This window comes from Scyliorhinus canicula, chromosome 1, assembly GCF_902713615.1.
Source record: "Scyliorhinus canicula chromosome 1, sScyCan1.1, whole genome shotgun sequence".
NCBI classification, from domain to species: Eukaryota; Metazoa; Chordata; class Chondrichthyes; order Carcharhiniformes; family Scyliorhinidae; genus Scyliorhinus; species Scyliorhinus canicula.
In genome coordinates, this window is record NC_052146.1 from 98,245,589 (window position 1) to 98,317,677 (window position 72,089).

Sequence of the window (72,089 nt, forward strand, 5' to 3'; positions counted from 1 at the left end):
AAGCATTTCCCGGGGGCAAGCCAAACTTCTCCTCCAGCGCCTTCAAGCTAGGGAAAGTCCCATCTATAAACAGGTCCCCCATCCTTCTAATGCCTGCCCTATACCAGACTTGGAATCCCCCGTCTATCTTGCCCGGAGCAAATCTATGGTTGTTCCGTGTCGGGGTCCAAGCTGAGGCCCCCTCCTCCTTCCTGTGCCTCCTCCACTGACCCCAGACACTCAGTGCTGCCGTCACCACCGGGCTTGTGGTGTACCGTGCCGGCGAGAATGGCAGCGGTGCCATAACTAGTGCCCCTAGACTGGTGCCTTTGCATGATGCCGCCTCTAGCTGACCCCACGCCGACCTCTCCTCCATTACCCATTTCCTAATCATGGCCACATTAGCTGCCCAATAGTAGCTACAGAGGTTCGGCAGTGCCAGCACCCCCCCCCCCCCCCCCCCCCCCCCCACCACCCCCCGGGCTCGGCTACGCTCCAGGAACAGTCTTTTGACCCGAGGGATCTTGTTTGCCCACACAAATCCCGTGATAATCCTATTCACCAGCTTGAAGGATTTGGGGATGAAAATGGGGAGGCACTGAAAAACGAACAGGAATCTGGTAAGAACCATCATCTTCAGTCTGCACTCTTCCTGCCAGTGAAAGCGGGAGCATGTCCCACCTTTTAAAGTCTCCCTTTATCTGCTCTACAAGCCGAGATAGATTGACCCTGTGTAGGGCATCCCAGTTTCTAGCCACCTGTATACCTAAATAACGAAAGCTCCTCTCTACCATCTTGACCGGGAGCTCCCCCAGTCTCTCCTCCTGACCCCTAGCGTGGATTACAAACAGCTCACTTTTCCCCACGTTCAACTTGTACCCCGAGAAGCTCCCAAAGTCCCCCAGTATCCGCATGACCTCCCCCATCCCCTCTAGCGGATTCCAAAATATACAATAGCAGGTCATCCGCGTAGAGGGAAACCCAGTGCTCCTCCCCCCTCCCCCAGACCAGCCACCTCCAGTTCCTCGAAGTCCTCAGCGCTATGGCCAACGGCTCAATTTCCAGGGCAAATAGTAACGGGGATAGGGGGCACCCCTGCCTCGTCCCTCGGTGCAACCTGAAATACTCCGACCTCAGCTGGTCCATGGATACACTCGCTGATACAGTAGCTTGACCCACCCTATGAATCCCTCCCCGAATCTAAACCTGCCTAACACTTCCCACAGGTACACCCACTCCACCCTGTCAAAGGCCTTCTCTGCATCCTGTGGTGAATGTAACTCCGCAATTCACACTGTATTGTATATACATGAAACCATGCATTTGAAAGCGCAGTTGCGTTGCCCGACCACTAGGGGGAATGCGTAGGAGTTTGTACAGGGCTCCATCCTTGGCTCCGCCCACGACTCCTCCCCCTGGACTGCTGTATAAATATCAATGCTCAGAGCCAGTCGTTCAGTTCATCGAGAGTTCAACACGGAACAGGCTGGCTCTGTTGCAAGTAGATTAAAACCATTGTTCATATCTTAAAGCACATGTCTAGTGAATTGATGGTTCCATCAATTTAGTCTACTTAAGAAACAGTCAGGATCAATCATGGAATCAGCCCTCAAGCCTGAGCGACTGGAACTCGACCCGCAGGATGCAGAGGCAAAATAAATTTTTTCTCATTGGCTGCGGTGTTTTAAAGCCTACCTGGCGGAAGCAAGCACAGCCGAAACAACAGAGGAGCAGAAACTGAGCCTACTGCACGCGAGGGTAAGCCACAGAATCTCTACTCAACTAAACTGCGCCGGTTCGTATACTGAAGCCCTAGCGCTACTCGACAAAATGTATGTAAGGCCTGTAAATGAGGTCTACGCGCGACACATGTTTTCTACTCGCCGCCAGCGGCCTACGGAATCGCTCGCAGAATTCCTGAGAGAGCTTAAAACTTTATCTAGTGACTGTAATTACTAGGCGGTTACCGCGGCAGAACATAGAGAACTTGCTGTACCCGATGCCTTTGTTGAGGGCCTTAGGTCAAATTATGTGCGCCAGCGACTGCTGGAAAAGGGGGCCCTAAATCTTGAAGCGACTGTTGCACTTGCTACCAATATGGAGGTCTCCTTCCGCAGCCTCACCTCGTTCCCCGCGGATCTCGTCATGGGCCCCCGACCAGCGACTCCCCCTGGCCTGCGCCACGCGGCCGTCCAGCCACAATGCTGCCTCTGCCTGTAACTTTTGCGGCCAGAATCAGCACTCGCGGCAGCACTGCCTGGCCCGCAACGCGACCTGCAGCAGCTGCGGATGAAAAGGACACTATGCCAGAGTGTGTCTGGCGAAGAAAGCCCCAGCCTCTAACCCTCCCACGGCTCAAAGCACTCGTTCCCTGAATTCACAGGCCCGTATGCTGCAGCCTGTATGCCGACTCCGCCCCCATCTGACATGTGCGCCTCATGGGGGCGGCCATCTTGGCAATCCTCCTCCATGCGGCCGGCCATGTGTGACTCATGGGGGCAGCCATCTTGGCAAACCTCCTCCATGCGGCCGGCCATGTGCGACTCATGGGGGTGGCCATCTTGGGATCCATCCCCTTCAAACTCTGAAACTCACCTCGACGACTACGAACTCAGAGGGAAGTCATCACGGGGCCTCTCCAGCACAGCTGATCGAGCCGCCAACGACCCGCAACTCAGCGCAGTCACTCTGGACCAATCGCGCCCGAAGCTCGATGACAGAGGTCCAAATCAACGGGTACAGCACGCCATGCCTTTTCGACTCCGGGAGTACTGAGAGCTTCATACACCCAGATCTGGTAAGACGCTGTGCGCTCCCCGTTTTCCCCGTGCGGCAAACTATCTCTCTCGTTTCAGGCTCCCACTCTGTCCAGATCCAGGGGCGCACCGCCGCGACACTCACAATCCGAGGCGCTAGCTATGCAAAATTTCAACTCTACGTCTTGCCCGAACTCTGCGCGCCACTCTTATTCGGCCTAGATTTTCAATGTAACCTTAAGAGCCTCACCCTCAGCTTCGGCGGGCCTCTGCCCCCACTCACTATCTGCAGCCTCGCCACGCTGCGAATCTCCCCCCCCCCTCCCCTCTTTGCCAATCTCACACAGGACTGTAGACCCGTAGCCACTCGTAGCAGGCGGTACAGCGGTATAGGGTGTTCATCAGATCGGAGGTCCGAAGGCTTCTCAGTGAGGGGATCATAGAGGCCAATAACAGTCCCTGGAGAGCTCAGGTGGTGGTCGTCAAGACTGGGGAAAAATTCCGCATGGTCGTAGACTATAGTCAGACCATTAATAGATTTACGCTCCTTGACGCATATCCCCTCCCCAGGATTGCAGACATGGTAAACCAGATCGCCCAGTATCGGCTTTTTTCCACAGTGGATCTGAAGTCTGCATACCACCAGCTCCCAATCCGCCCGGAGGACCGCCACTACACGGCATTCGAGGCCGATGGCTGCCTCTTCCATTTCCTCCAGGTCCCCTTCGGCGTCACTAACGGGGTTTCGGTGTTCCAACGAGCAATGGACCAAATGGTTGGACCAGTACGGGCTGCGGGCCATGTTTCCGTACTTGGACAATGTCACCATCTGCGGCTATGACCAGCAGGACCACGACGCCAACCTCTACCGTTTTCTCCAGACGGCTCAAAAATTAAACCTCACTTATAACAAGGAGAAATGCGTTTTCCGCACAACCAGACTAGCCATCCTCGGCTATGTCGTGGAAAACGGAGTCCTGGGCCCAGACCCGGACCTTATGCGCCCCCTCTTAGAACTCCCTCTCCCTCATTGTCTCAAGGCCCTCAAACGGTGCTTGGGTTTCTTTTCCTACTACGCCCAGTGGGTCCCTCAATATGCGGACAAAGGATGCCCACTCTTTAAGGCCACACGATTTCCCCTGTCAGCTGAGGCGCGCCACGCCTTCAACTGCATCAAGGAGGACATCGCCAAGGCGGCCATGCGGGCGGTGGATGAATCCATTCCATTTCAGGTTGAGAGCGACGCCTCAGAGGTAGCTCTAGCAGCCACCTTAAATCAGGCAGGAAGGCCAGTTGCATTTTTCTCCCGTACCCTCTCCGCTTTGGAACTCTGACACTCGGCAGTCGAAAACGAAGCACAAGCCATTGTGGAGGCTAGTCGTCACTGGAGGCACTACCTCGCAGGTAGGAGGTTCACCCTCATCACCGACCAACGATCGGTTGCCTTTATGTTTGACAACTCGCAAAGGGGTAAAATTAAAAACGATAAAATCCTGCGGTGGAGGATCGAACCGGGGAAGCTCAACGAGCCCCCAGATGCCCTAGCCCGCCAGCGCGCAGATTGACCGCCTGAAAGTCATCCACAACGACCTCTGCCACCCGGGGTTCACCCGGCTCGCCCACTACATCAAAGCCCGAAATCTGCCTTTCTCCACTGAGGAGGTAAAAGCCGTCACCAGAGACTGCCCGATCTGTGCGGAGTGCAAACCGCACTACTATAGACCTGACAGGGCCCACCTGGTCAAGGCTTCTAGGCCCTTTGAACGCCTCGCGATCAATTTCAAAGGGCCACTCCCCTCAACTAACAAGAACGTTTACTTCTTAAACGTCATAGATGAGTTCTCCCGCTTCCCATTTGCTATCCCGTGCCCCGATATGACCTCCCACACAGTCATTAGGGCCCTGCATAGTATCTTCACCCTGTTTGGTTTCCCCAGCTACGTGCACAGCGACCGGGGTTCGTCCTTCATGAGCGATGAGCTGCGTCAGTACCTGCTCGACAAGGGCATCGCCTCGAGCAGGACTACCAGCTACAACCCCAGGGGGAACGGGCAGGTGGAGAGGGAGAATGCGATTGTCTGGAAGACCGTCCTACTGACCCTGCGGTCCAGGAATCTCCAAGTCTCCCATTGGCAGGAAGTCCTTCCAGACTGGCCCCACGCTATTAGGTCCCTCTTATGCACAGCGACCAATTAGACCCCTCACGAGAGGCCCTGTACTCCTGAGGAAGCACGTCAGGGCACACAAAACCGACCCCCTTGTTGAGAATGTGCGCCTGCTTCACTCCAACCCCCAGTACGCCTTTGTCGAGTTCCCTGACGGCCGTCAGGACACCGTATCCCTCCGGGACCTTGCACCCGCTGGATCCAGCATCCCCTCTATCACTACAGATGCACCCCTCACCCTACACCCCATCCTGCCGCCCCTTCGGGCTCCCGAGCCCACTAGCTCGCTGCATCGGTTCCGCGCAACCCAGCCGCCCCCTCGCGCTCCCGTGCCCACTGAGCCCACTAGCTCGCTCCACCTGTTCCGCGCGCCCGCACCGGCTAACCCCCAGCGCCCCCAGTCCCCAGTCGAACCAGACGGGTATGGAGCTCGGACGAGATCTTCCCTGGAGTCCGCCATCGTACCCCAACCCACAACACCCGTCCAGCCACCGCAAGAGGCTGCAACCCCGGTGCTCCGCAGGTCGCAGCGGACAGTCCGACCACCGGACAGACTCAATTTATGAACCACCCACCACCCCCGCCGGACTTGATTTTTTTGTAGGGGGTGAATGTAACTCCGTAATTCACACTGTATTGTATATACATGAGACCATGCATTTGTAAGCGCAGTTACGTTGCCCGACCACTAGGGGGACTAGCGCTGGGAATGCTTAGGAGTTTGTACAGGGCTCCACCCTTGGCTCTGCCCATGACTCCTGTATAAATACCAATGCTCAGAGCCAGTCGTTCAGTTCATCGAGAGTTCAACGCAGAACAGGCTGGCTCTGTTGTAAGTAGATTAAAACCACTGTTCATATCTTAAAGCACATGTCTAGTGAATTGATGGTTCCATCACATCCATTGCAGCCACTACTTCTGCATCCCCTCCCTCCGAGGGTATCACAATAATATTCAGGAGCCTCCTCACATTTGTGTTCAGTTGCCTACCCTTAACGAAACCCGTCTGCTCCTCCTCGATCACTCCCGGCACGCTGTCCTCCATTCTGGTAGCCAGAACTTTTGCCAACAATTTGGCATTTACATTCAGGAGAGATGTCGGCCTGTAGGACCCATAATGAAGCGGATCCTTCTCCCTCTTCAAAATGAGCGAGATCAATGCCTGCAACAGCGCGGCGGGGGGGGGGGGGGGGGGGGGGGGGTTGGGGGGGGGGGGGGGTGAGGGTTCCTCTCTCCTTTGCCTCGTTAAAGGTTCTTAGCAGGAATGGGCTCAGTAGCTCCGAGAACTTCTTATAAAATTCGACAGGAAAGCCGTCCGGACCCAAGGCCTTGCCCGACTGCATAATTGCCAGTCCCTTAACTATCGCCTCCAACTCAATCGGGGCCCCAGTCCCTCCACCCGATCCTCGTCCATTCTTGGGAACCTCAATCGATCCATGAATTGCTTCATCCCTTCCCCTCCCCTTGGGGATTCTGACTCGTATAGCTTCCCATAAAACTCCTTGAAGACTTCATTGATCCTCTCTGGGCTCAACGCCATATTATCTTCCTTATCCCTTGTGGTGAATGTGTAACTGGTAATTCACACTGTACCTTACTGTTGTCCCTGTGGGCCCCATCTGTGAGCCACTGTGCGGCTCTGCCCACAGGGGGAGATGAGGAGCATGAATAGGGCTCCGCCCTAGGCTCCGCCCCCTTTAGGGAGTATAAGTGCTGCGGTCCTGTGAGACCGCCCTCACATCATACAGTCGCAGGCAGGCTCAGTTGTAAGCCGATTAAAGCCACAGTTTACTCCAACTCGTGTCTCAGAGTGAATTGATGGTCGCATCAATTTAATCGACTTAAAGAACTACTATGAAATCAGCCCTCAAACCTGACCGACTGGTACTCGATCCACAGGCCGCAGAGGCAAAATAAATTTTTTTGCATTGGCTTCGGTGCTTCAAGGCCTACCTGGCTGCGTCGACGACTTCCTCCGTTACAGATGAACAGAAACTAAGTCTTCTCCACGCACGGGTGAGCCATCGTATTTCTACTCAACTTGATGAAGCTGACTCTTACACTGAGGCCCTCGCGATACTCGGCCGCCTGTACGTGCGGCCCATGAACGAAGTCTACGCGCGACACATCTTCACAACTCGTCGTCAGCACCCTGGGGAATCGCTAGATGGCTATCTACGTGACCTCAAAGCCCTAGCATGCGACTGTAACTACCAGGCCATGACAGCCACTCAGCACATGGAACTCGCCGTCCGAGACGTGTACGTTCCGGGGGTCCGATCAAATTATGTGCGGCAGTGTCTCCTTGAGAAAGGGGCCCAGGACCTGGAGGACACGGTAAAACTGGCGACCTCGTTGGAGGTCGCTTTCCAAAGCCTAACTGCGTTCCCGGCCGATCACGCAACCCCATCGTGGACCCCCGACTAAAGGCTGCCCCAGGCCTGCGCCGTGCACCCACCCGCCCACCACGGAGAACTATTGTGCCATTTTTGTGGCCAGCCCCAACATCCCCGGCAGCAATGCCCGGCCCACAACGCGAGCTGCAGCAGCTGCGGGCGAAAAGGGCACTTCGCTAAGGTCTGCCTGGCCAAATCAAAAAACTCAAACCCTAACCCGAACACTTGCTCCTCCGATTCTCAGGCCCACAGACCCCGCAATGTGGCAGTGTGTCTGCCGACTCCGCCTCCGCACAACATGTGCAACTCACGGGGGCCGCCATCTTTGCCATCACCCGCTACGACACTCGAAGATTACGACCTTCGCGGAGAGCCATCGCGGGGCCGCTCCAACAACGCCGACCACACCACTGACTATCCTGGCGCAGTCACCTTGGACCAGTCGCGGCCCAAGCACCTCAAGAGCTCCATGATGTCCGTCCGGATCAACAGATACAAGACACCGTGCCTGTTTGACTCCGGGAGCACTGAGTTCCCGATATTCCCGACACAGCAAACAATCTCCCTCACCTCGGGGTCACACTCATTCCAAATACAGGGGCACACTACTGCGACTCTGACCATACAGAGCGCCGATTACACTAATTTCCAATTGTATGTGCTCCCAGATCTCTGTGCTCCTCTCATCCTGGGACTGGATTTCCAGTGCAACCTCAGGAACCTAACACTCAGCGTTGGCGGACCCCTGCCCCCACACACTATATGCAGTCTAGCAAATCTGAAAATAGACCCCCCTCCACTCTTCGCTAATCTCACTGCCAACTGCAAACCAGTGGCCACTCGCAGCAGGATGTATAGTTTACAGGACAGAGTGTTTATCAGATCCGAAGTCTGGCGTCTCTTGCGTGAAGGAGTCATAGAGGCCAGTAACAGCCCCTGGAGAGCTCAGGTGGTGGTCGTCATAACCGGGGAAAAGCTCCGGATGGGGCAGCACGGTAGCATGGTGGTTAGCATAAATGCTTCACAGCTCCAGGGTCCCAGGTTCGATTCCTGGCTGGGTCACTGTCTGTGCAGAGTCTGCACGTCCTCCCCGTGTGTGCGTGGGTTTCCTCCAGGTGCTCCAGTTTCCTCCCACAGTCCAAAGATGTGCGGGTTAGGTGGATTGGCCATGCTAAATTGCCCATAGTGTCCTAAAAAGTAATGTTAAGGGGGGAGTTGTTGGGTTACGGGTATAGGGTGGATACGTGGGTTTGAGTAGGGTGATCATGGCTCGTCACAACATCGAGGGCCGAAGGGCCTGTTCTGTGCTGTACTGTTCTATGTTCTATGATTACAGCCAGACCATTAACCGGTTCACGCACCTTGATGGGTACCCCCTCCCTGCAGACATGGTAAATCAGATCGCACAGTACCGTGTGTTCTCCACGGTGGATCTGAAGTCTGCATACCACCAGCTCCCAATCCGCCCAGAGGACCGCCACTACACGGCATTCGAGGCAGACGGCCGCCTCTTCCATTTCCTCCGGGTTCCCTTTGGTGTTCCGAGCAATGAACCGAATGGCGGACCAGTACAGGCTGCGGGCCACTTTCCCGTACTTGGACAACGTCACCATCTGCAGCCATGACCAGCAGGACCACGATGCCAACCTCCACCGATTTCTCCAGACCGCCCAAAAACTCAATCTCACCTACAATAAGGAGAAATGCGTTTTCCGCACTACCAGGCTAGCCATCCTTGGTTACGTCGTGGAAAACGGGGTCCTAGAACCCGACCCTGACCGCATGCCATCTTACCGGCCGCCATTTTGTCCTCCCGGACCCGCTCCGCTCTCGCCCCCGCAATCGCTCATTTAACTGCCCCACTCCTGGTTCCCTCCATACAGCAGTGAGGGGAACCTTTCCAGCATCCTTTCCCACGCCGGTATTCACCTTCTTTTTTTTTTTAATATAATTTTTATTGGAATTTTTTACAGAAAATATAAAACATAATGACAAACAATGAAATGCAACAAAATAACCCATAATAACCGTACCACCCCCAGACCGTATCGACGCATGTATCCCATCCCCCACCCCCCCAACCCCAATGAACAACAAAAGAACTTCAAAATAAATTTAAATTAAATAAACAAATATAGTCATCATCCCCCCCCGCCACCTTTTCCCTCCCCCTGCCCCCCCCCTCCCCCTGCCCCCCCCCTCCCCCCTGGGTTGCTGCTGCTACTGTCCCCGTACCCTATCGTTGAGCCAGAAAGTCGAGAAAAGGTTGCCACCGCCTAAAGAACCCTTGTACCGACCCTCTCAGGGCGAATTTGACCTTCTCTAGCGTAATGAAACCCGCCATGTCATTGATCCAGGTCTCCACGCTTGGGGGCCTCGCATCCTTCCATTGTAGCAAGATCCTTCGCCGGGCTACTAGGGACGCAAAGGCCAGCACACCGGCCTCTTTCGCCTCCTGCACTCCCGGCTCCACCCCAACCCCAAAAATCGCGAGTCCCCATCCTGGCTTGACCCTGGATCCCACCACCCTCGACACTATCCTCGCCACCCCCTTCCAGAACTCCTCCAGCGCCGGGCATGCCCAGAACATATGGGCATGGTTCGCTGGACTCCCCGAGCACCTGACACACCTGTCTTCACCCCCAAAGAACCTACTCATCCTCGTCCCAGTCATGTGGGCCCGGTGCAGCACCTTGAATTGGATGAGGCGGTATTCACCTTCTAAGTGCAGATGCCGCCCCGTTTAAAGGCCCGAAACCCCGATCCTGGCGGGAGCTGCCGTGTATACGACCTAGTCGGACATGGCCGCTACCGGAAGTCGATTTTCTTTAACCTTTACCAATCTATCAATCATGTAACAAAAAAGTGACACTGAACTACATGAGGAGCTACTCGCACAGATGACCAAAAGCTAGGTCAAAGGAATAGTGGTACTTGGTGTGGGATAAGATAGAGGCAGGTTTTTAGATGAGCTGACATTTATGGAGGTGGAGAATGGGAAGGTTGATAGCATGGTATTGGAGCAATTGAATATGAAGAAGACAGGATCATGTTCAAGGGTTTCAGTGGAACATTGTGGCCATGCAGGGAAGGGAGTCAGAGGCAAAATAATTCCTGGGATAGAAGATTAACAGCTTTGGTCTTATCAATGTCCCGAACCATTCGCAACTCCCCAGATACTGAAGCAGTTCATGTCCAAATGCAGCAAGACACAGACAATATTCAGGCTTGGGCTGACAAGTGGCAAGTAATATTTGTGGCACAGAAGTGGCCAGGCAATGACCATAGAACATAGAACATAGAAGCGCAGTACGGGCCCTTCGGCCCTCAATGTTGCGCCGACCCGTGAAACCATCTGAAGCCTATCTGACCTACACTATTCCATTTTCATCCATATGTCTATCCAGTGACCACTTACATGCCCTTAAAGTTGGCGAGTCTACTACTGTTGCAGGCAGGGCGTTCCACACCCCTACTACTCTGAGTAAAGAAACTGCCTCTGACATCTGTCCTATATCTACCACCCCTCAATTTAAAGCTATGTCCCCTCGTGTTGGTCATCACCATCCGAGGAAAAAGACTCTCACTGTCCACCCTATCTAACCCTCTGACTATCTTATATATCTCTATTAAGTCACCTCTCAGCCTTCTCCTAACGAAAACAACCTCAAGTCCTTGAGCCTTTCCTCGTAAGACCTTCCCTCCATACCAGCAACATCCTAGTAAATCTCCTCTGAACCCTTTCCAAAGCTTCCACATCCTTCCTATAATGTGGTGACCAGAACTGCACGCAGTACTCCAGGTGCGGCCGCACCAGAGTTTTGTACAGCTGCAGCATGACCTCGTGGCACCGAAACTCAATCCCCCTACTGATAAAGGCTAGCACACCATATGCCTTCTTAACAGCCCTATTAACCTGGGTGGCAACTTTCAGGGATTTATGTACCTGGATGCCGAGATTTCTCTGTTCATCTACACTATTGCAGCACGGTAGCATGGTGGTTAGCATAAATGCTTTACAGCTCCAGAGTCCCAGGTTCGATTCCCAGCTGGGTCACTGTCTGTGCGGAGTCTGCACGTCCTCCCCGTGTGTGCGTGGGTTTCCTCCGGGTGCTCCGGTTTCCTCCCGCAGTCCAAAGATGTGCAGGTTAGGTGGCTTGGCCATGCTAAATTGCCCGTAGTGTCCTAAAAAATAAGGTTGGGGGGGGGGGGGTTGTTGTTGTTGGGTTACGGGTATAGGGTGGATACGTGGGTTTGGGTAGGGTGATCATTGCTCGGCACAACATCGAGGGCCAAAGGACCTGTTCTGTGCTGTTCTATGTTCTACTACCAAGAATCTTGCCATTAGCCCAGTACTCTGCATTCCTGTTACTCCTTCCAAAGTGAACCACCTCACACTTTTCCGCATCAAACTCCATCTGCCACCTCTCAGCCCAGCTCTGCAGCTTATCTATGTCCCTCTGTAACCTATAACATCCTTCAGCACTATCCACAACTCCACCGACCTTCGTTTCATCTGCAAATTTACTAACCCATCCTTCTACACCCTCTTCCAGGTCATTTATAAAAATGACAAACAGCAGTGGCCCCAAAACAGATCCTTGCGGTACACCACCAGTAACTGAACTCCAGGATGAACATGTGCCATCAACCACCACCCTCTGTCTTCTTTCAGCTAGCCAATTACTGATCCAAACAGCTAAATCACCTTCAATCCCATACTTCCGTATTTTCTGCAATAGCCTACCGTGGGGAACCTTATCAAACTCCTTACTGAAATCCATATACACCACATCAACCGCTTTACCCTCATCCACCTGTTTGGTCACCTTCTCAAAAAACTCAATAAGATTTGTGAGGCATGACCTACCCTTCACAAGCCCGTGTTGAGTATCGCTAATCAATTTGTTCTTTTCAAGATGATTATAAACCCTATCTCTTATAACCTTTTCCAACATTTTACCCACAACCGAAGTAAGGCTCACAGGTCTATAATTACCAGGGTTGTCTCTACTCCCCTTCTTGAACAAGGGGACAACATTTATATCCTCAAGTCTTCCGGCACTATTCCTGTCGACAAAGACGACAAAAAGATCAAGGACAAAGGCTCTGCAATCTCCTCTCTGGCTTCCCAGAGAATCCTAGGATAAATCCCATTTGGCCCAGGGGACTTATCTATTTTTACACTTTCCAAAATTGCTAACACCTCCTCCTTGTGAACCTCAATCCCATCTAGCCTGGTCGACTGCACCTGAGTATTCTCCTTGACAACATTGTCTTTCTCCAGTGTAAACACTGACGAAAAATATCCATTTAATACTTCCCCTATCTCCTCCGATTCCACACACAACTTTCCACTACTATCCTTGATTGGCCCTAATCTTACTCTAGTCATTCTTTTGTTCCTGATATACCTATAGAAAGCCTTAGGGTTTTCCTTGATCCTATCCGCCAATGACTTTTCGTGTCCTCTCCTCGCTCTTCTTAACTCTCCCTTTAGGTCCTTCCTGGCTAACTTGTAACTCTCAAGTGCCCTAACTGAGCCTTCATGTCTCATCCTAACATAAGCCTTCTTCTTCCTCTTGACAAGTGCTTCAACTTCCTTAGTAATCCACGGTTCCCTTGCTCGACAACTTCCTCCCTGCCTGACAGGTACATACTTATCAAGGACACGCAGTAGCTGTTCCTTGAAAAAGCTCCACATTTCGATTGTACCCATCCCCTGCAGTTTCCTTCCCCATCCTATACATCCTAAATCTTGCTGAATAGCATCATAATTGCCTTTCCCCCAGCTATAATTCTTGCCTTGCGGTATATACCTATCCCTGCCCATTGCTAAAGTAAACATAACCGAATTGTGATCACTATCACCAAAGTGCTCACCTACATCTAAATCTAACACCTGGCCGGGTTCATTACCCAGTACCAAATCCAATGTGGCATCACCCTTTGTTGGCCTGTCGACATACTGTGTCAGAAAACCCTCCTGCACACACTGCATAAAAACTGACCCATCTATAGTACTCGAACTATAGTATTTCCAGTCAATATTTGGAAAGTTAAAGTCCCCCATAACAACTACCCTGTTTCTCTCGCTCCTGTCGAGAATCATCTTTGCAATCCTTTCCTCTACATCTCTGGAACTATTCGGAGGTCTATAGTCAACTCCCAACAGGGTGACCTCTCCTCTCCTGTTCCTAACCTCGGCCCATACTACCTCAGTAGACGAGTCCTCAAACGTTCTTTCTGCCGCCGTAATACTTTCCTTGATTAACAATGCCACCCCCCCCCCCCCCCTCTTTTACCATCTTCTATGTTCTTACAGAAACATCTAAATCCTGGAACCTGCAACAACCATTCCTGTCCCTGCTCTACCCATGTCTCCGAAATCGCCACCACATCGAGATCCCAGGTACCAACCCATGCTGAAAGCTCACCCACCTTATTCCGGAAACTCCTGGCGTTGAAGTAGACACACTTCAAACCAGCATCTTGCTTGCCGGTGCCCTCTTTCGAGCTTTTAACCCTATCCCTGACCTCACTGCTCTCAACATCCTGTACACTGGGACTACAATTTAGGTTCCCATCCCCCTGCTGAATTAGGTTAAACCCCCCCCGAAGAGCACTGGCAAATCTCCCCCCCCAGGATATTGGTACCCCTCTGGTTCAGGTGAAGACCATCCTGTTGTAGAGGTCCCACCTACCCCAGAATGAGCCCCAATTATCCAGGAAACCAAAACCCTCCCTCCTGCACCATCCCTGTAGCCACGTGTTCAACTCCTCTCTCTCCTTATTTCTCACTTCGCTAGCACGTGGCACGGGTAACAACCCAGAGATAACAACTCTGTTTGTTCTAGTTCTCAGCTTCCACCCTAGCTCCCTGAATTTCTGTCTCAAATCCCCATCTCTCTTCCTACGTATGTCATTGGTACCTATGTGGACCACGTCTTGGGGCTGCTCCCCCTCCCCCTTAAGGATTCCAAAAACACGATCAGAGTAATCACGAACCCTGGCATCTGGGAGGCAACACACCAACCGTGAGTCTCTTTCGTTCCCACAGAACCTCATGTCTGTTCCTCTAACTATGGAGTCCCCAATGACAAGTGCTCTGTTCCTCTTCTCCCTTCCCTTCTGAGCAACAGGGACAGACTCTGTGCCAGAGACCTGTGCCCCATTGCTTACCCCTGGTAAGTCGTCCCCCCCAACAGTATCCAAAACGGTATACTTGTTATTGAGGGGAACGACCAAAGGGGATCCCTGCACTGCCTCTCGTTCCCCTGACGGTAACCATCTACCTTCTTCTTTTACCTGAGGTGTGACTACCTCCCTATTACTCCTCTCAATAACCCCCTCTGCCTCCCGAATGATCCGAAGTTCATCCAGCTCCAGGTCCCTAACGCGGTTTTCGAGGAGCTGGAGTTCGGTGCACTTCCCGCAGATGTAGTCAGCAGGGACACTCGAGGTGACCCTTTCCTCCCATATTCTGAAGGAGGAACATTCAACTGCCCTAACCTCCATTCCCACTGAACTAACTTCCCAACTACTGAAAATGAAAAAAAAACTTGTTGTCTAGCAATCCGACGGACAGAACTTTTTTTTTTTGGTTAAAGGAGGAGGATGGGTGGGAGACACTACATAAGTAATGTTTAGGGTAAAGCTGTCACTCGAGAACAGCCCCTTTACAAACCACCTTCAACTTGCGCTGACCGCACTGCCCGTATGCAAATCTCCCCAGAACAGCCAATCAGAAGCTCTGCTCTGCTGCCCTCTGCTGGATGCTTGCCTTCACTCAAACTCCTCGGGTCACTTGCGCAGGTACACCTTCAACTTACGCTGACCGCACTGCACGTATGCAAATCTCCCCAGAACAGCCAGTCAGAAGCTCTGCTGGATGCTTGCCTTCACTCAAACTCCTCGGGTCACTTGCGCAGGTACACCTTCAACTTACGCTGACCGCACTGCACGTATGCAAATCTCCCCGGAACAGCCAATCAGAAGCTCTGCTCTGCTGCCCTCTGCTGGATGCTTGCCTTCACTCAAACTCCTCGGGTCACTTGCGCAGGTACACCTTCAACTTACGCTGACCGCACTGCATGTATGCAAATCTCCCCGGAACAGCCAATCAGAAGCTCTGCTGCGCTCTGCTGGATGCTTGCCTTCACTCAAACTCCTCGGGTCACTTGCGCAGGTACACCTTCAACTTACGCTGACCGCACTGCACGTATGCAAATCTCCCCGGAACAGCCAATCAGAAGCTCTGCTCTGCTGGATGCTTGCCTTCACTCAAACTCCACGGGCCACTTGCGCAGGTACACCTTCAACTTACGCTGACCGCACTGCACGTATGCAAATCTCCCCGGAACAGCCAATCAGAAGCTCTGCTCTGCTGCCCTCTGCTGGATGCTTGCCTTCACTCAAACTCCTCGGGTCACTTGCGCAGGTACACCTTCAACTTACGCTGACCGCACTGCACGTATGCAAATCTCCCCGGAACAGCCAATCAGAAGCTCTGCTCTGCTGCCCTCTGCACCATCTCCAACAAGAGCGGATATAACCATCGCCCTATGACATTCAATGGTATTACCATCCCTGAATCCCCCACAATCAACATCCTAGGGCTTACCCTTGACCAGAAACTAAACTGGACTAGCCATGTAAATACTGTGGCTACTAAAGCAGGTCAAAGGATAGTAGTTCTGCCGCAGGTAACTCACCTCCTGATCCCTCAAAGCCTCTCCACCATCTACAAGTCTGGACGGTGATGGAATACTCTCCACTTGCCTGGATGAGTGCATCTCCAACACTCAAGAATATTGACACCATCCAGACCAGAGAAGCCCGCTTGATTACTACCCATTCCACAAACATTCAAACTCTGCACCACTGATAGACAGGAACAGCAGTGTGTGACATCTGCAAGGTACACTATAGGGATTCACTATGGTTCATTAGCCAACACCTTCCAAACCCACTACCACCTAGAAGGGCAAGAGCAGCAGATACCGGAGAACATCACCACCTGGAGGTTCCCCTCCAAGTCACTCACCACCCTGGCTTGGAAATATCTCTGTTCCTTCATTGTCGCTGGGTCAAAATCCTGGAATTCCCTCCCCAACACTGTGGGTGCACCTACACCACAGGGACTGCAGCGGTTCAAGAAGATGGCTCACCACCAGGGCAACGAGGGATAGGCAATAAATGCTGGTTTAACCAGCGACACTCACATTGGGTTATTCTCTCTTCCAACCTCTTTCATCGGGCAGGAGATACTAAAGTCTGAGAACACGCACTAACACAGTGTTCTTCAAACTCGGGGGCACGACCTGCGGGTGGGTCGCGGGTGGTTGTCGGGAGGGTCGCGGAGCCGTCTTTCACGGCACTCCCGATTGCGCAGATCCCTGCGCAGCAGCCGGCTTTTAATAACGCTGGCTGCAAGCGGCCATTAAAATGGCCACGAACATGTAAAAAAAATTCACCCGTATTGCGCATGCGTGAACAATCATCGGCGCGCATGCGCAGTGCGGCGGCTATTTTTTAAACAGTCGCAGCTTAATCGCTCATTTGTGCATGCACAATTTATCATTTTACTTCATTGTTCCTTGATTACCTGGAGTAATTTTAAAAGGTGCAATGAAGTAAGTCGTTTATGTGTGTAATGTTCCTGTCTCCATCTATATAATAAAAGGAATGCAAATCATGATTAGTCATACTCGTTCTTGCATTACCTTTTTCACAATGGTATTTCCATGCTCATCTGTGTATTGTTCCTCTGTAACCGTTTTTTATTCATTTATTTTATTCATTTCATTTATTTATTTTTTACAAGTTCGGGGGTTTAGTTAATAAAATTTTATGGAAGAAATGCAGAACTTTGGACAGATGGAGACTCCATACTTTCCGACACCGGAAGGCTTCACCTTCTCCAACAGCTTCCATTGGAGGAGTGTGTACGAGGGCCAAAGGGCCCCAAAACATTTCCTCCATTTTTATCAGCAGCAAACAAGGTAAAAGAAAATGGTGGGTCGCTCAGGTCGGCCGGCCTGGGTCACGAAGGTCAGCCAGTGTGGGTTGCGAAGGTCGGCTGGGTTGGGTCGCGTAGGTCGGCCGGGTTGGGTCCCCAAGGTTGGTCGGTTGGTAAAAATGGGTCCCTGGAAAAAAAGTTTGAAGGACACTGCACTAACAGATTCAAAAACAGCTTTTTCCACACTGTTACTAGACTCCTGAATAACCCTCGAATGGACTGAACTGATCTCTCCACACATCTTCTCTACTGAGTAGCACTACACTACGTATGCTTCACCTGATGTCTCCGTCTATGTATTTACATTATGTATTTATCGTATGTCCTGTTTCTCATGTATAGAACAGTGTGCCTGGGCTGTATGCAGAACAGTACTTTTCATTGTACCTCGGTACACGTGACAACAGATCTAAATCTAGATCTAACATCCTGTGAGTTATTTTTTTAATTTACTGGGGAAATTGTGGCTCATGAAACCATAGAACCATAGAATTCCTACAGTGCAGGAGGTCATTCGGCCCATCAAGTCTGCACTGACTCTCTGAAAGAGCACTCTACCTAGACCCACTCCACCGCTCTAACCCCGTAATCCTATAACCCTACCTAAACGGCATGTTTTTGGACACGAAGTGACAGTTTTAGTATGGCCAATCCACCTAGTCTCATGCACAATGGTCAATATGAGATCAATAACTGCATTGTTTACATTCTCAGATCTCTCGAACATTGTCCACTGGCCCATTTCTCCGACATGTTAGCTCCTTCCTCTCCCTATAGATGCTGCCAGACTTGCTGAGATTTTCCAGCATTTTCTCTTGCGGCACATTTCGCTGTTATTTGCCATTGTAATACGTTGCTCGCAAAGGATGCAGGGACTTGTAGTTCCGGCGCCCCCAATGGAGCTCGCCAGTAACTGGAGGGAGAACTACATTCTTCAGCATGCTGGGGGAGGCTGGTGGGCATGCCTAGCAAGTCAGGCCGGGTCAATCTCCGCCCACCCGGTTACCCAGAATCCGGAGCGGTCGCCTCTGGATGTGATTCAAATGCAGGCGATTCAACTCAAACCCGTCTTCGACTGTCCGACATGGTGAGTCCGCACCGCCGCCATACTCTGCACGCAGCTCGGCCGGAGGGAAGGAGAATCGCAGCCCCGCCAGTTCAGGTCATCGAACCGCCCGGTGCTGGGTTTTGTGTCGGGCGGCTGCAGCCTGTCGCGCTAGGCCGCGGTGTGACTGCCTTGCAGCGGCTAACCACGCCCCCAGGAACAGCCCCCCCCCCCCCTCCCGCCCCTGGCACTCTGTGCCCCCCCCCCGTCCCTGGCACTCTGTGCCCCCCCGCCCCTGGCACTCTGTGCCCCCCCCGCCCCTGGCACTCTGTGCCCCCCGCCCCTGGCACTCTGTGCCCCCCTGCCCCTGGCACTCTGTGCCCCCCCGCCCCTGGCACTCTGTGCCCCCCCCGCCCCTGGCACTTTGTGCCCCCCCCCCGCCCCTGGCACTCTGTGCCCCCCCCGCCCCTGGCACTCTGTGCCCCCCCGCCCCTGGCACTCTGTGCCCCCCCCGCCCCTGGCACTCTGTGCCCCCCCTGCCCCTGGCACTCTGTGCCCCCTGCCCCTGGCACTCTGTGCCCCCCGCCCCTGGCACTCTGTGCCCCCCGCCCCTGGCACTCTGCCCCCTGCCCCTGGCACTCTGTGCCCCCTGCCCCTGGCACTCTGTGCCCCCTGCCCCTGGCACTCTGTGCCCCCCGCCCCTGGCACTCTGTGTGCCCCGCCCCTGGCACTCTGTGCCCCCTGCCCCTGGCACTCTGTGCCCCCTGCCCCTGGCACTCTGTGCCCCCCGCCCCTGGCACTCTGTGCCCCCTGGCACTCTGTGCCCCCCGCCCCTGGCACTGTGCCACCCTGCCCCTGGCACTCTGTGCCCCCCGCCCCTGGCACTCTGCGCCCCCCGCCCCTGGCACACTGTGCCCCCCCGCCCCTGGCACTGTGCCCCCCGCCCCTGGCACTCTGTGCCCCCCGCCCCTGGCACTCTGTGCCCCCTGCCCCTGGCACTCTGTGCCCCCTGCCCCTGGCACTCTGTGCCCCCCGCCCCTGGCACTCTGTGCCCCCCCGCCCCTGGCACTCTGTGCCCCCCCCGCCCCTGGCACTCTGTGCCCCCACCCCTGGCACTCTGTGCCCCCCACCCCTGGCACTCTGTGCCCCCCCCACCCCTGGCACTCTGTGCCCCCCCCCCACCCCTGGCACTCTGTGCCCCCCCCCACCCCTGGCACTCTGTGCCCCCCCCACCCCTGGCACTCTGTGCCCCCCCCCACCCCTGGCACTCTGTGCCCCCCCCACCCCTGGCACTCTGTGCCCCCCCCCCCCCCTGGCACTCTGTGCCCCCCCCACCCCTGGCACTCTGTGCCCCCCCACCCCTGGCACTCTGTGCCCCCCCCCACCCCTGGCACTCTGTGCCCCCCCCCCCCACCCCTGGCACTCTGTGCCCCCCCCACCCCTGGCACTCTGCCCCCAGGCACTCCCTGCCCCTGCCATCTTGCTCCCTCGCCCCTCGTACTCAGTGCCTATTTCCCCTGGCACTCTGTGCCTCCCTGCCCCTGGCACTCTCTGCCTCCCTGCCATCTTGCTCCCCAGCCCCTGGCATGCTGTGCCTGTTGCCCCTGGCATGCTGTGCCACCTCCTGGCATGCTGTACCCCCCCCCCCCGGCACGCTGTGCAACACCCCCCCCCCCCCCGCACCCTCCCTCCCCCCCCCCCCCCCCCCCCGCACCCTGCTCCCCCGCACCCTGCCCCCCCCCCCCCCGGCAGTCTGTGCACCCCCCCCCCCCCGCACGCTGTGCACCCCCCCCCCCCCCGGCACGCTGTGCACCCCCCCCCACCCTGGCACGCTGTGCACCTGCCATGCTGTGCACCCCCCCCCCCCCCCCCCCCACCCTGGCTCGCTGTGCACCCCCCCCCCCGGCACACTCTGCACCCTCCCCCCCCCCCCCCCCCCCCCGCACCCTGCTCCCCCGCACCCTGCCCCCCCCCCCCCCCCCGGCAGTCTGTGCTCCCCCCCCCGGCACGCTGTGCACCCCCCCCCCAGGCATGCTCTGCACTCCCCCCCCCCCCGGGCATGCTCTGCAACCCCCCCGGCACCCTGTGCACCCCCCCCCCGCCCCCCCAGCACGTTGTGTGCCCCCCCCCCCCCCCCCGACATGCTGTGCACCCCCCCCCCGGCACCCTGTGCACCCCCCCCCCCCCCCCCGGCACCTGTGCGCCCCCCCCCCCCCCCCGGCACGTTCTCCACCCCCCCCCCCCCCCCCCCCCCGGCACGCTCTGCACCCTCGCCCCCCCCCCCCCAATGGTAAGCTGTGCCCCCTCCCCCCCCCCCAACGGCAAGCTGTGCACCCTCCCCCCCCCCCCAGCACGCTCCGCACCCCCCCCCCCCCCCCCCCCCGGCACCCTGTGCACCCACCCCCGGCACCTGTGCGCCCCCCCTCCCCGGCATGCTGTGCGCCCCTCCCCGGCACGCTGTGCGCCCCCCCCCCCCCCCGGCACACGCTGTGCGCCCCCCCCCCCCCCCGGCACACGCTGTGCGCCCCCCCCCCCCCCCCGGCACACGATGTGTGCCCCCCCCTCCCCCGGCACGCTGTGCCCCCCCCTCCCCCGGCACGCTGTGCCCCTCCGGCCCGCTGTGGCCCCCCCCGGCACGTTGTGCACCCCCCCCCCCCCCCCGGCATGCTGTGCGCGCCCCCCCCCCGGCACCCTGTGCACCCACCCCCGGAACCTGTGCGCCCCCCTCCCCCGGCACGCCGTGCGCCCCCCCCCCGGCACGCCGTGCGCCCCTCCCCCGGCACGCCGTGCGCCCCTCCCCCGGCACGCTGTGCACCCCACTGCACCCGACCCGGCACGCTGGGCGCCCCCGGCACACGCTGTGCGCCCCCCCCCCCGGGCACGCTGTGTGCCCCCCCCCGGGCACGCTGTGTGCCCCCCCCGGCACGCTGTGCCCCCCCGACACGCTGTGCGCCCCCCCCCCCGACACACTGTGGGCCCCCCCCCCAGGCACGTTGTGCACCCCCCCCTGGCATGCTGTGCACCCCCGCACGCTGTGCGCTCCCGGCACCCTGTGTGCCCCCCCCCCCCCCGGCCCGTTGTGTGCCCCCCCCCGGCCCGTTGTGTGCCCCCCCCCGGCCCGTTGTGTGCCCCCCCCGGCCTGTTGTGTGCCCCCCCCCGGCCCGTTGTGTGCCCCCCCCCGGCCTGTTGTGTGCCCCCCCGGCCCGTTGTGGGCCCCCCCCGGCCCGTTGTGTGCCCCCCCCGGCCCGTTGTGTGCCCCCCCCGGCCCGTTGTGTGCCCCCCCCCCCCGGCCCGTTGTGTGCCCCCCCCCCGGCCCGTTGTGTGCCCCCCCCCCGGCCCGTTGTGTGCCCCCCCCCCCCGGCCCGTTGTGTGCCCCCCCCCGGCCCGTTGTGTGCCCCCCCCCCCGGCACGTTGTGTGCCCCCCCTCCGGCACGTTGTGTGCCCCCCCCCCCCGGCACGCTGTGCGCCCCCCCCCCCCCGGCACGCTTTGGCGCTCCCGCACCCTGTGCACCCCCCCCCCCCCGGCACCTGTGCGCCCCCCCCCCAGCACGCTGTGCACCCCACCCGGCACCCTGTGCACCCCCCCCCCCCCCCCCCCCCCGACACGCTGTGCGCCCCCCCCCCCCCCCCGGCACGCTGTGCGCCCCACCCCCCGACACGCTGTGGGGCCCCCCCCCCCCGGCACGTTGTGCACCCCCCCCCGGCATGCTGTGTGCCACCCCCCGGCCGCTGTGCCCCACCCCCCGGCACGCTGTGCACCCCCCCTGCCCCGGCACACTGTGGGGCCCCACTACCGGCACTCTGTGGTGCCTCCTCCTCCCAACCGCACTCTATGGGGCCCCCTCAGCCCTCCGTGCCTCCCCGCCCCCCCGGCACTCACTGTCTCACCCCCCCAACCTGATATTGTGAGGCTGTCCCCTCTGAGTGGTCGTTTCTCCCCCCCCCCCCCCCCCCCCGCCGGCACTCTGTGTTATTTCTCCCCCCCCCCCCAACCCCACCACCACCAGCACTCTGTGGGATCGCCCCAACCCGGCACACTGTGTTGTCGTCTTCCCCCCCCCCCCCCCGGTACCCTGTGTTGTTGGCCCCCCCCCCCCCCCGGCCCTCTGTGGGGTCGTCGCCGTCCCCCCGGCACTCTGTGGGACCGCCCCCCCGGAACTCTGTGGGGCCGCCACCCCCCCTCCCCGGCACTCTGTGGGGCCGCCCCCCCCCCCCCCCCCCCCCCGGGGCACTCTGTGGGGCCCCCTCCCCCCCCCCCCCCCCCCCCCCGGCACGCAGCGGGGCCCCCTTCCACGGCCCCCCCCGCACGCTGAGAGGCTCCCTTCCCCCCGGCATTCTGTGGGGCTCCTCACTCTGTCGCATTCAGTTGCGCCCGCAGTCTGTAGTTCCCCTCCCCCTCCTTTACCGGTACTATCGGTCTTCTATCCACCCCCACCCAGCACTGTCTAACCTCTCTCCCAAAGCCCCAGCACTATCCCTGCCATCCGCACAGCCTAACATCCCACCAATCCTCTCAGCTGCTCATCTCCCCAACACTCTCTACCCTACCAGCCACTTCTATACACACACATACACCCCCCCCCCCCCCTCAGGTGTTCAGTCCTATGTGCCTCATTTCTCCCACCTCCCACTTAACCCCCCAATATTCCACATCTCCCGGTGGAGCCGAGCATTCTGCCAATCCTTCCACAGGCCCAATCGGAGTCCACCTCCCCCTTTCCCTCCTCTCCTCTGACCTGGCTCTCCTCCTCTTCAAGGGTTTAGAATGATTTGCAGTGGAAATTGGAGGTTTTTGCTATTGAACAAAATGGGGCAAAGATTTATAAGCAGATGGGCACACCCACTCCAGCATTCCGCATCACGTCTGACAGTTTTAAATCAGAATGTGTCCAGGAATTAATGGGATTTGATAGCTCTGAGCTTTGGGGCACTCTGTGGGGTCCTGTACTGATGTAAATTGTTGAAATGCAATCCCAGTCTCCAATGATAGTTTGCTGAATTGGATTATGTATTGCCAAATTTAAGCGGTGCACTTTGATTGTGCCAGATTACTGTCGAGCCGCCGTGGGACCAGTTAAAACTTCATTCAGAAAGAGAATCTCGGGTGCTGAAACTGGGTGGCACTGTTAGAATGATCACTTTTACACTATTTGCCATTCTGCTCCCTTTTTTGAGTGTTGATCATGTCCCTCTACATATTGCAGACACCTGATTGTTTAATGGAGTGCAATCATAGGTTGGCTGCAGTATTCCACAGCTGTACTCGCAAGCTTGTGATTTTCTGCTGTAGAAGATTCTGGGCTGGTGAATGCAATATCCCTTTTTTGGTCTTTGACATGGCTGACCATACCACTTCTGATGTCCAGCTCAGTTCAACTGCCCTTGCTTTCTTGCACTTCTAGCAATCCAATTGTGTAGCTAGAGCAGTGTTCTTAAAACTTTTTTTCCGGGGACCCATTTTTACCAACCGGCCAACCTTCGGGACCCAACCTGGCCGACCTTCGCGACCCACACCGGCCGATCTTCGTGACCCACGCTGGCCGACCTGCGCGACCCACCATTTTCTCTTACCTTGTTTGCTGCTGACAAAAATGGAGGAAATGATTTTGGGTCCCTTTTGCCCTTGTACACGCTCCTCCAATGGAACCTGTTGGATGAAGGTGAAGCCTTCCGGTGTCGGAAAGCATGGTGTCTCCATCTGTCCAAAGTTCTGCATATTTTTCCTGTAAATTTTTAATCAAATAACCTTCCCCCCCCCCCCCCCCCCGTACTTGTAAAAAAAAATTAGTAAAATAAATTTTTAAAATGAATAAACCCCCCCCACTTGTAAAAAAAAATGAATAAACCGCCCCCCCCAAACTTGTAAACAGAAATGAATAAAAGAAATGAAAAAATAAATGAATAAAATAAATGAATAAAAACCACTGCAAAACTTGTAAAACAAAAAGTTGCAACGGTTTAAAAAACATAGCGGCCGCACTGCGCATGCGCTCCGATGATCGGGATGGCCGGCACAGATGCGGTGGGCCAAAGGGCCATCTATGCTGTGAAGCTCTATGACCCTATGACACATTGATACCTCTTTCAATTCTTGCACTGCTTCTATGTTGATATCCAGCCCTACATGAATTGTAATTTTTCTCCTTTTTAAATATTGGGAGAAGGGGCGGCATGGTAACTGCTGACTCATGGTGCCGAGGACCCGGGTCCGATTCCATCCCCGGGTCACTGTAGTGTGGAGTTTGCACATTCTCCCCCTGTCTGCGTGGGTCTCGCCTCCACAACCTAAAAAATGCTATTACCTACAAAAAATGTAGGTAGATTGGCCACGCTAAATTGCCCCTTAATTGGAAAAAAAAATTATTTCGAAAAAAAAAGAAAAATTAAATATTGGGAAGATTAAGTCATTCACCTAAGAATTCTACCTCAGCCACGAACTCTATCCGTTCCGCAGCCATTGTCTGGGGTGTTACCTAGACTGCATCGTCAACCCGGAGCTCGGCTTCATATAAATGACTTGGAAGAAAATGTAGCGGATATGATTAGCAAGTTTGCGGGCGATACTAAGATTGCAGGAGTTGCGGATATTGATGAAGATTGTCGGAGAATACAATAGGATATAGAGGCTGCAAAGTTGGGCAGAGAAATGGCAGATGGAATTTAACCCGGACAAATGCGAGGTGAAGCATTTTGGTAGATCCAATTCAGGTGGGAGCTATAAACTAAATGGCAGAACCATCAGGAACATAGAGACACAGAGAGATCGCTCATGCAGGTCCACAGATCCTTAAAAGTGGCAGCACAGGTGGAAATGGTGGTAAAGAAAGCATTTGGCATGCTTGCTTTCATAGGACTGGGTATTGAGTATAAAAGCTCGAAAATTATGTTACAGTTATATCGAACGTTGGTTAGGCCACATTTGGAATACTGTGTCCAATTCTGGTCACCGCAATACCAGAAGGAAGTGGAGGCTTTGGAGAGAGTACAGAAAAGGTTTACCAGGACATTGCCTGGTATGGAAGGTATTAGCTATGAGGAGAGATTGAATAAACTGGGATTATTCTCCCTTGAGAGACAGAGGCTGAGGAGCAACCTAATAGAAGTTCATAAAATTATTCGGGTTATAGATAGGGTGAACAGTTGGAGGCTTTTTCCCAGGGGAAATGACAATTACAAGGGGGCACAGGTTCAAGGTGAGGGGGGAAAGGTTCAGTGGAGATGTGCAGGGGAGGTTTTTTTTTACACAGGGTGGTGGTGGCCTGGAATGCACTGCCAAGTGAGGTGGTTGAGGCAAGATATGTTAGTGATCTTTTTTTCACGGGCTTTTCACAGTAACTTCATTGAAGCCTACTTGTGACAATAAAACTATTATTATTATTTATAAATTGAGAGTTCCCAATTCATTTTTTCCAATTTAGGGGCAATTTAGCATGGCCAATCCACCTACCCTGCACATCTTTGGGATGTGGGGGCGAAACCCCGCAAACACTGGGAGAATGTGCAAATTCCACACGGATAGTGCCTCAGAGCCGGGATCGAATCTGGGACCTCGGCACAGTGAGGCTGCAGTGCTAACCCACTGTGTCACCTTGCTGCCTAACGTTAGCGACATTTTAAGACTTACCTGGATAAGCACATGAGCAGATGGGGTATAGAAGGATCAAGGTGGTTGGTCTAGATAGGACACGTGATCGGCACAGGCTTGGAGGGCTGAAGGGCCTGTTCCTGTGCTGTATTGTTGTTTGTTCTTCCAACCTCTTTTTTTTGGCAACTCACACTTAACATCACCTGTCTCCTTCATTGCATCAGCACTCTGCTGCTGACCCCTCATCATCCACTCCTGGCTGGCCTCCCATCTGTCTTCTAGGAACCTCAGCTCTTGCGAAACTCTGCCACCTGTGTTGTGTCGCTGTAATTTCAGCTGCATTAAGTACCGCTGTCCCATCATACCTGCCTTTGCTGGTCTACATCACCTCCTCGTGCTCTATTGATGAGAAAGAGAGGGGGGAGTGCCTACAGTAAATATTCCATTACTGGGATATACTTCAACATAAAACAAAAGAACATTGTTAATAGAATTATCCATGTTAACTAAGCATTACCTTTACCCAACTCTGTGGTCAGTAGATTTATTTAAAGAGGTGGTCCCAAGATCTGGTAGAAAAATTCTGAATGATGTTAAATGACTTTTTATATTAGTCGTAACTGATCATCTGATAAATCACCAGATGAGCCACCACCAGCACTTCATCCTAGTACTGTACTCCAAATGCTCTTTCTAGAAAAGCCCTTCTTCTATGGGTAGAATCTATAGTTGACCTATGTAAATATCCCAGTTCATGTATGCATAGTATGAATTTTTCATATGTTCACCATGCCGTTCTGTAGAAATTCTAGTGACAGAACTGATCTTGTTAATAAAATGCTAATATGGAAAGATATTGAATCAATCAACATCTCGAGTAAAATGTTGCCTGTGCACTGCAAATTTTAGTTATTGCAAGGCTGTCATTTTGTAGTTTGTGATGGGTTTCTTGTAAACTGTGATTTCAATTGTTCATTTCAGTCAACAAAAGGTCCTTCTGGACAAAATAAATTATTGGCAAGTTTCTAACAACCATAACTGGCACTGAATGTATGTGGATAGCAGCAATACTCTCCCGTATTTGGGGTTGTTTGAGGTTATGGTTTGTTAAGGGGGCACTTGACACAATGTAAATTTGCTCAAGATATTTATGCCCTTGTCTGCTACATTGTGAAACCTATCATAGATTGCATCTGCGAGAATTTTTTTAAAATCTCACCTCGGTACGCATGGTTGAGAATTATGGTTAAGAATGAAGTTGCTGCTGTGGTACATCCATTTTAACTCGGACTATTACCTAATCTAAATATATCCTATTGTTGCAAGAAAACTAAATCATGGCATTGTCAAGAAAGGTGAAGAGATCACAGCTTTCAGAGTCAGTACCGAGGCAGTGCTGCCTCTCGAATGAAAAATTTAACTGAAACCCATCTGCCAGGTGGATGTAAAAAGAATCTCGTGGCACATTTTAAAGAAAGGTTTTTCTGGTGTTCCGGGCAACATTTATCACCGAACCAGCACCTTAAAAAATCATGTTTTTTTCCTTTATTTCTTTGCTGTTTGTTGGAACTTGTTTTACACAAATTAGCCTCAGCATTTTCTGCATTACAACTGTGACCAACTTGAGTAGTTTGGTTGTTAACATTTAATATATCCTTGTATGAATAAATGAAAGTCTGTTTTATCCAGGAATGAAGTGGCTTCAATTATAGCATAATCTAGATTACAGGGATGCCACAATTGGGAGAGGTTGAAAGATGTAATTAGTAATAAGAAAAGCAAAATAGACAAATCTAGAATGCAAAACTGATGTTTCAAGAGAGGAGACCAATCTCTTTAGGAGATACTATTTGCACATTCGGGTCTTTCATATCATAGTTTCCTTCAAGTCCATAGTAAAGGTCTGCTCTGAGTGACTCAAATCATTAGGTATAAAAGATTTGATTGCACTCCGTGAGAATTTGATTTTGTATTTGAAGACTGTATAAGTCTACCAGTATTTTAGACAAAATGTGCTGTGACCAATATACATATAGTTACATGCTAACGAGCATTTTCTTATTTCAGGGCAGGAAAACCTCCGCCAGGACTTCATTTAGATGTTGTGAAAGGAGACAAGCTAGTAGAGGTGAACATTTTGTGTTGTATTTTCCTTTGGGAAAGAAATGTGGAAATTGACATTTCATGCTTCTTCATAATTGCTGCACAGGAATAGCAATGCAATTGTACTAATAATGAGTCTGATGGGAATGCTTGGCAAACGCGAGGGAAGAAATCAGATGCATTCATAAATGGGGTTACTGTTCAAAGCATCATTCAAGTTTGAAGTATAAATTGTGAAGCTGAATATTTTACTGTGGTTAATAAGGTGATTGAATATCTGAGGAAATGATCTACTTTTCAGCCACTTTCTTTGTAAACCAGTTTAGGTAATGCACTGGAAATTCTCTTCATGCTTAAATCCCTTTATGAGTTTGCCTCCATCGCCCTATACTTTCAAATGTCTCTCGCCTCTTATATACTCCCTCCTCCCTTGGCCTTATCATTAGTGTGTGCACCTTCAGCTGTCGAAAATCCCTGTTCTGGGATTCCCTTGCCAAAGATCTCTCTCGCTCCCTCTCCATCTCCCTCCTGTCCTTTAAGACTCTCCTTATTGGTCAGTCTTGCTCATACCTCCATTTTGTTTCGGCATCCATTTTTTGATTTTTCCTCCGTGAAGTATTTTTAGATATTTTTCAAAAGATGTTACACAAATGCAAGTTGTTAGGATCAGAGAATGTGTCATAAAAAGATTGCTCGGTTTAACATGTTTCAGCCATCTTTTTACATTTTGCGCTTTGCTGGGTTACTACAATGCATGACATTTTGTATTAAAGATCATGTAGGGGGGATGCACCAGATACTAACCTGGCTGTCAATGTCACAGCTCTGTTATAGATCTGAGACTATCTGTGACTGCTGGGTCCAAGTGGTGCTATATCAAAAAACAAACCGTGAGCATATTAGCTCAGTGTGCAGAGAAACACTGAGTTATAACTCAGAGGTACAGCACTCCTGCACTGTTAGAAATCTCTAGTTTATATTTTTTGTTAGAATTAATGACCCATAAAGTGCAGGAGTGAGGCATTTCATGGCGTATCCTGCATTGTGTTTTCTTCATTCTTCAGCTCCCAACGGTTTTTACTGGAAGTGCAGATTTGTTATTGATGAATGAGACATCTGGCACCTTGGTGAATGACCGAACTAAGGAACAATCTCTGTGTAATCTATAGACTGCCAACTAGTCAGAAGAATGTAGAACAACACATTTGTAAACATTATAAGAGTAGTTATAATAGGAGACTTTAATTACCTGAATGTAGACCAGGAGAGTGGCGGGTGAAAGGTGGAGAAGGCAAATGCTCTGAGATTGTGTCTAGTCCAACAAGAAAAAAGCACTGTTGGACGTGGTTCTTAGAAATTAGGTAGGTCAAGTATCAGCAGAGGAATATTGTTCAAAAAAAGATTGCAAGGATAGCCCCAGCAATTGCAGGCTAGTCAGTTTAATATCCGCAGTAGTTTGGTTGTTTAAATCAGTAGTGGGCAAGCTTCTAGAAGCAATTGTTCAGGATAGAATTAGTAGTCACATGAAAAAATATGGGTTGATTAGGAACAGCCAGCTTGGATTTCTAAAGGAGAAATCGTGTTTAACTAACTTGCTGGTGTTTTTTTGAGAAGGTCGATGAGAGTAATGCTATTGATGTTATATGCATGGACTTACAGAAGGCATTCAATACAGTGCCACACAAACGTGAGAAATGTTATAGTTCATGGAATAAAAGGGACAGCAATGTGAATACACAATTGGCTTAATAACAGGAAACAGACTGTAATGGTCGATGTATTTTTTGGACTAGGGGAAGGTTTGTAGTAGAGTTCCCCATGGGTTGGTATTGGAACTCAACAGAGTAATAATGATCTAGTTCTTGGTGTGCAGGGGTCAGTTTCAAATTTTGCGGATAACACAAGGACATAGACAAGTTGATGGAGTGGGCAAATAGGTGGCAGCTGAAATTCAATGTGGAGAAGTGAGAGGTGATGCATTTTGTTAGCAAGAACATGGAGACATCTGGGGCTGGTTTAGCACACTGGGCTAAATTGCTGGCTTGTTAAGCGAAACAAGGCCAATAGAGCTGGTTCAATTCCCGTACCAGCCTCCTCGAACAGGCGCCAGAATGTGGCGACTAGGGGCTTTTCACAGTAACTTCATTGAAGCCTACTTGTGACAATGAGCGGTTATTATTCTAAGGAATCAAATTCTTAAAGGAGTGCTGGATCAGAGAGATCTGGGTGTATACATACACAGATCATTGAAGGTGACAGGATAGGTGGAGAGAACAGTTAATAAAACATATAATATTCTTGGCTTTATTAATAGGGGCATAGAGTAAAAGAGCAAAAAGGTTATACTGAACTTATATAAAGCATTAGTTGGACCTCAGCTAGAATATTGTGAGCAGTTCTGGGTGCCACACTATAGGGAGGATGTGAACAAATTGGAAAGAGTGCAGGAGAGGTTTACAAGAATAGTTCCAGGGATGAGAAGCTTCAGTTGTGGGGATAGATTGGAGAGGTTGGGACTGTTCTACTTGGAAAGAAGGCGGCTGAGAGAAGATTTGATAGCGTTGTACAAAATCTTGAGGAGGCTGAACAAAATAGATAGGAAGAAACTGTTCTAATTGAAAAAGGATCAAGAACAAGTGGGCATAGATTTAGATTTAGTTGCAAAAGAAGCAAGTGTGATGTGAAAAAAAGCCTTTTCACACAATGAGTGATTCTGGCCTAGAATCCGCTGCCTGGAAGTGTGGTGGAGGCAGGTTCAATCAAGGCATTCAGGAGTGCATTGGATGATCATTTGAGTAGAAACAATGTGTAGCAGTCTGGGGAAAAGGCAGGGGAACGGCACTTAGTTGTGGTGCTCGTTTGGAGAGCTGGTGCAGACACAATGGGCTAAATGGCAGCCTCCTGTGCCGTAAGAATTCTGTGATTTTGATTGAAACAATAATCTTATATCCTTAACCAATGAAATTTAAGGATGGAGAAAGAAACAGAATGAACAACAGTGAAGAACCTATGGAGAGTTAAAGTCAAATTAAATAGAGAAAGAAAGATGAGATTAAAAGTGGTAAGAAAAAGACCAAGGAAAAAACAAGAAAAAATACAAAGATTTAAAATTTAAAAATCTCTAGGCACAATTTACTGCCAGCTGGAGAGAGACTCCACAATTTCAGTTGTTTCCTTTTGGGTCCCCAAGGTTGAATTATATTGCAGGAATATAAATTAGTAATCGTCCTCGCATCATCAAATAGCAGTCATAACTTTCTACAGTGGGTTTCATTCACATTTAAGATTCAAAACCAGCCATGTCTTGATTTTGGGATGATTGTTGATGAGGTCCCATTGCTGCAAAGTTAATGACAGAGCAGAACAAATCATCTGCCAATTTGTGGCGACTCGCAACTCATGACATAGCTCTTCCTTGCCGCTAATTGCTGATTTTTTTAACATGCTAATGTTTTCCTAAATTGCCAATACATTTGTATTAGAAAATACCTTGAGGCTTAAAAACTGTTGTACTTGAAGAATGCAGAGGTTGTCAACTTTTATTAATTCTCTGCCAGCAACTCTCATCTGTCTTTGAACAAAGAGTTTTAATATTTTGTCACTTGTTACCGTGGTATTGCTTTTCTGACTTTACTGTTGTGAACTGAATTAGTAATGGAAAACAGTTAAATAATACAAATCATAATTATAAATTGGTACTTTTTCTCTAGAAACTCATCATTGATGAGAAAAAATACTACCTCTTTGGAAGAAACCCTGACATTTGTGATTTTACCATTGACCATCAGTCATGTTCGAGAGTCCACGCTGCATTGGTCTATCACAAGCATTTGAAAAGAGTTTTCATCATAGATCTGAACAGCAGTAAGTGCTATATATTGTGTGATGCAAGTATTTTATGGAAAATGTTTGCCGAGGTCGGGTTTAAGGAACACGTGTGAGGCTACGTTAAATGACAAGGTAACGGTGGGCCTCAGTGATTCTCGTTTGTTTATTGATGAGATCAACAAAATAAATAAGATTTCAGAAGTTCACCACTCTTTCTCCGCATTTTAAATGTCAGCAAATCATGGTTGCCTGCCTCTAAACATATGACAACATCATTGGCATTTATAGTTCTGAGCTCAGTGATGTAAACCATGGTTAAAATAGGATTATTTGTTATGAATTTGGAATCCAAACTCCGGATCAATTAACTGCTAACTTCAAGCCTCTTGTAAATGGATACAGGTAAATGATAGAGGAACTGAACTTTGGCGTAGAAGTCTTGTGTTCGCATGGGAAGCATTTGCAGGGCTAGAGTAAAAGCCGGGAGTGGGACTAATTACATAACTCTTTCAAAAGTCCAGCACAGATTTGATTGGCTGAATGGTCTTCTCCTGTGTAATGTAACTCTGTAACCCTGCTTTTTAGAATTGCAAAACTTGTGCTTTTGACAATTTCTTTGAGCTCTGCTCCCACTAAAAGTTGGTTTCCAGACAGTGGTTTTGTAATATTGGCTTCAAACCTTGATTACTAAGGAAAAAGACTAGATTTTCTGTTTCTGATGTAGGTTATTAAGAACAATTTTCATTTGCAAGTAGTGCTCTCAAACTGGCTAAAGTTTGAGCAAAAGATCACTAGTAAATATTCATTCCCAGAATGTCCACTGGTTCTCCTTTATAAACATATTGAGCTGTGTTTCCCCCGCCATACCCAACCACTTTGTCACTTTAAATAATTTTGAACATTGTCTTTGTGGTGATATCTTAGGATCCTGTAGTTTAAGATGCGTTGCCTGCTTTTCCTTGCACAGGGTTCACATTAGGTATTTTCCTTGTTGCGATACCTTGAGGGTTTGGAATTTTGGCATATGTTGCTTGTTTGTTTTTCATGAGTTGTATAGTCACTTTTCAATCAGACAATATATTTGTGCTGATGAATGTGTGTTGTCAGGGCTGGTTGCTTTGTATCACAGTATTAGTTCCTACAACCCATCTGTTCCTGAAATTGTTGGTTTCAACCTCAACACAATTGCATATCTCTTTTACTGCTACTTTTCTTTTAATTCTTTCACGTGATGTGGACGTCATTAACTAGGCAGCATTTATTGCTCATCCCCAAAAAATGTATTACAATACGTTTTTTTCTTTCTTCCTATCATAATTGACTTGATATAGTAATGTTTCTAAATTGGTATATTAAGGAGGTGGATAAATAGGGTGACATAAAATCTTTGAAGCTGGCACAGTCAAAGGTAAAAGTTTATGCTGAAGGATGCTGTGCTTTAAATTGCTTCTGTGTTAAACTAACCAGCACGGTAGCACAGTGGGTAGCACTGTTGCTTCACAGCTACAGTCCCAGGTTCGATTCCGGGCTTGGGTCACTGTCTGTGTGGAATCTGCACGTTCTCCCCGTGTCTGCGTGGATTTCCTCTGGGCACTCTGGTTTCCTCCCACAAGTCCCGAAAGACGCGCTGTTAGGTAATTTGGACCTGAATTCTCCCTCTGTACCGCAAAGGCGGCAGAATGTGGCGACGAGGGGCTTTTCACAGTAACTTCATTGCAGTGTTAATGTAAGCTTGCTTGTGACAATTAAGATTATTATTATTACTTCGCATCAATTATTTAATTGGCTTACTTAGCTAAGTGAGTAATTACTCTTGCAGCTCATGGTACGTACCTGGGACATCTTCGCTTGGAGCCCCACAAACCACAGCAGGTTCCCATAGATTCCACGTTGTCATTTGGTGCCTCAACGCGAGCGTACACGCTACGGGAAAAACCACAGACAATGCCATCCGCCATCAAGGGTGATGAAAATGCAGCGGAAGATGATGAACTGAAGGGATTGCTGGGTTTGCCTGAAGAGGAGACAGAACTAGATGTAAGTGCAGGTTTACATAAACATCTGGATCAATTTATGCTGAGCTACATAGTTGAAGGAAGTACATTAAAAATTCATACAACCATCGACCAGGTTTTTGTGGGAGCGAGTGTAGTTATAGATTTTTAAAAATATATATACCTAGTTTGGTGACATTGGTTTGATATTATTGTGTAGTGCTGAATATTAATAGCTATGATGAAGACCGGAACTTTTTTATTTTTACACTTTTTAAAAAAAAAATTTAGAGTACTTTTTTTCCAAGTTCACCAATTGCCAATCCACCAAGCCTGCAAATCTTTGGGTTGTAGTGGGTGAGACCCACGCAGACATGGGAAGAATGTGCAAACTCCATACAGGCAGTGACCCGGGCCTGGGATCGAACCCAGGTCCTCACCGCCATGAGGCAGCAGTGCTAACCACTGTGCCACCCAGATCCTCAACTTTGTAACCTATTTCAAACGCTATAGTAGAATGTCATAAAACTGTCACTCTAAATGTACAATTTTGTCTACCAACCTGATCTTCAACCTATTTTTAAAAACATCAGCCAGTTTCTTTATCTTTGTATTTCCTAACCTGTCAGAGAGAGGGGAATTTTTTTTTAATGGTAGGGGATTGTGCACCAGCTCAACAGCAGCAACTCTGTACACCTGGCAAAATTATTCACAACACATAAGTAGGCGACTGTTTGCGGGGGTGTGGGGGGAGAAGGGGGGGTGGGGATTGGGGAGGCATACATTCGGGGGCCGGGGAGATAATTACAGTGGGCGATCCTTGGCTGATTTTCGTGTTGTTGACGCATGCTTCTCCCGGACGGATCTCGCTGCCGTCTCGCGCTCGCCTCCGCTTCTGCCGCTCCTCCCGTCTTCCGTCTTTATTTTCCTCGTTCCCTGCTCCAGGAGATGTCATGCTCGTTTTGGTACCCGGGCCTTCCTTCCGGCTCTTATTTCCCTGCCTCTCCCCCCACCTCGCTGGTTCTCCACTCTTGTTCCACATCTCGCCCCCCCCCCCCCCCCCCTCAGTTCGCCTTTCATTCCTCAGGTCTAGCTGCCACGCCCCCCCCCCTGTGGTTCACCTTTCTTTCCTCAGGTTTTGCTGCCCCCCCCCCCCCCCCCCCCCCCCCGGTCTATCTCTCCCTTTCATGCCTTGGCTACTTTCCCCTGATTCTTGACTACTTTCCCCTAGTTCTTGGCTACCTGGCTATTCTTCCTCTTGTTCGTTGGCCACAAACAGGTCCCGGAACAGTCGCGTGAATGGCTCCCACGTTCTGTGGAAGCCGTCGTCTGACCCTCGGATGGCGAATTTGATTTTCTCCATTTGGAGAGATTCTGAGAGGTCGGACAGCCAGCCTGCAGCTTTGGGTGGTGCTCCTGACCTCCAGCCAAACAGGATTCTACGGCGGGCGATCAGGGAGGCAAAGGCAAGGGCGTCTGCCCTCCTCCCCAGGAATAGATCTGGCTGGTCTGAGGCCCCGAAGACCGCCACTTTCGGTCACGGCTCCACCCTCACCCCCACCACTTTAGACATTGCCTCAAAGAAGACTGTCCAGTACTCCACAAGTCTGGGGCAAGACCAGAACATGTGGGCGTGGTTGGCCGGGCCTACTTGGCACCGTTCACATCTATCCTCCACCTCCGGGAAGAACCTACTCATACGGGTTCTTGTTAAGTGGGCTCTATGGGGCAGCACGGTGACACAGTGGTTAGCATTGCTGCCTATGGCGCTGAGGACCCGTGTTCGAATCCCAGCTCTGGGTCACTGCCCGTGAGGAGTTTGCACATTCTCCCCGTGTCTGCGTGGGTTTCACTCCCACAACCCAAAAGATGTGCAGGATAGGTGGATTGGCCACGCTAAATTGCCCCTTAATTGGAAAAAATAATTGGGTACTCCAAATTTTTTAAAAAAGTGGGCTCTATGTACCACTTTTAGCTGCGTCAGGCTGAGCCTTGCGCACGTGGCGGTGGAGTTGACCTTATGCAGTACTTTGCTCCAGAGTCCCCACCCTATCTCAATCCCCAGGTCGTCCTCCCATTTCTTTCTTGTTGCGTCCAGTATGGTGTCGGTCCTTTCTATCAGTCGGTCATACATGTCACTACAGTTTCCTTTGTCTAGTATGCTTGCGTCCAATACTTCTTCCAATAGTGTCTGTCGTGGCGGTTGTGGGTACGTCCTTGTCACCTTTCGTAGGAAGTTTTTAAGCTGCAGATACCTTGGCTCGTTCCCCCTGGCTAGCTGAAATTTCTCTGTCAGTTCGTCCAGTGTTGCAATCCTGCCGTCCGTGTATAGGTCCCTGACTGTCAATGTCCCTCCGTCCTGCCCCACCTTTTGAAGGTGGCGTCAGTCAGTGCTGGTGTGAACCTATGGTTGCTGCAGATGGGAGCTTTGTCCGACATTTTGGTCAGGCCAAATTGCTGCCGCAGTTGGTTCCAGGATTGGAGGGTGGCTATCACCACCGGGCTGCTGGAGTGTTTTTTGGGTGGGGATGGGAGTGCTGCCGTGGCGAGGGCCCGGTGGGAGGTCCCCACGCAGGAGGCCTCCTCCGCGCGCACCCACTCGACTTCTGGCTCCTTGATCCATCTCCTTATTCACTCGGCCTTCGCCGCCCAGTGGTAGAATTGTAGGTTTGGGAGGGCTAGCCCCCCCCCCCGGATTTTGTTTTTTGTAGGACCTTCTTTGGGATCCTAGCATCCCCCCCCCCATACGAACGCCATGATTAGTTTGTCCAGCGCTTTGAAAAAGGCCTTGGGGATGTAGATCGGAATGGATCTAAACAGGAAGAGGAACCTGGGCAGGACATTCATTTTGATCGTCTGGACTCTCCCCGCGAGGGAGAGTGGCCGTGTGTTCCATCTTTGCAGGTCCTTTTTTACTTCCTCCGTCAGACTGGTGAGGTTCCATTTGTGGATCCCTTTCCAGTCATGGGCTATTTGGATCCCCAGGTAGTGGAATTTGTGTCGGCCTTGTTTAAACGGCAGCCCCTTTAGTGCTGCCCCCCCTACTTGCGGGTGTACTGGGAAGATCTTGATTTTGCTCATGTTGGGTTTGTAGCCCGAGAAGGCTCCAAACTCTTTCAGGAGCGCGATGATTCAGTTCATGCTGCTCTTGTGGGTCCGAAATGGAGAGGAGCAGGTCATCTGCACAGAGTGAGACTCTGTGCTCTCTGCCTCCCCTTCGGATCCCCCTTCAGCTTTTTGCTGCTCTGAGTGCGATTGCTAGTGGTTCGATCGCTAGGGCGAACAGCAGCGGGGACAGTGGGCATCCTTGTCTGGTGCCCCTGTGCAGTTGGAAGTATTGGGAGTTGGTATTGTTGGTCCGTACGCTCGCCATGGGAGTGTTGTATAGGAGCTTTACCCATGAGGTGAACCCGGTTCCAGGCCTGAACCGCTCCAGTACCTCTATGAGGTATTTCCATTCGACTCTGTCAAAGGCCTTTTCTGCATCTAGGGAGACGATCACCTCTTGTGTTCTCTCCCCGGAGGGGGTCATTATCATGTTCAGCAGGCGCCTGATGTTCGAGGTTAGCTGTCTACCTTTGACGAAGCCCGTCTGGTCCTCTGTGACCACCTCAGGTACACAGTCTTCTAGCCTTTTGGCTAGGATTCTGGCCAGTATTTTGGCGTCTGCGTTCAGCAGTGAGATGGGTCTGTATGACCCACATTCCATTGGGTCTTTGTCTTTCTTAGGTATCAGCGAGATTGAGGCCTGTGCTAGCGTGGGTGGCAGTGTGCCCCTAGCTAGCGAGTCTGTGAAGAGAGAGGGGAATTTGATGGTATAGTCTTACAATCATGGGAACCGAATTGGAATGTGTTTGACAATCCATTCTAGAAGGGGAGCTATACTTTTTATTGCTAAATGTTTTATTATTTCAAGTAAATCCGCATTAAAGAACAAATACATAAAGGTACAATACATGAATAACACAATCAAGAATTATCAATCCCAATAAACTCAACCCTTCAACGTTTAACTTAAAAAAAGACCTATAAACTCCCTAACAGTCGAGAGTGACTAACTCGCTGAAAAAGGAAATGAATAGCTGCCATATCGAGTAGAACCCTTCTACCGACCTCCTTATGGTGTACTTAACCTTCTCTAGATATAGGAACTCCCTTGGATCACCCAAACAGGCCAAGGCACTGGGTGGAGTAGGATACCTCCATCCCAGCTGAACTGGCCTCTGGGCTGTCAATGAGGCAAAGGCGAGGACACCCGCCTTCACCCCCATCTGCCGCACCAGTGAGTCCGAAACCCCCAAAATGGCCACCACCGGGCAAGGCTCCAGCTTGATATCAAGAATCTCTGACATGGTGTTGAAGAAGGAGATCCAGAAATCTACATGCTGAGGACACGATCAGAATAATATTATTTGCTGGTCCCCAAGAACAACGTTCACATCTATCCCCCACTCCTGAGAAAAAAACACACATCCGCGTCTTGGTCAGATGTGCCCTGTGCACTACCTTGAACCGAATCAACCTGAGCCTAGCGCAGGAGGAGGTTGAGTTGACCCTGTCAAGAGCCTCACTTCACCCCCCCCCCTTCCCTATCAAAAGCCAGTCCCAGCTCACCCTCTTACTTCTTCACCTCATCCAACAGAGCTTGCTCCGCTGACTGGATCTGACCATAAATGTCCAAAATCTTTCCCTCACCCACCTTGGCCAGAGATAAGATCCTATTCGGGGAAGGCGATGGTGCCAAGGGAAATTAAGAGATCTCCGTATGCAAGAAATCGTGCATCTGGAAATAACTGAATAAATTAGATCTCAGGAGTTGGCATCCAACAACTTCTCAAATCTGACAAACCTACCCTCCTCAAACAGGTTCCCAAACCTTACCAGCCCCTCCTTCCGCCGTGACCTGAACTTCGAATCTAAACGGGGGGGTGGGGATGTCTGTTTAACTGAAGAAAGCTATTGTTTTGTTGTTTCTAACAAAGATGATTTGGGGAGACACTGAAAAATAAATATAACCTCGGAAGGACATTAATTTTACCCATCTGAACCCTGCCTGCCAAGGACAGGGGGATGTTATCCCATTTCTGCAAATCAGTTCTAACCCCATTAACGAGCTTAGCATAATTTAATTTTTGAAGCGAGCCTCGATAGTGGGCCACCTAGATTCCCAGATAACGAAAGCTAGATCTGGCAAGACGAAAAGGCAACTTCCTCAGATCGGCTCCCCTCGCTGCGGGATTCACCAGAAAATATTCGCTGTTATCCAAATTGAACTTGTACCCCAAGAAGGAGGCAATATCTCATCCATGGTGGAGACTGGGTCCATGATATAAAGGAGCAGATCATATGCATACAAGAACACCTTATGCTCCCTCCCTGCCTCCCCGCTTTATCCCCATCCACTCAGTGGAAGATCTTAACGCTATGGCCAGTGGTTCAATTGCTAAAGCAAACAGAAACCGAGACAATGGACAACCCTGCCTCGATACCCCTGTTCAACTGAAAGTAACCTGAGCTCAAGTCGTTTGTGCGAACACCAGCGGTTGTAGCCCTATACAACAAACGAATCCAAGATATAAACTTGGGCCCGAAACCAAACCTCCCAAGAATCTCGATTAGATCCCCACACTCTACTAAACGCTTTTTCGGTGTCCATTGCAAGTATCGTCTCTGGATCGGGCGAAGGAGAAGGTGAAAGGACAATATTTAATAATAGACGTATATTGGCCAACAGCTGCCGACCCTTGACAAAACCGGTCTGTTCTTCCAAAATTGGCCCTGGAAGTCAGGACTTCCCAACAGCAGAGCCAACACTTTAGCCAGCAATTTAGCATTAGCATTCAACAACGAGATAGGCCGAAACGACCCACATTCTGTAGGGTCCTTGTCCTTCTTCAAAATCAGGGAAAAATAGACTGCGTCATTGTAACCGGCAATACCCCCCGGGACAAGGAATCATCAAAAATGTCCAATAACAATGTCCCGCAAATTTCTTGTAGAACTCGATGGGAAATCCATCTGGACCCGGAACTTTACCCGACTGCATTTCATAACATCCTTGGGGCCTAATGGGAATTCCAACTCCTCCCTTCTCTCCCTCTCCGCCGGTAAGGACAGCCCTTCCAAAAGCTGCATCAGGGGCAACCTCTCCTCCGGATGCTCCGACCTGGACAGACTTCGATAAAAAGGCTTCGAATGTAGCATTAACCTTCAATGGGTGGAAACTAACCTGCCACCCGAGTCCCTTACCTGCACAATCTCACAGAAGGCAGCCTGTGCCTCAGTTGGTGCGCTAAAAGGTGGCTGGCCTTCACCCATGTTCATAGAATGCCCCCCTCGAGTGACGCAGCTGGCTCACCATCTTACCCGTTGAGAGTAGCTCAAATTGCGTCTGCAACATTTTCCTACTCGCCAGCAACTCTGGTGTAGGGGCAAATGAGTACTGGAAATCCATACCTAGGAAGAAATCCACCAGTTGCTGCAGCTCCACCCTCCCAGTCCTTTCCTTGTGTGACTTGTAGGAAATTATCTCTCCCCTAATGACCGCCCTAAGGGCCTCCCACAACATAGAAGGTGAGATAGACTCACTCTTGTTGAATGTAATGTACTTGCCAATGGTGGAGGCTATGCGCTCACAAATCCTTTGACTGCCAACAACGCCGTGTCCAACCTCCATGGCGGGCGTTGAGAAGGATCCAGGTCTAACAGCAAATCCACAAAGTATGGGACATGATCTGAGATAACAACTGCGAGTAACCTGCCCTCTTTACACCAAGAAGGAGAGACCACCCTGCCCGGAGTGAAGACAAATAAATAGCCTTAACAACCAGCTTTCCTGCCCCCCCAGCCCACGTCCAACTTTAATAAACAAAGAAAAATCACCCATCTCACACAAGAAGAAGAAAAAACTGGTACAAGAAACTCCAACAAGTCCTCATAACCACATGCCCTCCCCAATAACACCAAGCCCCCATACAAATTAGAATGAACTCATCCCCAGCCCATGCTTCCTAATCAGCCTCCTCTGGCACATCGAAATAAGTCATACATCATACATCACTCGGAGGTGTACAGGGTATACCAGCTCAAACCGAACTCCACTCTTCTATAACACGGCCGTGGCCTTGTTAAATGCTGCCCGCCCTTTAGCCAGCTCCGTCCCATATCTTAATAGATCCACCTCAGGACTCACTCCTTCTCCTGATAGCTATGGCTGCCTAAAGTGGACTAGATCCAGCTCGAGAGGGGACGTCAATTCAACCCCCCCCCCCCCCCCCCCCCAACCATCTTCCCAAACATCTTCGATATATAGTCAGTCGGATTTGGACCCTCCACTCCCTACAATTCTACGTTATGTCTCTTGGAGTGACTCTCAAGATCATCCACCTTGGCATTCAATGTTTTAATATCACCACCAGCCAACATTGTCTCATTGGAGGCTGAGATAGCAATCTGATCGCTTTGCTTCGATAGAGCAGCCTCCACACCCTGTAACACTGCGCCTTTACTGTTTCCTCCGTCTTCACCAGCACCAATCGAATGCGAGCCAGGGCTACTTCTATTGAATTGTGGAGGTTCTCTGAGACAGCCTGGCGCTGTTTCTTAAATTCTGTTGCCAAGATGCCTGTAAGCATCTCGGTCGTCAGTGAAGTGACCTGAGTCGCGGCAGCAGCCTCCGTCATTTTCTCAGCAGAAGAGCTTCGAAAGGCTTCCACATCCAATGGCAACTCTTTACTTGCTGGCTTCTTTGACCTGGACCTTCTGGGTATTTCTCTTGTGTGGGGGCCTTATCCCATCGGATTCGTTGAGTTTTAACCAAACACTCCCGTAAAACTGGGCAATAAAGGCTAAAATATAAAGTGCCCGGGCGGGAGCCACCTCGTATGCGACTACTCCCTATATGCCACCACCGGAGGTTCCTGTGGGAGCAATATTTTTATCAGTTTACTGGTCAAGCATTTTGATATGAAGACTGATGTAGCAAGTTAAAGTGAAAAGATGCATCTGTGAAATGTTATCCTTCCCTCCCCTTAGAATTTGACCGAATTTAACACCGCTCATAACAAAAGAATATCTACACTGGCAATTGAAGAAGGAAATCTGGAGATCCAGAGGCCAAAACGTAAAAGAAAGAGCTACCGAGTATCATTCAGTGATGATGAAGAGATCATAAATCCAGGTATGACCATCTTTAAACTTCATGTAAATTTTTAATTTGAAATAATGATTTGCAACTTGCAAATTTGGCAAATGGTCTTCACAGCCTTCGGTGCTGAGCAAGGTGGGTGCTCTGAATGTGATTACATAGAATTTACAGTTCAGAAGGAGGCCATTCGTCCCATCGAGTCTGCACCGGCTCTTGGAAAGAGCACCCTACCCCCTATCCAAGGTCAACACCTCCACCCTATCCCCATTACCCAGTAACCCCACCCAACACTAAGGGCAATTTTGGATACTAAGGGCAATTTATCATGGCCAATCCACCTAACCCGCACATCTTTGGACTGTGGGAGGAAACCGGAGCACCCGGAGGAAACCCACCCACACACGGGGAAGATGTGCAGACTCCCCACAGACAGTGACCCAAGCCGGAATCGAACCTGGGACCCTGGAGCTGTGAAGCGATTGTGCTATCCACAAGGCTACTGTGATGTACTGTGTCAGGTCATTCTGCCATTGCCATAGAAGTAAAGTTGCCATAGTCCCTGATGTTCCCGTAGACCCCTTTCCCCTTGAAGGGGAGAGATGACTGGTGGTGATTTAACATGAGGATCACCACACCTCAGGCGAGGAGCAAAGTTGGGAATGTGGGGACATCATGAATAACTTCAGCCAGTACGGGAACTGAACCCATGCTGATGGCCTTGTTCTGCATCACAAACCAGCTGTCCAGCCAACTGAGCTAAACCAGCCCTCTCAAGTTAAAAGTCTAATGATGACCATGATGATTATTGGAAAAACCCTAATATTCTTTAGTGAAGGAAATCTGCCATCCTTACCTGGTCTGGCCTACATGAAACTCCAGATAGACAACAATGTGCTAGACTCTTAACTGCACTCTGAAATGGCTGAACAAGTCATTCAGTTCAAGTGCAATTAGGGATGGGCAACAAATGTTGGTCTTGCCAGCGATGCCCACATCCCTTGAACAAATAAAATCTTTGTGAACTACTTTAAAGGAAATCCTTCGTATTCAAATACCATATTTTGGAATCAGGCAAAATTCTAGACTTGCAAGCTGCTATTTTTTTCTTGTAATTCAAAAATTGCATGAATATCGATGTAGTCCGGCAATTGTATAGTTGTTTGAACAAGCACATCTGGAAATAATGACGCATTTCACGAAAGTAATGTGTACGTGGAGGTGCAGAAATGACAGCACCACTGAAAGATCATGCTCATGAGACGAAAATAACTTGGCTGAATGGTGACCTGTGAGTCAGAAGATTGAGTTTAAGCCCAACATCTCAGTACAGCCCTGAGGGAGTGCTGCACTGTCAGATGTTCCTGGTTTGTTTTGTGGCGGGGGGGGGGAACACAACGTCAAACTGAAGTCATGCTTGCCTGTTCGAGTGGATGTAAAGTTCCTGTGGCACAATTCAAAGAAGATCAAGGAATTTTTCTGCCCTCCGTGCCAGCATTTGTCCTCCAACCAAAAACTACATTAACCAGTCATTCTCATTGTGGTTTTGCAGAACAAATTGACTGCCACATTTTCCTACAAAACCAAGTGACTACATTTGAAAAGTAATTAATTATCTGTGAGCACCCTCTTGTCAGGCCTGAGCTCTGAAATATGCTAAATAAATGCAATTTTTTAATGTGGTAATGGTGGTGGTAATTTTCAACCATTCCCTTTTCAGAGGATGTTGACCCTTCAGTTGGCCGCTTCAGAAATATGGTTCAGACAGCAGTGGTACCACTCAAGGTAAACAAAGTCAACCTTTTTTGTTATTTATATTGGGCAGTTTTAATTAGCTTCAATTTTTAATAAACTTATTGCAGATAACGCTCCAGACAAGATAACATTTACTGCCTCTTTGCAAAGTATGGGAAACTTTAAATTAAAAATAAACCTAATTTCCTGTGATTTAATAATTACAGCAGTCTTTTATTGATGCAACATTTTGTAATAGCTATTTTTTAAGTGTGTAAAATTTATTCGATACACATTCAAAACTTTGGTATTTTCCATTGGAGGCACATACATAGGATAATGGCTTTCAAATAAAACATTACTGGTACAAGATGGTGGTTGTTCAAGTAGCAGCCTCCATGTTATACCTTTTTAAACTTTTACTGGCATGTAACTATTGTCTTAACAGCAGGGGTTAGCCTGTCTATATTGTGAATGTTTAAGTGTTTTGAATGAGAAATCCCTGAAGTTGATGAATACAAAAGGGGATATTGTTTCCAGAAGTTTTATTGTTTCTTTTTGGGGGAAATTGCAGAAAAAGAAGATGGAGAGTCCAAGTTCACTCGGCCTGGAAGATGGAGTTGCTCGGCGTATGCAGAATTTCCCATTTAATGCTAGTTTATATGGTGGCCTCCCTCCAACTAGTGGCGATTCTTCATCTCAGCTACATGGTAATACAATGGGAACCGCAATGATAGGAGGACTGCCCATGCCATTCCCAAACCCTGCCCCAGAGGTGGACTTGGCACCAGCAGTCGTACCAACAACTGTGACTATAAACCCTGTTCCCAACCCTGGTGTGTTCAATGCAGAATCTGTTAATGAGCCGAAGAAAAAGAAATACGCCAAGGAGGCCTGGCCTGGCAAGAAGCCTACTCCGTCATTGCTTATTTGATCATCTGTTCCTTTTTTTAAAAAAAATGAATAAAGTCACCTAGGATTTCAGGACCGAGAGGGGCTTTCTTTTAATTCTGTTAATATACCTAAGATTTATATGAGCTTTGTACATATGTTTGTACAGTTGTGTAATAGATTCACAGCCTTTTCAACATTTACTGTTATTCTTTTTACCTCTAACCAGTATTTCAGTGTAAACTACCTACAACATTACCAGTTTGTTGGACTAAAATCACATAAACTATTTTTCTGCCATGTGTGCTTTGTTTGTGTCTAGAATAGGATAATCGGTGAGGGTCTCTGTTTTTATATTGGGCTTTTTGGATTAGTAGGTAAAGCAGAGCACTAAAATTATCTGTGCATTGTTCATGATTATAGCAAGTCAATTATTATTACTAAGACACACTCTGAAATTGTTTTTTTTTAAATGCAGTATTCAGAGAGCAAGCTTCACTTAAGTGGAAAAAAAAAAGTTACACCAAGTCAAATCACTTGCCTTTTTTTACTTCAGCGAGTTACTGAGCAATTTTTGACTGGTTTCCACAAGTATGGTTTGACCCATTTTGATCACTGCGTGATTCTGCTCTGAAATGAAACCTGCTGGTTATGATATTTCGCGGACACCAGTTTCTGGAACCTTATTTTGCAAATTATTTGGGAAGAGAAATTCATTCTCAAGTCAGATAATTTTCTTATGGGGCTTTATTCTTGTATTTGGTTTTTGTTGTGAAATGAAACCATTGTAAACATTTTTGTGTTTATGTGAAAGTCAATTGGGAAATTAAAACAGCTCGAATGTTTTGAAGAAAAAGGCCCTGTAAAAATTATCTGCATTGGTGTTTGCTAAAAGATCTATCATTACACGCAAAACATTTTAGCTTTTTCAATACTTTAGGCTATCACCAGTGTGCCTTTTGTGTTAAGGGATGATGAATTAACTTGAGGACAAAGTTCATTTTTGATGTTTTCTGTGTGGCTGAGAATGTGTTGCTGGTTCTCCATTTTTAAAATGAACTTTTATGAAATGCAGATCAAAGGGTCAGAGAAGGTCTGAAGTACCTAATGGCTAGAGCTCATAATTTAGGCTGACATTGTACTGTTGACCGTACAATAATTCTGATAGGATATTAACCAAGGCTTGTTATCCTACCTTGCATGAACATAAAGATCCCACAACACTAATCCAAGATGAGTGGGGAGTTCTTGAGTTCTGGCTAACATTTACCCCTCAAACAGATCATCTGGTGATTTATTTCATTGATGTTTGTGGGCGCTTGCAGTCCACTGCATTTCCTTGATCAGAGGAGTAACTATACTTCAAATTTAAATAATTGGCTGTTATGTGCCTTGGGACATCTTGAGATAATTTAAAAAGCTATATAAATAAATTCTCTGCAAAACGTTGCCTAGTTTTAAGTAATGTTCCAAAGTAAAATTGCAAAGCCATCAACTCAACCGATTTAAGTTTTCTGAAAGATTTGTCATAGTCCAAGAAAAAAAAGTTGATTGAATCAAATGTTTGAAATCCTGTAAGAAGAGCCATTTATTTTTGATGATCTCCAAATCAGTTTTGATTGGCATTAACCTTCAAATCTGACCACTTCTAAATCTGACTACCTCTATCTGGAAGTTAATCATTAGAAATGAAAGAAAGACTGCACTAAAACTGTAAATTTGCTACTAAAAAACCAGATCAGTCAATATCAGCAAGCGAAAAGGCAGGTTAATGTTTCGGGTGGAAATCCTTCAATACTGATGGTTTTGTACATTACTAGCCCTTTCAACCATTATTTTACATTATGATAATCATGTCTTGCTCTGACTGGTTGAAATTCACCACCATAAAACTCCTGAGTCATTTGTTCATCCCAGTATTTAACTTTTTTAATGATTTAGATCAGAAATGACTTAATTATATCCACAACCATGATTGAGTTTTCATCTTGTGTTGTGAAGAATGGAATTTTATGAGGTGTGCTAAGATGAGTGACTGCCTTGTTCACTGCAGAAGCTTTGAAATACAGACTATTATTTATTGAGGAAAGACATTGAAACTTGCTGTTTGAGACAGGTAGAAGATGGGCAGTCCCAGCCCAGTGTTCAGTTCTGGGGGCTGTGTACCATGGGAACAATTTTTGAAATTTCCAACCAATTTTTTTAACATTGTGGTTCTGCTATTTTAGAAACAGAAGCATTGTAAAATCTTGCAAGAAGAACCCCCATCTTCCAAAATATAAATAAGATTGGTAGACATGTGAATTTCTGTAAAAAGCCAGTAATAAGGTTATGTTTCCAAATGGTTGTGAAGATATTTTGATTTGACATTTTTCACCCAATGCCATCTCCCCCCCCCCCCCCCCCCCCCAACCAAGATGTATTTGCCTCCCAATCACTGTTTTCTTGGAGTACTCTCGCTGGGTGGACACTTAAATGTATGAAAATTGTTAGTGCACTGCAATGTACTTGCAGCTTCCTGCACTTGGCTGAACTGGCCTATAGATGAGATGAGGATGGGGCACTGCAATTTATTTTAACACCAATGTTGCTGGGCAAGATGAGGAAAAGTGAGTATAATGATGCCAAGTGAAAGGAAGAGAAAACATCTTTGTGGGAATTTGCCGTAACTGAAAGATTTGCCACTATATATTTTAGTTCTGTTGGTTTGTGATGCAGAGCAAGGCCAATAGCATGGGCTCAATTCCTGTACTGGCCAAGGTTATTCATGAAGGCCCTGCCTTCTCAGCCTTGCCCCTTGCTTGAGGTGTGGTGACCATCAGGTTTAACCACCACCTGTCAACTCTCCTAAAAGTGGAAAACAGCCGTTGGTCATCTGGGAATATGGCGACTTTGCTACTTGCTGTTATCTTGTGACCTATTTTCACCAGTTCGCTCTTAATGCTCTTTGTGCTGTGCCACCCATGATGTTTTGCAAAACCACTTTCAGTGTGATATGTCCACATTGTTAGATTTCATCAGATTCCCAACGAGTAATATTAAAATGGGGCAGGATCCTCTGAGGAGCCCTCATGTTACCCAAAGGTTGCAAGTCTGGATTAACTGCAGCAAAAACTAGCCAGTGAATTTAAATGTGAAACCTATGAAATGTGAAATGGAAGAAGGGGAGGTGATGCAAAGTAAAATCAGAAGAATATATTGCTTTAGTATAGTATGTTGCCAGTTCCATTATCTGCTTGCTTTCTTTCCTATTTTTCACAGACAAATCTTGATTATTTTTTTTGACAAGTAGCTGCAAATTACAGAATAATTTAAATTTTCTCAGTTCTCAACTTCATGATGGCAGCTTATGTGATCTCTACACTGTTTTGTGCTTCAGTGGTTGGCTGTAGTTTTTTATATTAAAAAAAAAGTATTGTAGGTTTGAGGATGTGACCATTATTGTAATTGGTAGCTCATAAAATATTTTTTTGTATAATCACTCCTTTAAAAGTACAAGAAGATACATTGAGTCGTTCCCTTTTTATCAGCAGACTTGTAATTGGTGGAAACTTTAAAGCTTTGAGAATAAATGTCATGTTTTATGAAAACGTGGAATTTCAATTTTCTCATTCATCTGGAGATGATGCTAAGTTACAAATATGTAGGTTGGTTACAACTTTGTTCAACGAAAGCCATGAGGAAAAATAAAATGCATAACTACAAATATGACTACCTTCAAATTCATAAGCAAATGGGGCATATATTCATGATTGTTGCATTAATTTGAGATTATCTGCTAGCCATTTTGAGGCGAGGCAAGAATTTGCTGTGGTACATAAAATTTGAATTGTCTGATTTTTTTGCAATGTAAACTGATTTTAGGTTTATATAAAAACATTGTATATAAATGTGGCATTCAGATTGAGTCCCACTTGTTTATATAATGCATTTGGTAACCTGCCCTACAATTGCAAGTTCATTACTAATCATGGTATTGTTCTGCGCTGTTTTCCTTCCACTCTTTAGCAGTGACAGTACAGATATTTTATTTGTAAGAAATCATGATGCAATTGATCCATTTCTACAAAGACATTAACTGCATCATTTTGCAAATAAGCGGAAGGCACAGTAGTGGTTGATTTGAGATAGGAGTTTGAGATTTCATTCAGGAATTCATAAACATCTGTGTTTTGTATAATCATTCATTAATATTCTGTGTGTGTTTACCATCATGACATGACCAAGTGCTTTGAGTTTTTGTGTCCTTACTGTTACAGGTTACACTTGCATTGGGTATTTTCTTACATTGTGCTGAGACATTTTTAAGAAAGCTGGTTATTATGCCATTGAAAGAAATCAGCTAATGCAGAAGCACTGTACCTTAGAAACTGAGTCAATGAGACTGTCTGTCTGAATATTGTCATTTATTCTTTTACCTAATGTTCAACTACAAGCATATTTAAACTTCATTACCCAATGATATGACCACAGTCTTTCCTTTCTAACTTTATAATTGTGCCTTCGGATGGTTCTCAAAGACTGCTGGCTGCAAAACATACTAACTTTGCAAACTGGTTGCAAAGCACACCGCTTTGACAAAGAGTCATCCAGACTCGAAACGTTGGCTAGCCTCTCTCTCCACAGATGCTGTCAGACCTGCTGCAATTGTCCAGTATTTTCTGATTTTGCTTCAGATTCCAGCATCCGCAGCAATTTGCTTATATCTAACTTTATTCTAACATTTACAGTTATGCGAACACTCCTTTTACACTGGCTCCTTTCCATGTTGCTCTCTCATAGACTCTGATCACATGAGTATATGTCACTTTTATGACATCTCAGACTATTACCGTTAACCCTCTGTCGGTCTTAGTATTATATACTCCATTATACCACACCCAATCTCTTCCCAAATGGCTAAACTTTAAAACTGGGATATGATTAACGCTTGCAATTGATATTGAAAATCTAGATCAGACTGTGGAAGCTTAATAACCCAGTCCCTGAATATTTACAGCTGGGAAAACGTCAATAACAGTATTGTATTCCCAATATCAATTTTGTGAAGCTAGCATTCTTAATAAAGTATTTATATTTCAAATTTGATTTGAGGATCATAACTGCAGACTACTTGAGAGTTGTTTAATTGAAATGATCTTATAATTCAAATCTTTTTTTAACCAATCCTTGCTTTCTGGTTATTTTCTTTTTAATATCTTTATTAAGGTATTTGCAAAAAATTTTATAACAATAACAAAAAACAATAACATTAACATGGTAAACTAAACATTTCCCCACCTGACCCAATCCTCACACACCTCAACCACCTAACACCTATCCGCCCGCGCCCCAGAGTGCTGCTTCTGCTGACATTTTAATTTTTCCCGAGAAAGTCGACGAATGGCTGCCACCTCCGAAAGAACCCCAACAGCTTTCTGCTTATTAAATGTAATTGAATTCTCAGGAGCAGACTGCAAGTGATTAGAATAAAATAATCATAGAACACAAGGAGCTATCTAATTTGTCCCACTATTTCCTCAGAGTATTTCTCCAATTCTCTTTTGAAATTCTACTTCGACCACCTTTTCAGTCAGAGCATTCCAGATGGTAACTTGCTGCATTTTAAAGTCTCAACTCTACTGGTTCCAACCTGTGCCCTCCAGTTACTTACCTTTCTGCCAATGGGGAACAGTTTCTCACTTGGACCATAATTCAGGAGCAGAATGAGGCCATTCGACCCATTGCGTCTGCTCCACCATTCAATCAAGGCTGATATGTTTCTCATCTCCATTCTCCTGCCTTCTCCCATAACCCCTGATCCCCTTATTAACCAAGAACCTACTTATCTCTGTCTTAAACATACTCAGTGACTTGGCCTCCACAGCTTTCTGCAGCAAAGAGTTCGATGGATTCACCACCCTCTGATTGAAGAAATTGCACCTCATCTCAGTTTTACATGATCGTCCCTTCAGTCAGAGACTGTGGCCTTGGGTTCTAGTTTTTCCTACTAGTGGAAACATTCTCTCCATGTCCACTCTATATAGACCTCTCAGTATTCTGTAAGTTTCTATAAGATCCCCCCTCATCCTTCTGAACTCTGAGTACAGACACAGAGTCCTCAACTGCTCCTCACATGACAAGCTCTTCATTCCAGGGATCATTCTTGTGAACCTCTTCTGAACCTGATATCCGGCGCGCTACCAACTGGAATACTCAGCGAACCAGAATTTAAAAAAAATAAATTTAGAGTACCCAATTCATTTTTTCCAATTAAGGGGCAATTTAGCGTGGCCAATCCACCTAGCCGGCACATCTTTGGGTTGGGGCAAAACCCACGCAAACACGGGGAGAATGTGCAAACTCCACACTGACCGTGACCCAGAGCCTGGATCGAATCTGGGACCTCGGTGCCCTGAGAGTACAGGGCTAACCCACTGCGCCACCGTGCTGCCCAGCAAACCTGGATTTTTGATGTTTCCCTGATGTCATAGAGATCTACAGCACAGATACAGCCATTCGGCCCATTGCGTCTATGCCGGTCAAAACCAACCACCTAACTATTTGAATCCCATTATCCAGCACTTGGCCCATAACCTTGTGTACTTGCGAATCAGAACAAATTACAAAGTCATGTGGGGCCTAGCCGTGTATACTATATTATTTTATATTTCACTGTACTTTTGAAGATTAGAAGTAGAAAGAATACTGTTTTTGAGTACTTGCATATTAGTTCATGCTACAAGTATCGTGCTGTATTCCATTGTTAAATGGAACTCTCCATAAATCAGCATTTTTGTTGAACTGGCACCACCTATTCCCTGCACATGCCAGATAAGAAAAAATATACATTTCTTTAATATGTCTGTACACTTAGATGAATGCTAGAACAGTAGTATGTGGCTATATTAACTGATTTAACTCGGTTGGCTAGACTGCTGGTTTCTCATGCAGGACAAGGCCAGCAACGCAGGTTCAATTCCCGTACCGGCTGAGCCTATTCATGAAGGCCCTGCCTTTTCAACCTCGCCCCTCACCTGAGGTGTGGTGATCCTCAGGTTAAACCACCATCAGTCAGCTCTCCCCCTCAAAAGGGAAAGCAGCCTATGTTCATCTGGGACGATGGTGATTTTACCTTACCTAGAGTGTGAGAGAGCAAAATAGAAACTAGTAGAAAAAAGAAGCCAGCAAAATTCTATACATTTTGTTATGGAATCTGATTGCTGTATTTTCACACAACTCTTTAATTCTGTTACAGTGGAACTTCCGGTGGCGTGGGCGTGCAGGGCGGCCACAGTGCAAAGAGCTCCCGCCGGTGGCCACGATTCGCGGCGTTTTTGGGGAAATCCCTGAGTTTTAACGCACCCCCCCGATTATCGTCGGTCTTGGGGGGGGGGGGGGGGGGGGGCGTCACGAGCAGCCAGCGGGGCTGGTTTAAACCCCGTGCGGGTGTCGGGCGGCGGGGCCGGAGGCCCTGGGTCCAGCGCAGTGCTGAGGTCAGAGCAGCGGGGGCAGAGCCACGAGGAGGCAGGCCCGAGCCCAGGGCACCATGTAAGTGGGGTGTCCCACATCGGATGGCTCCCACCTAGGAGGAAGAAAGAAGGCTGAAGCCTGGTCCCAGGGGAGCTCTGGATGAATGCAGAGGAGAAAGAAAGAAAGTTGGAAGATTTAAAGAAGCTTGAAGTTTTTTTTCTCCCCTTTTTTTAAAAAAAAAGAATAATTCAGATTGATGAAGAACAGAAGGGTGAGAGGAGAAGAGAAAGAAAGTAAAAGGCAATAAGCCGCTAAAGGATGCGAAAAGCAGCGTCAAAGAAAGGAGGGAACGCGGGGTCGCCGCCGCTGAAGGAGAAGACGAATAAAAGTGGTGACAGGATGGCGGAAGCCGAACTGCAAAGCGGGGCTGCACTACTTACGATGGAGAAGATGACCAAGGTGATGGCGGTGGAGCTGGAAAAACAGTTTGCGAGGCACATGGAGGCCTTGAGGAAGGAGACGGCGGTCGTATTGAAGTCACTGGTGGAGGAGGCAATCGCCCCGATGGAGATGGCAAAGGCATTGGTGAGGTGAGAGCAGAGCGCGAAGATGAAGGAAGTGGAGGAAGCCGTGTCACGACACAGCGACAAGGTCACCTTGATGGGAGAAGAGCTGCGGAGGGTTGTGGAGGTTAATAGAGGACTCAGAGCAAAGCTGGAAGACTTGGAAAACCGCTCAAGGCGGCATAATTTGAGAATTGTGGGCTTGCCCGAAGGGACAGAGGGCCCAAGGCCAACACAATACTTCACTAAGAAGTTGGCGGAGCTGATGGGGGAGGGTGAGAACCCCTCCCGGTACGAGCTAGACCGAGCCCATCGGTTATTAAGGCCGAAGCCCAAAGTGAACGTGCCGCCAAGGGCAGTAATTATCTGCTTCCATAAGTTTTGCATGAAGGAGAAGGCGTTAAACTGGGTGAAGCAGAAGCGGGAGATACTATGGGATGGTACTACGGTCCAGATCTACCAGCACTTGATGGTGGAGTTGGCAAAAAGACGAGCGGCGTTTGGGCGAGTGAAGGCGACGTTGTACAAGAAGGGGGTACGGTTTGGTATGGTGTACCCGGCGAGGTTGAAGGTAACGTATAACGGCAAAGACTTTTACTTTGAGACAGCGGATGTGGCTGAGGCGTTCGTGAAGGCAGAAGGCTTGGGACAGACATGAAGAGCGGAGCTGGAAGAGAGACTGTGGACTGTGTTTGAACAGCGGGAAAATGTATAAATGTTATAACTTTCTTTTTACGGATTTGTATTGTAATTTACTTCTTTTTGCACTGTTATAGAGTTCAAGTTAATGGTGGGTTGATGGGCGTTCTGTGTTGCGACGGTTACATGTTATGTTAGTGAATTGTAGGGGTTGGCTTGTTGGGTTTGTTTTGTTTCTTTCTCTGAGACTGGGTGGAAGGGGATGATATGTCTTGGCGGGGGGGAGCCACCCGCACTAGCTGGCTAAAGTCAGCTAGTGAACGGAGGTGAGGGGAGAGGAGTGCTGCGGACATTGGAGCCTGGATAGCAGGCTTCAATGGGCCTACGAGGCGAGCGAGAGGGGGGGGGGGGGGGGGGGGGGGGGGGGGAGGGATAGATGCTGGGGGAGGTTGTTTCAGGAGGAAATGTAGGGGGGGGTTTTGGGAGGGGGGGAAGGGGTTCGATGTTAACAATGGACAGGGGCGGGTCAGGGCCGGCGGTATGATGATGGTGGATAAGAAAGGTGGGGGGGTGAGAGACCCCCAGTAAGGATAGTCGTGTGGAACGTGAGAGGGCTAGGAGGTCCGGTCAAGAGGTCAAGGGTGCCTGCGCATCTTAAAAGTCTGAAAACCGATGTGGCAATGCTGCAGGAGACTCACTTGAGGATGAAGGACCAGGTGAGACTTAAAAAGGGTTGGGTTACTCAAATGTTTAACTCTGGATTTGATGGAAGGGCTCGAGGGGTAGCGGTGTTGGTCAGCAAAAGGGTACGCTTCCAGATGGAGAAGGTGGTGGCAGATCAGGGGGGTAGATATGTGATTGTGGCTGGGGCGCTGGAGGGGAGTGTAGTAAGTGTATACGGTCCCAACTGGAACGATGTGGGATTTGTGAGGAAGGTGTTTGGAGCCATTTCCGACGAGCTGATTGTTGGGGGGGGGGGGGTACTGGAACTCGGTGCAGGAGACAAGGTTGGACAGATCACGGCCGCGCTCGCTGGTCCCACGCTGGCTGGGCTAATGGTAGAAATGGGACTGGTGGACCCATGGAGGTTCCTGCACCCAGGGGAACGGGAGTACTCGTTTGTCTCAGCAGTCCATAGGGTATACTCGCGGATTGACTTTTTTGTGGTGGGAAAGGCTTTGCTGGCTGGAGTCAAGGGGTCGGAATACTCTGCAATTGCTGTGTCAGATCACACGCCACATTGGGTGGATATGGTGCTGGAGAAGTGGGTAGTGCAGAGGCCAGGGTGGAAACTGGATGTGGGGCTTTTGGGGAACCAAGTATTCTATGAAAAAATTGAAAAGGTAATTAAGGAGTATGTAAGATTCAACTGTACGGGTGGGGTGTCGAAGGCAGTCGTCTGGGAGGCTCTAAAGGCGGTAGTGAGGGGTGAGGTAATTTTGTTTAAGGCCAGGGTGGACAAAGAGGAGAGGTTGGAGCGGCAGAGGCTAATAGATGAGATGTTGGAGGTAGATAGGAGTTATGCGGAGGATGGGGACCCAGCGATGCTGGGAAATAGGAAGGAACTACAGGCGAGCTTCGACCGACTATCCACCAGGAAGGCGGTGCGCCAACTGAGACAAGCGAGGGGTGCAGTCTATGAACATAGAGACAAGGCGGGACGTATGTTAGCGGGTCAGAACCCCCCCCCCCCCCCAACGGCACCAGAGAACAGGGCAGGATCGAAGCAGCGGCCTGGACTGAAGCGGGGCCAAACCTGCAGAGAGGAAGGAATGGAGGAGCAACCAACGACCCCCCGCCCCCCAGCAGGAGAGTGCAGGGTGCAATGAGCGGCGGCCCGGACCAAGCAGCGGGGACCGATCTCCCCCCCCCCCCACCAGCGGTGACCACCATGAGGCAAGAACAAAGCGGCCTCTCTCTCGCGCGACCCTGGGTGAGTGAGGGATGTAGCTCGTTATGCTTTCCCTTAATTTGCTCTGTTTTAATTATCTTTGCTCAAGAGTCGCCAGGTATCTTTCTGATACCACCACAGGGTTCAAAGCCAAGTACTGATCAATAACTCAATACACCAGTTAGTAAGTTTGAAATCAATACACATTTATTTACACACGCAGTCACTTATTACTCATGCATAAACTCTATTCACTAAACTACAACTACTACTAAAGCCTATACTTAGCTTCGAGTGGCCCACTCAGTCAGAGGAACAATGGCCGTTGTCCGGTTCTGATACTGCTGGCTTTGAACAGGGATAGGATAGTAGCTAGGAGCGTCTATCTCGTAGCGTGCGTTGATCTTAGACTTACTTGGTTGGTGCTTGGCGGCCTCTCATTGCTGAGAGCCAAAAGCCAAGGTGAGAGTTCTTCCAAGAGCTTTCAAGAGAGCGAACTGACCTTGGGGACTCTGTTTAATAGTCCCCAGGGGTTTCGCACCCTTCTGGGTGGACCCCGGACTTGGTCCCAATTAATTGGACCATGTCCCAATCGTTCGTATTGATTTTCTCCAATACCGGGGCTATTTCCTGATCGTTGGGTGGGCCCAATGTGGCCGTTGGCCTGCCTTTGTTTTAGCTCCCATTGGCTCCGGGGAGTCTGTCCTGGTCTCGATTGTTTCAATGTTTCTTTTCGTCCCTGGAGCTAGCTCATTAATATGCTAATGGCTATTGGTTTCAGTTCTGTCTGGGTTCTGCAAGTCTTAATACACAGGAAACCTTGCACCTGCTTGTTTTCTCTAGTGTTGTCCGTTTTTCCTTGCACTCCTTGCGAGTGTCCATTTTGGAATCGGGACGTGGCCACCCCAGGTGGCTACAGGGAAAAGGAAGGAAAAAAGAACTTTTGCAAAAACAAAACTCTGAAAAGAAAACTTTTAGGGAGGGGAGGAGGAGAGAGAGGGAGGGGGGGGGGAGTTTTTTTTTTCTTTTTGAACTTTTTTTTCTCACCTGAAACAAGCTCACCTGAGATGAGTTTTATAAAAGAGAAAAAATAAAGTGGTAAAGGAGAGAAGAAAAAGGTAAGAAACAAAAAAAATAAGGGGCAGAAAAGAGGGGGAAAAGAAAAACAAGTGGAAAAGAAGAAAGGGAAGGGGGAGAAAATATACCAGAAGGGAGCCAAAGCAGAGGGAGAAGGGGCACCAGAGACAGACGGGGCAATGGGCGAGCCAGTTCAGACGAGCTAATCAGTGCACAAAGTGGCAGAACGGAAGTATCGCCGCATCAAAAAGAGCTGGACAGACAGGTGCCCTCTCCCCCAGGGCCAGGGGGGAGCTGGAACTGGAAGGCAGCCTTTACCGAGGCGCTGAGGGAGCATCAGCAGGTAAACAAGGCAGAGGCGAGGGCAGACATAGAGGCCGCAGTGCAGGCAGCAATGGCGAAGGCCCTGATGGAGGTGCAGCAGGCCCTGGCCAGAGCAGAGGAGAAAATGGACACCCAAGGGGAGAAACTGGAAGCCCATGAGGCGACCATTAAGGAGCTGGAGAAAGCAGCGACTGACATGAGCGACCGGATCACAGTCCTGGAGAGGGAGGTGACGAGACTGGGCACAACACAGGGGAGCCTGAAGGGCGAAGTGGACGACCAGGAAAACCGCTCGAGAATGCAAAATGTCAGGATAGTGGGCCTGCCAGAGGGGATCGAGGGTAGAAACCCCACGACATACGTGGCCGAGATGCTGGGCAACTTAGTGGGGAGGAAAACCTTTCCTAACCCACCAGAAATGGACAGAGCACATCGGTCGCTGCGCCCGAAGCCCAAGGCAGGGGAACACCCAAGAGCTGTTATAGCTAAACTGCACCGGTACCAGGATAGGGAGACAATCCTGCACTGGGCCAGGAAAAATAGAGCCTGCAAATGGGAAGGACACTCCATTAGAATTTACGAGGACATTGGGGCAGACCTGGCCAGGAGACGGGCAGAATTCAATAGAGCGAAAGCAGCACATCACAAGAGCAACGTGCATTTTGGTATGCTTTACCCAGCGAAACTCTGGGTCACATACCAAGAAAGAGAATACTTCTTTACAGCCCCCGCTGAAGCAAACATGTTTGTCGAGGAACACGGGCTGGTAAACCACCAGCGAAGGTAGAAATGAGGGCCCCTCAAGGGGCAACAACACGCCGACGGGGGTGGGGGGGTGGGGTGGGGAGGGGTGAGGCAATGCCAGGCCCACCCCGCCCCTGCCACGGCGAGAGCACCCTGAACAAAGAGCAAACCACTGCCCAAGGGACTGCTCCAGGTGGGAGGCCAGGCCCCAGCACGAGGGAACGAGAGTAGGGGAGAAGGGAGAGCAAGCAAGAGGAGTGCTGGGTAGGATAGGGGAAGAGCGGGCAGAAAACTGCAGAGGCCGGGCAGGGGAGAAGTGAGACAGTAATTCTCGAAAGGGTAGTAACTCTCTCACCGTACTAGCAGGAAAGCTAGCGCCGGGGGCATACAACAAAGCAGGGTCGCAGCGCGCCCCCAACAGGGGGGAAGGCGCCAGGCAGAGGGTGGGGGGGACCACCCACAGAGTCGGGAGAGCAAACGGGGACAGGAACAGGGGAAAGAAGGACAAAGGAGGGGTATATGGGAGAGGGGGGAAAAAGGGAGAGACCGGGGGCAGGGGGTACACGGAGGGAGAGACCGGGGAGGGGGGGTTGCAGGGAAGGAGGGACAAACAAGGCTAGAAAAGGAATAGGGCTACAAAGTGCCACAACCAAGGGCTCGAAACAAGGAACCGCTGCAAGCACCCACCCAGTACGGTCTCTGGGCGAAGGGAGACCCCAGCGTGCAGGGGATTACCCGCGTAGCGGATGCACAGTGGGCGGCCATGTCGGGTGCCCCCAGGACAAAGGGAAACCCCGGAGCGCAGGGACCCGACCGCATGGAGAGAGCAGTGAAAGTGGCCATCCTGGACGGCCCCCTAACAAAGGGAAACCCCGGAGGGCAGGGGCGCGTCCACCAGGTAAGTATGGCTAATCCCACAGGAACGTTGTTGCGCTAACAATTGCACTCAAAGACGAGAGACATGTACAATCGAGGCTTTATTGCTGTGCGATGCTATTCCTCCGGCTGCAACTGTAGAATAGGATCTGAGTGACTCACACGCATATTTATACACAAGCTCCCTGTGGGAGGAGCTAGCCGGCAGGGGCTTACCGGAGGAACCAGTATTACAGGTACAGCCATACATCCCCCTACTGCAAGTACGCATATCTACAGTGGTTATCACCACACCCCCGACCAGGATAGTCACCTGGAACGTAAGAGGACTCAACGGCCCAGTGAAGAGATCCAGAGTCCTCACCCACCTAAGAAATAGGAGGGCCGACATAGTCTTCCTCCAAGAGACACCCCTGAATGAGAGCAGGGCCGACTGCGGGTAAGAAAGGGCTGGGTGGGACAAACCTACCATTCCTGCTATGGGACAAGGGCCAGGGGGGTGGCGATATTGATCGGCAAGAGGACGATGTTTATGGCGACAAAGACGGTTATGGACCCGGGGGGACAGTACGTCATGGTCAGCGAGGCCCTGGATGGGGCATCGGTAGTACTAGTTAACGTGTAAGCACCCAACTGGGACGACACAAGCTGCATCAAGAAGACCATGGCAGAAATCCCAGCATTAGCAACGCATCGACTAATCATGGGGGGGGGGGGGGGGACTTCAATTGTGTACAGGATCCAAAGACGGACAGATCAAGCCCCAAAACGGGGAAAACCTCAAGCATGGCAAGGGAACTCAGTCACTTTATGGAGCAGATGGGAGCGGTGGACCCCTGGAGGTTCGCCCACCCTGGGGAGAAGGAATTCTCCTTCTTCTCCCCAGTACACAACGTATACACCAGAATTGACTTCTTTGTGGTGGGGAAAACAATGCTTCTAGGGATAGACAAAGTGGAATACTCCGCAATTGTGATATCAGACCACGCTCCACATTACATGGACGTGCGGCTAGAGACGGGAAGGGCCCAGCGCCCCACATGGAGGTTGGACGGTGCCTTACTAGCTGACAAGGCCTTCAATGAAAGGATAGCGTGGGCCATAGCAGAGTACAGGGAGAACAACCAAAACGGGGAGGTCTCACCCTCCACATTCTGGGAAGCGCTAAAGGCCGTACTAAGAGGGGAAATCATCGCTTTCAAAGCACAAAGAGATAGGGAGGAAAGGGTGGCTAGGCAGCAGCTGGTCGACTCCATACTGGAGGTAGACCGTAAATACTCCGAGGCCCTGACCGTAGAGCTCCTGGCGGAGAGGAAAGAGTTACAAGGGAACTTTGACCTGCTCTCCACCAGGAAAGCAGTGCTTCAACTCCGCCAGGCACGTGGGACCCTGTATGAACACGGAGACAAAGCCAGCCGCCTGTTGGCACACCAGCTGAGAAAGCAGGCAGCCACCAGAGAAATTGCACAAATCAGGAGTACCAGAGGCACGTTAGAAACAGAACCAGAAAAGATTAAACAAAACCTTCAAGGCCTTCTACCAAGAGCTGTACACTTCAGAGCCCCCAACGGGGAAGGCTGGGATGAACCTGGTTCCTTGATGCACTGGACATTCCAGTCGTGGGGGAGGGCAGAAAATGGGGCTTGGAAGCACCACTAGCACTGGGAGAGATCATGGACAGCATTAGCTCTATGCAGACGGGGAAGCTCCATGCAGACGGGGAAGGCGCCGGGACCGGACGGATTCCCGGCAGACTTCTACAAAATATTTGCGACAGCACTGGCCCCGCACCTGCGGGAGATGTTCACAGACTCGCTAGCTAGGGGCACACTGCCACCCACGCTAGCACAGGCCTCAATCTCGCTGATACCTAAGAAAGACAAAGACCCAATGGAATGTGGGTCATACAGACCCATCTCACTGCTGAACGCAGACGCCAAAATACTGGCCAAAATCCTAGCCAAAAGGCTAGAAGACTGTACCTGAGGTGGTCACAGAGGACCAGACAGGCTTCGTCAAAGGTAGACAGCTAACCTCGAACATCAGGCACCTGCTGAACATGATAATGACCCCCTCCGGGGAGAGAACACAAGAGGTGATCATCTCCCCAGATGCAGAAAAGGCCTTCGACAGAGTCGAATGGAAATACCTCATAGAGGTACTGGAGCGGTTCGGGCTTGGAACATGGTTCACCTCCTGGGTAAAGCTCCTATACAACGATCCCATGGGGAGCGTACGGACCAACAATACCAACTCCCAATACTTCCAGCTGCACAGGGGCACCAGACAAGGATGCCCACTGTCCCCGCTGCTGTTTGCCCTAGCGATCGAGCCACTAGCAATTGCGTTCAGAGCGGCAAAAAGCTGGAGGGGGATCCGAAGGGGAGGCAGAGAGCACAGAGTCTCACTCTGTGCAGATGACCTACTCCTCTACATTTCGGACCCACAGAGCAGTATGGACGGAATCATCGCGCTCCTGAAAGAGTTTGGAGCCTTCTCGGGCTACAAACTCAACATGAGCAAAAGTGAGATCTTCCCAGTACACCCGCAAGGTGGGGGGGGGGGGGGGGGCAGCACTAACGGGACTGCCGTTTAAACAAGCCCGACACAAATTCCGCTACCTGGGGATCCAAATAGCCCATGACTGGAAAGGGATCCACAAATGGAACCTCACCAGTCTGACGGAGGAAGTAAAAAAGGACCTGCAAAGATGGAACACACTCCCACTCTCCCTCGCGGGGAGAGTCCAGACGATCAAAATGAACGTACTCTTCCTACTTAGATCCATTCCGATCTACATCCCCAAGGCCTTTTTCAAAGCGCTGGACAAACTAATCATGCCGTTCGTATGGGGGGGGGGGGAGACAATGCTAGGATCCCAAAGAAGGTCCTACAGAAAACAAAATCCAGCGGGGGGGGGGGGGGGGGGGGGGGCTAGCCCTCCCAAACCTACAATTCTACCACTGGGCGGCAACAGCCGAGCGAGTAAGGGGATGGATCCAGAAGCCGAGTGGGTGCGCTTGGAGAAGGCCTCCTGCATGGGGACCTCCCTCCGGGCCCTTGCCACGGCAGCACTCCCATCCCCACCCAAAAAACACTCCAGCAGCCCAGTGGTGACAGCCACCCTCAAATCCTGGAACCAACTACGGCAGCAATTTGGCCTGACCAAAATGTCGGACAAAGCTCCCATTTGTAACAACCATAGGTTCAAACCAGCATTGACTGACGCCACCTTCAAAAGGTGGGGGCAGGACAGAGGGACACTGACAGTCAGGGACCTATACACGGACGGCAGGATCGCAACACTGGACAAACTGACAGAGAAATTCCAGCTAGCCGGGGGAACGAGCTAAGGTGTCTACAGCTCAAAAACGTCCTACAAAAGGAGACAAGGATGTACCCACAACCTCCACGACAGACACTACTGGAAGAACTACTGGACGCAAGCATACTAGACAAAGGAAACTGTAGTGACATGTATGACCGACTGATAGAAAGGACCGACACCATACTGAACGCAACAAGAAAGAAATGGGAGGACGACCTGGGGATTGAGATAGGGTGGGGACTCTGGAGCGAAGCACTGCATAGGGTCAACTCCACCGCCATGTGCGCAAGGCTCAGCCTGACGCAACTAAAAGTGGTACATAGAGCCCACTTAACAAGAACCCGTATGAGTAGGTTCTTCCCGGAGGTGGAGGATAGATGTGAACGGTGCCAGAGAGGCCCGGCCAACCACGCCCACATGTTCTGGTCTTGCCCCAAACTTGTGGAGTACTGGACAGCCTTCTTCGAGGCAATGTCTAAAGTGGTGGGAGTGAGGGTGGAGCCATGCCCGATGGTCTACGGGGTCTCGGACCAGCCATATCTATTCCTGGGGAGGAGGGCAGACGCCCTTGCCTTTGCCTCCCTGATCGCCCGCCGTAGAATCCTGTTTGGCTGGAGGTCAGCAGCACCACCCAGACCTGCAGACTGGCTGTCTGACCTCTCGGAATCTCTCCAAATGGAGAAAATCAAACTCGCCATCGGAGGGTCAGACGACGGCTTCCACAGAACGCTGTAGCCATTCACGCGACTGTTCCGGGGCCTGTTTGTGGCCAATGAACAAGAGGAAGAATAGCCAGGTAGCCAAGAATCAGGGGAAAGTAGCCAAGAATCAAGGGAAAGTAGCCAAAGCATGAATGGGAGAGATAGACCGGGGGGGGGGGGGGGGGGGGGGGGGGCAGCAATACCTGAGGAAAGAAAGGTGAACCACGGGGGGGGGGGGGGGGGGGGTGGGAAGAGATAGGGAACAAGAGAGGAGAACCAGGGAGGTGGGGGAGGCAGGGAAATGAGGGCCGGAAGGAAGGCACGGGATACAAAAACGAGCATGGCATCTCCAGGAGCAGGGAACGAGGAGAATAAAGACGGAAGACGGGAGGAACAGCAGAAGCGGAGGCAAGCACGAGACGGCAGCAAGATCCGTCCAGGAGAAACATGCGTCAACAACACGAAACACAGCCGGGTATTGGCCACTGCAATTATCTCTCCGGCACCCGAATGTATATTTGCCTCTCCAATCCCCACTTCTCCCCACCCCCCCTTCTCCCCACCCCCCCTTCACCCCCTTCTCCCCACCCCTCCTTCACCCCCTTCACCCCACCCCCCTTCACCCCACCCCCCCTTCACCCCCTCCCCCTTCACCCCACCCCCCCTTCACCCCCTTCTCCCCACCCCCCCTTCACCCCACCCCCCCCTTCACCCCACCCCCCCTTCACCCCCTTCTCCCCACCCCCCCTTCACCCCACCCCCCCACCCCCCCTTCACCCCCTTCTCCCCACCCCCCCTTCACCCCACCCCCCCACCCCCCCCCACCACAAACAGTCACCTACTTATGTGTTGTAAATAATTTTGCCAGGTGTACAGAGTTGCTGCTGTTGAGCAATACCCTACCAGTTATTCTATTTTATTTTTTATTGTATTTTTTTTTACTATGTACTATTTTCTTTTCTTTGGTATGTTTGGGTGTGCCCTTCTCTTCTATATATGTGTATATATATATGTTTCTTATCCTGTGTACATAATGGTAAATATACTTTGTTCAAAAACCCAATAAAAAACATTTGTAAAAAAAAATGTTAGCGGGTCAGCTCTGGAGGGAGGCAGCAGCAAGGGAAATTCTTCAGGCAAGGGATAGGGCCAGGAAATTGGTGGTGGCTCCGGAGCTGATTAACAAGGTTTTTGAGGAATTTTACGAGAGGTTGTACAGGTCAGAGCCACCCAGGGGAGACCGTGAGATGCAGGAATTTCTAGATGGGTTGGAGTGCCCGAGGCTAGGGGAGGGGGACAGGGCTACATTAGAAGGAGCAATAATGGAGCAGGAGATAAAGGATGCGATTGGGAGGATGCAGTCGGGGAGGGTGGCAGGGCCAGATGGGTTTCCGGTGGAATATTATAAAAAATTTAAGGATAAGTTGGCACCCCTGATGGTGGGGATGTTTGAAGAGGGGATAGGGAAGGGAGTGCTGCCGCAAACCTTGGGGCAGGCATCGATTTCACTGTTGCTTAAAAAGGATAAGGATCCGGCAGAGTGTGGGTCGTATAGGCCCATTTCACTTCTTAATGCGGACGCAAAGGTATTGGCAAAGGTACTGGCGGGTAGGCTGGAGGGGTGCCTCCCGAAAATGATAGGTGAGGATAAGACAGGGTTTGTGAAAGAGAGGCAGCTGTTTTCGAATATTAGGAGGGTTTTGAACGTTGTTATGGGACCGGCGGAAGGGAAGGAAACAGAGGCGGTTGTGGCATTGGACGCCGAGAAGGCGTTTGATCCGGTGGAATGGGGGTACCTGATGGCAGTGCTGGAGTGGTTTGGGATTGGACCAAGATTTGTGAACTGGGTAAAGTTATATAAGGAGCCGAAGGCGAGTGTCCGCACGAACAATATCAGTTCGAGATACTTTTCTCTCCACCGTGGGACGAGGCAGGAATGTCCTATGTCCCCCCTGTTGTTTGCGCATGCGATTGAGCCGTTGGCCATCGCATTAAGAAGTTCGGGAGCATGGGAATGAATGTGTTGCCACGATTTCTGTTTATTTTTCAATGCCTACCGATTTTCCTGCCAAAGTCTTTTTTCAGGGAGATTGAGGGGAGGATTACCTCGTTTATATGGGGAGGGAAGGTGGCCAGAGTGAGGAAGGTGCTGCTACAGAGGGGAAGGCAGGCAGGGTGTTTGGGTCTCCCGAACCTGATGTACTACTACTGGGCAGTGAATGTGGAGAAGGTGCGGAGCTGGGTCAGAGGGGTTGATTCCCAATGGGTCAGAATAGAGGAGAGTTTGTGCAGGGGGTCGGGCCTCTAGGCACTAGCAACTGCCCCGCTCCCGATAGCTCCAGGGAAATACTCAGGGAGTCCGATAATAATAGCTTCATTGAAAATCTGGAGGCAATTTTGCCAACACTTCGGGTTGGGGGCATGGTCGAGGGAATTGCCGATTCGGGAGAACCACAGATTTGAGCCAGGGAGGTGGGACGGAAGCTTTCGGAAATGGGAAGAGAAGGGGATTAAGACCCTAAAAGATTTGTTTCTTCGGGGTCGATTTTCAGGATTGAGGGAGCTGGAAGCGAAGTATGGGCTGGAGCAGGGAGAAGTGTTTAGATATATGCAGGTTCGGGACTTTGCCAAGAACGAGATGCAGAGCTTCCCGGAGGAACTGGCCTCCACGTTGATGGGGGAGGTGCTGGCGGCAAGGGGACTGGAGAAGGGGACAGTGTCAGCGATATACGGAGCTATGTTGGAAAAGGATAACGCACCACTGGAGGGGATCAAAGCAAAGTTGGAGGAAGAGTTGGGAGAGGTTAGAGAGGAGGGGGTCTGGTGTGAGGTGCTCCGGAGAGTAAATGCCTCCACCTCGTGTGCGAGGTTGGGGCTGATACAGCTGAAGGTGGTGTACAGGGCGCTCCTCAAGAGGGCAAAGATGAGACGATTCTTTAAAGGGGTAGAAGATGTGTGTGAGCGTGGGGGGGGGGGGGTCCCGCTAATCACATTCATATGTTTTGGTCCTGTCCAAAGCTTGGGGTGTACTGGAAGGAGGTGTTTAGGGTAATTTCCAAGGTGGTGCATGTGAAGCTGGACCCGGGTCCCCGGGAGGCCATATTCGGGGTGTCGGATCCGACAGGGTTGGAAACGAGCGCGGAGGCAGATATCATAGCCTTCGCCTCGTTGATCGCCCGAAGGTGGAATCCTGCTGGGATGGAGAGCAGCCTCTCCACCTTGTGCCCTGGCGTGGCAAGGGGACCTGTTGGCATACTTGACCCTTGAGAAGGTTAAGTTCGAACTGAGGGGAAGCTCGGAGGGGTTCTACAAGTCATGGGCACTATTTATTATGCACTTTCAAGAACTGGATAACATCGAACATTAGTTGTGGGGGGATGGGTGGGTGGGGGGCTATGTATGTTAAAGATGGCTATAGGTAATCCCTGATTTCTTTTTTTTTCTTTGTCATTTGTTTATGTTAACATGCGGGCTGATGTCTGGGCATGGTGGGAGGATGGGATCGTTGTTATTGTTATGGGATTTGAGATATTTGTTGTTGGTTATTGGTTGTTGTTGGTGGGTGTAAATTCTGGAGAAAAATTGTGAAAAAGGAGAATAAAAATATTGCAAAAACAAAATTCTGTTACACAGTTCATTTAATTTCTTTTTGTACCCTTCCCATAAATATATTGTACTTGACATATTTATCAAGCATTTGCATTGTTTCTAGAAACTGTGGGTCTATTTCTATTGCCTTTTGTGGTGAATGTAATATATTTGTTAATTCACACGGTCTTTGTAAGCACAGTAGCGCTATCCTACCACTAGGGGGAGTAGCGCTGGGAGCACTCAGGAACTTGTACTGGGCTCCACCCTTGGCTCCGCCCATGCCTCCTCCCCCTAGTGCAGCTGTATAAATACCTGTGTCCAGAGTCAGCTTGAGTTCACTACGAGTTCATCGACAGGTAACAGGCTGGCTCTGAAGTAAGTCGATTAAAGCCTAGATTCACATCGGAAACACGTATCTGGTGAATTGATGGTTCCATCAATTTAATTGACTTAAGAACAGTAAAGATCGATTATGGAATCGGCCCTCGAGCCTGGAACTCAACCCGCAGGATGCAGAGGCTAAAGAAATCTTCTCCCACTGGATCCGGTGCTTCAAAGCCTACCTGGCCGAAGCGAGCACAGCCGAAACTACAGAGGATCAGAAGATAAGTCTACTGCACGCGAGGGTGAGCCACAGAGTCTCTACGCAACTAAACTCGCTAGCAGTTCTCGAAAAAATGTATGTAAGGCCCATTAATGAAGTTGAGGCTCGCCATGGTGTTCACGACTCGCCATCAGTGGCCTACGGAATCACTCACCGAATTCCTAAGAGAACTTAATAATTTGTCCAATGACTGTAATTACCAAGCGGTTACCGTGGCTGAACACAGGGAATTGGCGGTACGCAATGTTTTTGTAGCGGGCCTCAGGTCTAACTATGTGCGCCAACGACTGCTGGAAAAGGGGGCCCAGGACTTAGAAACGACTGTGGAAGCTGCTACTACAATGGAGGTCTCCTTCAGCAGCCTTAACTCGTTCCCCGTGGGCCCCCGACCAGCGACTCCCCCAGGCCTGTGCTACGCGACGCCCAGCCACCATGCTGCCCCAGCCAGCCACTATGCTGCTCCAGCCAGCCACTATGCTGCTCCAGCCTGCCATTTCTGCGGCCAGAATCAGCACCCGCGGCAGCACTGCCCGGCCCGCAACGCGACCTGCAGCAGCTGCGGGCGAAAAGGGCATTACGCAAGAGTGTGCCTCGCAAAAAGGGCCCCAGCTTCCAACTCCCCAGCGACTCACAGTAATCGCTCCCCTCACCCGCAGCCCCGCGGGGCCTGAAACGCTGCGGCCTATGCCCCGACTCCACCCCCTCCAGCCATGTGCGATCCATGGGGGCCGCCATCTTGGACGCCATCTTCCTCACCACCCGCCACGTGCGACTCATGGGGGCCGCCATCTTGGACGCCATCTTCCTCGCCGCCCGCCACGTGCGATCCACGGGCCCGATCGGCATCTCCGCGCTCGGACAACTCAGCGGAGGAATTCGAATTAGACTATGAACTCAGAAGGCAGTCATCACGGGGCCACTCCAGCACAGCTGATCGAGCCGCCGACTACCCGCAACTCAACGTGGTCACCCTGGACCAATCACGACCAAAGAATCTACAAAACTCGATGGCAGAGGTCCATATCAATGGGTACAAAACACCATGCCTCTTCGACTCCGGGAGCACGGAGAGCTTCATACATCCAGACCGGGTAAGACGCTGTTCGCTCCCCGTTTTCCCCGCGCAGCAAACTATCTTGCTCGCTTCAGGCTCCCACTCGGTCCAGATCCAGGGGCGCATAGCCGCGACACTCACATTCCGAGGAGCTAGTTACTCGAAATTCAAACTTTACGTTTTGCCCGAACTCTGAGCGCCACTCTTATTAGGCCTGGACTTCCAATGCAACCTCAAGAGCCTCACCCTCAGCTTCGGAGGGCCCCTTCCCCCACTCACAATCTGCAGCCTCGCTATGCTGCAAATCCAACCCCCTCCTCTCTTTGCCAATCTCACTAAGGACTGTAAACCCGTAGCCACTCGTAGCAAGCAGTATAGCCTGCAGGATAAGGTATTTGTCAGAGCAGAGGTCCGAAGGCTACTCAGTGAGGGGGTTATAGAGGCCAGCAATAGTCCCTGGAGAGCTCAGGTGGTGGTCGTTAAGACCGGGGAAAAATTCCGTATGGTGGTCGACTACAGTCAGACCATAAAGAGATTTACGCTCCTCGACCCGTATCCCCTCCCCAGGATTGCAGACATGGTAAACCAGATCGCCCAGTACCGGCTCTTTTCCACGGTGGATCTGAAGTCTGCATACCACCAGCTCCCAATCCGCCCGGAGGACCGCCACTACACGGCATTCGAGGCCGATGGACGCCTCTTCCATTTCCTCCGGGTCCCTTACGGCGTCACTAATGGGGTCTCGGTGTTCCAACGAGCAATGGACCGAATGGTGGATCAGTACGGGCTGCGGGCCACGTTTCCGTATTTGGACAATGTCACCATCTGCGGCTATGACCAGCAGGACCACGACGCCAACCTCCACCGTTTTCTCCAGACGGCACAGAAACTGAATCTCACGTACAACAAGGAGAAATGCGTTTTCCGCACAACCATACTAGCCATCCTCGGCTATGTCGTGGAAAACGGAATCCTGGGCCCCGACCCGGATCGTATGCTCTCTACCTTAGAACTCCCTCCCCCTCATTGTCCCAAGGCCCTCAAACGGTGCTTGGGATTTTTTTCCTACTACGCCCAGTGGGTCCCTCAATATGCGGACAAAGCCCGCCCACTCTTTAGGACCACACGATTTCCCCTGTCAGCCGAGGCACGCCAGGCCTTCGACGGCATCAAGGAGGACATCGCCAAAGCGGCCATGCGGGCGGTGGATGAATCCACCCCATTTCAGGTAGAGAGCGACGCCTCAGAGGTAGCTCTTGCAGCCACGTTAAATCAGGCAGGGAGACCAGTTGCATTTTTCTCCCGTACCCTCTCCGCTTCAGAACTCCGACACTCTTCAGTCGAGAAAGAAGCACAAGCCATTGTGGAGGCTATCCGTCACTGGAGGCACTACCTCGCAGGTAGGAGGTTCACCCTCATCACCGACCAAAGATCGGTTGCCTTCATGTTCGACAACTCGCAAAGGGGCAAAATAAAAAACGATAAAATTCTGAGGTGGAGGATCGAACTCTCCACCTACAATTACGATATCAAATATCGACCCGGGAAGCTCAACGAGCCTCCGGATGCCCTATCCCGCGGGACATGCGCCAGCGCGCAGATCGACCGATTAAAAGTCATCCACAATGACCTCTGCCACCCGGGGGTCACCCGGCTCGCCCACTACATCAGGGCCCGAAACCTGCCTTTCTCCAACGAGGAGGTAAAAGCAGTCACCAGGGACCACCCGATCTGTGCGGAGTGCAAACCGCACTTCTAAAGACCAGACAGGGCCCACCTGGTCAAGGCTTCTAGGCCCTTTGAACGCCTCGCGATTGATTTCAAAGGACCCACTCCCCTCAACTAACAAGAACGTTTACTACTTAAACGCCGTAGACGAGTTCTCCCGTTTCCCATTCGCTATCCCGTGCCCCGACATGACCTCCCACACAGTCATTAGGGCCCTGCATAGCATCTTCACCCTGTTTGGTTTCCCCAGCTACGTACACAGCGACCGGGGTTCGTCCTTCATGAGCGACGAGCGAAAAGGGCATTGCCTCGAGCAGGACTACCAGCTACAACCCCAGGGGGAACGGGCAGGTGGAAAGGGAGAACGCGATGGTCTGGAAGACCGTCCTACTGACCCTCCGGTCTAGAAAGCTCCAAGTCTCCCAGTGGCAGGAAGTTCTCCCAGACGCGCTCCACGCTATTAGGTCCCTTTTGTGTACGGCGACTGTGGTGAATGTAATATAGATGTATATATGTTAATTCACACTGTCTTTGTAAGCGCAGTAGCGCTATCCTACCACTAGGGGGAGTAGCGCTGGGAGCACTCAGGAACTTTTACTGGGCTCCACCCTTGGCTCCGCGCATGACTCCTCCTCCTAGTGCAGCTGTATAAATACCCGTGCCCCGAGTCAGCCTGAGTTCACAACGAGTTCATCGACAGGTAACAGGCTGGCTCTGAAGCAAGTCGATTAAAGCCTAGATTCACATCGGAAACACATGTCTGGTGAATTGATGGTTCCATCACCTTTTATTACAAATGTTAGATTTCTTTTAAATAAGAGGTTAAATTGCCTTTTCCCAACCTAATTTTAAAGCCAGGTGACATGAAAATAATTTGTAACAAATGAGAAGGAAAAAAATAAAACATTAATCTGTAAAAACAAAAAAATGAAACTCATTGATCTGTTTGTGGTGGTATGATTAGCATAGCTGCCTGCCATTGGTGCAGAACACCGGCTTTCCATTGGCCCTGGTCGGTCATGTGCCTCGCGACCGGTTGGTTGAGACCTGTCATGTGACGACTCCCCGATTGGTCGAGAGGCTGAGTTAACCCCGCCTCCATAGCGCGACCAGTACTCCCAGCGGTCGTCCTTCTACTGTAATCGACTGCAGGGCTAACATCTAGTAGATTAAAGCCATACCTTTGTTCAGCAACTCGTCTCGCGTTCAATTGATGGTACATCAATTTAATCTACTAGAAATTTGAAGATGGAGCTCCGGATCAAACCCGAATGCCTCCGCATCAGCCCGCAAACTCCGAACGCATCGGAAATCTTCAAGCATTGGCTGGCGTGTTTCGATAGCTATCTGGCAACCGCAAGCAGCCCCCCCCCCCACCATGGCACAGAAGCTTCATATTCCCCATTCCAGCGTGGGCATGGCGGCCTACGCGATGATAGGGGGAGAAAAGGAATACGTCGTGGCCATGGATACGCTAAAAGGACAATTTCTTAAGCCAGTAAACCGAGTGTTCACCCGACATCTGCTGGCTACCAGACAACAGTTCCCCGGTGAGTCCTTAGATGATTTTTACCGGGTCCTCGCTGTCCTGGGGAGGAATTGCGCCTGCCTCCAAGTTTCAGCCACTGAGCACATGGATCTTTTAATCAGAGATGCTTACGTGGCTGGGATGCAGTCCGCCGCTGTCCGCCAGCGGATGCTGGAGATAAACGACCTCAGCCTAACTGAGGCATGGACTCTCTCCACCTCCCTGGAGGTCGCCGACTTAAACGCCCGCGCCTATGTCCCCAGCCGCGCTGCAGCGCCCTGGGCCTCCTGGCACGCTTCCCCACCGCCATCCGCCGCTCCCGATCCCCTCATGCCTGCGCCGCGGGACACCCCGACAAGTCCGCGGGGCACCGCTGCTATTTCTGTGGGCTTGCCAAACACCCTAGCCCGCGCTGCCCGGCCCGCTCCGCCCTTTGTAAGAGCTGCGGGAAGAAGTGCCGTTTTCGACGGTCTGGCAGGCCAAGTCGGTCGCTGCTGTGCCGCGCAGCGACCGGGGATCTCCTCTTCCGGGCCCTTCCGGGCCCTTCCAGCGCACCGCGTCAATCTTCCCCCGACCACACCCCCCCCACCCCCCCGGGCCCCTGCGCGCCTCTCTGCCCCCGCTCTCAGCCGCTCCAATCGGCCCGCCGACACCGCTAACCCCGCCCCCAGCAACCACGAGGGCCCTGCGGGCGCCGCCATCTTGGGGCCCGGACGCCATGTGCGGGTCCTGGGCGCCGCCATCTTGGGGCCCCGACTCCCTGGGGGTCCTGGGCACCGCCATCTTGGGGCCCCGACTCCACGTGCGGGTCCTGGGCGCCGGCATCCTGGACTGGCACACAAGGTCCTGTCAGCACCCACTCGGCCGACGACGACGGCGACTATGGATCTTCTCCACGGCTCGCGGCCATTCAGCTCGACTAGTCACGTCCACGCACGCTCGCCAAGACGACGACGCAAATCCACCTCAACGGGCACGAGACAGACTGCCTGCTGGACTCCGGAAGCACGGAAAGCTTCGTTCACCCTGACACGGTAAGACGCTGCGCGCTCCCTGCCCACCCTGTAAAATACAAAATCCGGTTAGCCTCAGGTTCGCACTCCGTCTGCATCACCGGGTGCTGCATCGTGGACCTCACGGTCCAGGGAAAGGTTTTTAAAAATTATAAACTCCTTATCCTCCCCGACCTTTGCGCACCGGCACTCCTCGGACTGGACTTCCAGTGCAACCTGCAGAGCTTGACCTTACAATTCGGCGGCCCTATACCCCCCTCACTGTCTGCAGCCTCGCGTCCCTCAAAGTGGACTCCCCCTCCTTGTTTGCTAATCTCACCCCCGATTGCAAACCCG

The 72,089-nt window shown here is 50.6% G+C and overlaps 1 protein-coding gene and 1 non-coding gene across 2 annotated transcripts; both read left to right on the plus strand.

The window, feature by feature from the left end:
• The first annotated feature begins 18,222 nt into the window (after positions 1-18,222).
• On the plus strand, positions 18,223-48,225 carry ppp1r8a (protein phosphatase 1, regulatory subunit 8a). The gene is made up of 7 exons (XM_038795992.1): positions 18,223-18,404; positions 28,015-28,075; positions 31,761-31,914; positions 33,698-33,915; positions 41,907-42,051; positions 43,736-43,800; positions 44,324-48,225. Exons 1-7 carry the CDS (start codon positions 18,361-18,363, stop codon positions 44,681-44,683), a joined length of 1,047 nt encoding a protein of 348 aa, XP_038651920.1. The 5' UTR covers positions 18,223-18,360; the 3' UTR covers positions 44,684-48,225.
• Positions 28,838-28,998, plus strand: LOC119978758. The gene has a single exon (XR_005463565.1).
• Positions 48,226-72,089: the final 23,864 nt, after the last annotated feature.

Coding starts and splice junctions, on each gene's coding strand:
- ppp1r8a (XM_038795992.1), top strand. CDS start 18,361: ATGCAGGCGATTCAACTCAAACCCGTCTTCGACTGTCCGACATG. Junction 33,916..41,906: donor AAGAGGAGACAGAACTAGAT/GTAAGTGCAGGT, acceptor CCCTCCCCTTAG/AATTTGACCGAATTTAACAC. Junction 42,052..43,735: donor TGAAGAGATCATAAATCCAG/GTATGACCATCT, acceptor TTCCCTTTTCAG/AGGATGTTGACCCTTCAGTT.